Source organism: Coloeus monedula (genome assembly GCF_965178545.1).
Source record: "Coloeus monedula genome assembly, chromosome: 2".
NCBI lineage: Eukaryota > Metazoa > Chordata > Aves > Passeriformes > Corvidae > Coloeus > Coloeus monedula.
Genome location: NC_138782.1, coordinates 68,107,054 through 68,179,142, shown reverse-complemented (window position 1 = coordinate 68,179,142; position 72,089 = coordinate 68,107,054). Strand labels below are relative to the sequence as shown.

General features: G+C 40.1%; 2 protein-coding genes across 5 annotated transcripts; one reads left to right on the top strand and one right to left on the bottom strand.

Moving 5' to 3' along the window:
* The first annotated feature begins 34,907 nt into the window (after positions 1-34,907).
* HSF2 (heat shock transcription factor 2) lies at positions 34,908-50,322 on the top strand. Of its 4 annotated transcripts, none has more exons than XM_082303472.1 (13): positions 34,909-35,121; positions 38,670-38,778; positions 38,988-39,115; positions 40,501-40,625; positions 42,584-42,659; positions 43,745-43,806; positions 43,923-44,007; positions 44,864-45,033; positions 46,340-46,618; positions 47,195-47,303; positions 48,247-48,306; positions 48,927-48,993; positions 49,385-50,322. In XM_082303472.1, exons 1-13 carry the CDS (start codon positions 34,957-34,959, stop codon positions 49,672-49,674), a joined length of 1,725 nt encoding a protein of 574 aa, XP_082159598.1. In that variant the 5' UTR covers positions 34,909-34,956; the 3' UTR covers positions 49,675-50,322. The 4 variants fall into 4 exon arrangements, with proteins under 4 accessions (XP_082159600.1, XP_082159599.1, XP_082159598.1 ...); XM_082303471.1 differs by having other exon boundaries at positions 48,927-49,011; XM_082303474.1 differs by lacking the exon at positions 48,247-48,306 and having other exon boundaries at positions 34,908-35,121.
* Positions 50,323-51,346: 1,024 nt separating this feature from the next.
* SERINC1 (serine incorporator 1) lies at positions 51,347-67,708 on the bottom strand. The gene is made up of 10 exons (XM_082276558.1): positions 67,580-67,708; positions 61,789-61,950; positions 60,102-60,295; positions 57,100-57,179; positions 56,762-56,899; positions 56,343-56,512; positions 56,153-56,243; positions 54,729-54,870; positions 54,392-54,622; positions 51,347-52,898 (listed from the first exon to the last, which is right to left on the bottom strand). The coding sequence occupies exons 1-10, from the start codon at positions 67,616-67,618 to the stop codon at positions 52,760-52,762; spliced, it is 1,386 nt and encodes a 461-aa protein (XP_082132684.1). The 5' UTR covers positions 67,619-67,708; the 3' UTR covers positions 51,347-52,759.
* Positions 67,709-72,089: the final 4,381 nt, after the last annotated feature.

The window sequence follows — 72,089 nt, the reverse complement described above, 5'->3', positions numbered from 1 at the left end:
GTGCAAGCCACAGCTGTCACCCCTGAAGAGAAGAGAATCACAACACCACAGAACTAAGAAGAAACACAAACTTTCCGTGTCCCAAAAACTCCATGTAGAGTTTTTCAGAACAACCCAAACAGGTATGATGACATGAAAGGGATGCTGTGACCTTCAAGGAGTCTGTTAGCCTGGGTGTTAACCTGGGCGTTAAAGAGTGTTCTAAAAATCTGTCTTTCTCATCTGTGTTTCCCAATACACAAATCTGTATCCAAATTCTTAGATTAATTTGTAACTTATTTCCCTGCCTATATTTTGACCAACAATGTTCTCGCTCTTGTTCTCCCCCTGTCCTGCTGCCAGCAGCAAATGGCTGTGTGGCTGTGTGTGGGTCCTTGGCCAAGTGTTGAGGCCAACCTTACACATCTGAATAGGGTGCACTTCTGAGGTAAAACAAATTTCTCTGGTCAGCTTTCAGGAACTCCAGTTGAAAACTTAAACATTTCAGATTTACCTTCTTACTGGTGTCTCTCTGTAAGGACCCTTAAGGAAAGAGTTTTTGCCTTCTACAGAAGTAAAAGTAGAGGATGTCCAGAACCAGGATTCATCGAAGTCTCTCTGTTTTGGGCACCGAACATTGCCCAGCTAGCAAGGGAGTCTCCTTACCCAGGTAAGCAAAAGAAAGAAAAAGTCTGAAAACAGAAGAATGTAAAGGTAATATTGTTTATACAAAACTGGTAGCAAAAAATGTCAAGTTTAGTAATACTGCTTCAGAATGACTCCCAATGAAGTGTCCATCAGATCAAAGACACCACAGATCAACAGGTCTGGTAGATAAGATGAGAAATTACAAAGCTTGCAATTCCCTGTACAAGAAAGAGGGAGAAAAAAGGGGGTGGGGAGAATAGCCTCAAAATTATGATTACATAAGCTAGATGTTTTCAAATCTGCTTGACCTTATAGAGTTGCTTCTAAGATGCCAGCCTATCAGCAGTTATTCCTGAGAAATCCTGAAGGAAGGGAGATGCATCAGAGGCCTAAGAAATAAAAAACAGTGCCACTCTTTTAAAGGATATAGAGGTTTGAGTTGATAGAACTTCTGTTCTGTTTTAGATAGAAAAAAACCCAAAAACAAAACCACAAAAACCTCAAACAAACAAACAACAAAAAAAATCCACTTTATTACCTAGGAGAAAAATAGGAGAGTAGGAGTTTTTCAAGAATTCATTCTTTCAAACCCTTATATCTTCCTTCTAGGGCAATGTAATAACTGACTTTAGCAAAGCACCTATTTCCTACTTGTTCCTACCACACATATTCTAAAGTTCTATGAGGGTCTTCCCTGGATGCACTATATCCAGTATTCATATTAACCACCTCAGTGATACAATACAGAGTACATTTAACACAAATACTGGCAACACTAAACACTAAACTAGATTAAAAAATTGATTTTTTTCAGGAAAAGTAAAGTGTTGTTCAGGTATGAAAAATTTTAAAAAATAATTTATTTATTTGAAACATAGAATTATAAGCTGCTGAAAACATCACAGTTATGCTGAAACGGATTGGAAAGTTAGAAAGGATAATGAGTTAAACACAAGTTAATAACATCACACTGTTGCTATAATAATTTTTTTTAAAGGGTAAAAAACACACTAGATTTCTAATTAGGATTACAGACTGCAAGATTTACAAAAGGATCCTTCTGTTCCATCCAACATCAACAAGAGCTTTGTTATAAAATATATATCCTGACCAAAATTCAAGGACGATTCAGAACAACCAGACAAATGTAGAGCAGAGCAATAAGAACAATGAGAAGTAGAAAACACCCTTGTTTAGGGAAGATAGACAAACTCAGAAGAGAAACTGAGGTAAGATATAGTAAATCTTTCAAAAGTAGAATAAACTGAAATAAACAGAAAAAGATTAGTTTATTCTCTTATGTAATTTTAGATGTACTAAGTGGTTTTTTTTAGATGTCCACTTGGCCTCAGCTGCCTGTCCAGGACAGCATCCTGTAAGATTTGTTCCACATGGGCCAAGCCTTCTGAGATGTCATAGGGCATTTAAAATGTCACTGGACACCTCTGACAGCTATCTCTCCTTATGAGGGAAGATGACTGACATAGAGATTATGCTGTGGGCAACAGACCTCAAGGCTAAGTAAATACTGAGCAGTATGCCTTCTCCCTATATTCCATTACTTCTAAAAGTCTGAAATAAATCAGATTACTTGCACCCTAAAAGTATTTACTTGGCTTCATTCTCCACAAGGGGTGAGCAACTAAGGCAGGTGTAGATATGTGTACTGTAAATATAAGCAGTAATACAAGATTAATTTCCCTCATAGTACAAATATTAACTCCTAGGTCATCCAATATTTTCACTCCATCACAAGTAATGGTTTTGGTGCAAGCAATACAGACTGAAGTACTATGACCTATGCTAAAAAGGTCAGATCATCAATCCTTTGATTATTCTTTTAACCTATTCTGTATGAGAAACCTCTACTCCTCTATACAGTGTTCCACTAAACTTCCTGAACTATGGTAAGAATCACCATCACACACTACAGAAGTCATAAATCATGAAAACAGCATGATTGCTCTGAAGGTAATATCATTCCTCAAAACAAAAGGAAAGGAAATTTTAGCTGTTATTCAATCAACAGAGAAGTCAGTAAGTACACTGTAATATGGTTGTGCTTGGCATTTTCTCTCTATGTTGTATTTTAAGCTTCATTGTCAAATGCCTTTAAGAAGATCAAATGAAGACCATATTTTGGCCTCAGTAGAAGACAAAATGTTTTCCATCTCTGAAAATGGACAAAGTCATTCACAGTAATTGACCCTCCACCCAGTAAGAAATAACAAAAAGCATTCCAAATTGGTATCTTTTAGTTTCATCTGTGTTTTGAAGGAGGGAAGAAAATATCAAAAAGAAAATAAACCATTGTTTCTCTGCAGAAATTTGCTTTCAGCTTTCCCATCCTGCCTTTTTACTCTGTGTCAAATAGTGCATAAATGAAAGAATGGTGAGACCATCAGTGTGACTTTTTATCATCTTCTGGCAATTCAATAAAATAGAACCCAGTACACCTGGCAATTGCAAACTGCTACTGGCAACAGCTTCTTCAAAAAAGTTCACAAAGTAGTTTATACAATAAACAAATTTTCTGTGACTCTGATTTACTTAAGCAGGACTGTGGTAATATCTTCCAGAAAATTTTGCACTCCTTTATTAGCATGGTGAAAAGCATTTCTAGGATGGAATGCACTACAGACTTGTTCTGGGTATATGTGTGTAAGCTATCAGCTGACTTGGCTCTTTGATTCCTTGTGAAGTCTTTGATAGACGTACTTATAAAGGAAATAAACTGCTGTTGAGCTTCACCTTCAGTTTCTGGCATGCTAAAGGGTAAAATTTACAGTGTTTTTTATGACCTTTGTAGCATGAATACAAGCAAAGGATACAATCAAAGAAATTTAGTGAAACTGAATGGATTAGGCTTGCAAACCCCTAACAAATATGAAGTAAAAAAGACTCAGGATCTTTTAGTCTTTCAGATCCCAACCTGTATTTTGCTTCAGCACCATCCTATAGGCCGTGTGATATTCTGGGATAACTTGTGTCTACCACAGAAAGCAGATGAAAAGTTTACACCAGTGTTAACAAAGCTCACATCGTATGTAGGGAAAATTAATGAACAAATAACTGTGCATAATACTTTCTGTTCTTCATTTATCTGCAGATCTCAGCACAGCCACAAACTAGTCAGGCTTTTTGTAATACTCTTGTTGCACAAAGCTCAGCATGCAACTATATAATAAGCAATGGTAACTGAAACAAAATTGATTTCACTCACATGATTCTCCCACACCCACATTCTCATGTTTAAATAGTCTGGCCAGGGACACTTCAGAGACAAGACGAGGGACACTGGCTATCCATGATATCACCTGTCTTAGACAAGCAAGCCTGTGCTGGTTCCCTGATTTGCATTTTGTGCCTGTTAGGGTTTGACAAGAATGCTGGTATTTTGCCTTTTCCACCAAGTAGCACTCCTGTAAGTCATTAGGTAACACTGATGATTTGCTCATTGTTCTTTGGATTCCATTTCCACATGTAGCCTGTCCTTTATCTTAGCCTGTCCTTCATTTTTCTTCTTGGGATGTCTTGAGAATATGAAAGTAAATGTGCTTACCAGCTGCTAATCTGGATGCCATCAACATGTGCCATTCTCTTATTCCTTCTTGATTTTTAGGGTTTTAAAAAATTAATTTTACTGGTATTTTTATATATAGACACTCTCAGTCATGTCACTCTTACCATTTCCATTGTGCATCTCTACATTCTTAATGCTGAAACCCAGTAGGGAATGGTAAACATAAGTTATCTTATTAACTCCTTCCCTGTTTATTCATGAAACACTACGCCAAAATCCTTTCCTTACCTGAATGCATAATACAAAGTACAGCATAAAACCAAACATACAAAGGATCTGAATGACAGGAGCTAAAATGCAGTTCCATTTCATATATGGAAATTCTTTTGACAATAAGAAGAAAACATAGAAGTGATAATTCTGAAATTTAACAGGACAATCACTGATTGAAGAGCAATTAAAAATCTAGGACAAAGGAAAGCACTTTAAACAATATGCTTTTCTAAAAGCAAATGCCACTCAATTATCATGACTGCAACAAACCCATATTTAATATGATCCCCATCACTTGCCTGATATACCAAAACAGCATAAGGCAGGCATATACTTCCAACTAATTCAGGACAGTTTGTCTAATTTTAGTACTTTTTACACTGCCACAAGAAACATAATGAACACAGAGTCCTGAAAGACATTTCTTCTCCCTGTGGCTGGAAGTTCACTGCAACTCACAACTGCTCAAGGGCATTATGATATGAGTGCTGCTACTCCTGCACACCAGAACAATACTCATTTTCAAAGGCAACAAAAGAATGATGGACAAATGGTTTAGTATGAACTAACAAATCTTAAAAGGCTTTTGCCCTGTCCTCCACTTGCCCTTTTGGAAAGGAGCTTTTGTGTTATCCTTATAGCTTAGTTACAGTGCATACACCATTTCAATGTCTAGAAACCTTCAGAGATACTCACATCCTGTCATTTAAAGGAAAGAATGGATTTTTTCAAAGCACAGCTATTTTTCAAGCACTGTCATATTTGAGACAATAATGCCATCTACTTTATAAACTTAAAGGTGGGGGTTTCAAAACAGCTCATAGTATCACTGCTCCTTCTTTCTACTAAAATGCTAGAACAGGACTAGAGAAAGTGCTACATATTGGAGCAGTGGAGGGAGAAAACATGGCAATTCTGGGAAAGTAAGGGAAAAGGTCTGGAGGGTTAGGACATCCTTTTTTAAAAAAGAAAGCTACCAGGGAGCTTTAATTGTTTGTATCCCAGCAGAGAGGAGAAGGGAGATGGTTATGATGGACAGAAGTCTACCTCCTCTTGAGATGAAGAAGAAAAATGAAGTCCCAGCAAGCCCAGTACTACTGCAAACAGCTGTCTCCACCATAGTCTAAAGTCCTAAGAAAACAAGACCTGACTGCCCAAACAGCCTCAAAGATCCCACACCCAGGAACACGGTGTAGCTCACAATACTTCATGCAGCTCTATACTTATCTTGTTCATTACCATAGAAGATTCAGGTACCATCATTTTTGTACTAAGAACACGCTGATAGAAGGCATAAAGATTACCCTTTGTAGAATAGTATGGGCAAAAAAAGGCTAGAGAAAATGCGAGCATTAAGAAACTCTCTCATTTAACTAAGAAAAAAAAAAAGTTTAGAAATAAAAGGGTAGAATCACAATTTAAGTTTCTGGTGTTATCTAAAACAGAACTTACCTAAAATTTATCCAAATACTAAAATCTGAAATAGGAACAGGTACAGGGTCTTCAAAGGCACACTCTTTGTACCTCTTTATTCCTCACATAGATGGGTATCTCTGGTTACTTGAAATGACAGCTGGCATTCATGTGGAAGGAAGGAGTTTCTTTTTTCACTATTACTTCATTGTATATACAAAAATGTTCTCCGGAGAGATTATGTGATTTGACATGAAGTGAGGCAACGGTAAAAAGATTTTTTAAAGGTTTCTTTCAGCTTGGGTGATTCCTGTCAACTTACAAAACTGCCACTGAGCAAAATGTTTTGTGAATAATTAGCAGGTTAATTACCCATAAGCAGTGAGTAATTTGTATTACCTATTTGGTTAGCTCACCACACTCAGACCCATGCTGATTGCACATGTCTGTGTTGCACTACAAATTAAAGGATCAACCCTGCAAGGCACTGTTTGTCCTTGAGTCCTATTGTTGTTCCAACAGGGTGCAACACCTAATCCAAAAGAGATTCCTAAGGGATGACAAATGTGTGGTGGAATGGATGGGATGCCCTAGGACAACGTACTTTTGAAAATAATAGAGTCAAGAAAAGCAGAGGAAGAGACAAGTTTAAGTGAATGAGCCCCACCCAAGGAAAACGAAATACTTGTTCTTCTGGTTATAATAATTTTCCTTTATTGTCTACTCAATATTCACAAAATCACAAGAATCATCTGCTGTAGGAGACGGGACAAAATTACCCAGTGACCTCAGCTGATGACCATACGCATGCTAATATGCCTCGCCTGCACCCACCCCATCCTGAGGCTTCACGAAAATGAGAAATTTCTCATTTTGCTAAGACACACATTCTCAGAGTTTCTCTCAGCTTTCTTTAGTTCATATCTGTGGTTTTCAGTCATACAAACACTTACACATGCAATTTGTAGGTCAAGAGAGTTGGTTACCCATGGTTAAATGACCTTTTTGATTAAATTTGGAGAAATTTGTGTAGTGTTACTATATTGACCACAGTGAAACCAAAACTTCCCCTGACAACACTGCACTGCCAAGTTCCCTGGTGAATCCGTAAGGTCATTTTGTGACCTGACCTGAAACAGTTGTAGCACAGCCCTGCAGAGATGTGTGCCAGGAAGGGAGCGGGTTCACAGCCCGTTCACGCTGCACTCCACCAGGCACAGCGCCAAGCACAAAGCACTTCCTGGGTGGCACTGGATTGGGATGAGTTTATGGCACATCCCTACCACCCATGTGTCTCCTCTCTCAGCAGGCTGTGCAGCCCACCTGCCGTCTCACAAACGAGACACTGCTTTGAATAGATTTCCTTTTAATTTAATAAAGCACTGAGGTGAGTTACAGGACAACCTGTCTCTGAACTTTGCCTCAACTAGAAACTGTAACACTAAAAAAGGAAATTATCAGTCAGCAACAGTGACTCAGAAGTGAGTTCCCACTTTTTGGTATCCAAAAGCCATTAAGTAAGCATCAGAATGCCAAGTAACCTAGGCTGCCAAGGGATGTGTGAATGAGGCAGGAGGATGAAAAAGTACCCTGAATTGTGTAGAAATTTTACACTACAGTCCAAAGGAAACATGGCTGAATAAATAATCATGTCTTATTTAGTATGAAAGAAGAGTCTGCTTTACCGTAGGCATAAAATAATGTCAGCTTCTTCCATTTTCTGCATACTGTGCACAAATCTCTTCCAGCAGAAAGTTTTGCTTTGCTTTTTCACCAAAATACTTAAAGGCTTACAAGGGCTTGCTTTCTCAAAGGCCTTAAAAATGTTGTTAGACAGGGCTGTGACCCTAGGGCTACAGATCCTGCAACACCAGATTTACTCTATGCTACTTTTAGGCAAAATCAAAATTGCAAGCTGTAATATGGTATAAACATGAGCTCAGTCATTAGATTAGTGCTTGTGTAAGATGGTGCTCCAAATAGCAAGGAAGCTAATATCCAGCATGCTGCAGCTCTTTGATTTGACATTTGCTTGTAGATGGGCTTTTAACTCCATTTCTGAAACAATAAGCTTCTGTTGGTTCAAACAAGACCTTTAAATGTTATTTGATTAATTTATCAGAAACAGTGTGACTACTTCTTAGTTGGGAATCATCAATATGTGGGCTGTTGCATAGATGTGCCTCCCTCTACTCAAGGCTGTGGGCAGAAGGTTTTTTCTGGTGCTTGAAAATGTTTCCTAAAACCGTGATTTTAACCACTAGAATAGCGTTAGCACCACCTAGAGGCACACATAAAAACCACGCTTACATTTTACCCAGCAAGACCAATTTGAAAACGTCTCTATGTTACCCAGAAAGACTTTCATTTGAAATTGTCTTTGTGTCATATCTCTTTACTTTAAGGAGGCTCCCTTGGGCCATTTGTTTCGAGGGCTATTTTATATATAAAATTATACTCCAATATCTTCATCAAATATTATATTTTTAACCACAAAAAAAGGAGTGTTTTCTTTGCTTTCATCTTCTGCCTTTAAAGAAAGAAACCTAGAAAGAAAATTAATTTAGATTTCTTTTCATATAATTTATATGAACAATCTCCTCAGATATGAGAGCCAAAACCCACAAAAGGTTCTGTTTTAAACAAATTAACAAATTCTACTTAAACTGCAGCCTTAGTACGCCTGATCTTGAACACAGGTGATAAGATTTGTCTTTCAAGTGAGCTCAGCCCCCTGGGAATATTGCCATATATAGCCACCATCAGCATCTCCTCAACGCTCAGGTATACATTCCCTGCTATCTTTTTCTTGGTCCATATCATGTCAGTGACTCCAAGATATCCTGTGTTTGGCCAGTATATCTGTGTCCTTCATTTCCTACAAGTTCTAAGTTTCTGAGATTTTAGCAGTTGATCCCTCAATACATGACTTTGCTTTTCTTAATTTTTTCTTCACTGTGCCATGAATTGGCACAGGAATGACCTGTTGTTAGAGAAACTGGGACAAACATTACTGCAGGGGCAGCCACATCTGCCAACCATACACATGCCAGCATGCCTTGTCTGCACTCACCCCATCCTAGGAATCCCAGAGAAATTTCTCATTTTGGGACACGTTCGTAAAATTTCCCCCAGTTCTCTTTAGCATCTCTGTGGTTTTCAGTCATACAAAGATCTTCTGTCACTCAGTTTTTCGTAACTACATAATTTCTCTAGCACAATTTTTTTTCTGATTTTCTGATACAATACTCCAGTTCTTCATCCTCTCAAAAAAAAAGGGTCCATACTTACTTTGTCAGAAATTACATTAACAGATGATGAAGAGGTTTTTCATTCTCATCTCTAAATAATTCCCTAAATTTCTCAAAATGTACCCTTTTGAAGACATCTTTTGACTACTTGTCTGCATCTTACTTAATTTCAACTGAATAAATCCAGCTTCTCTGTGGTATCCTAACTGCTTTTTAAAAGTTCGTTTAGCGAAATATTCTCAGATCAGAGACTCTTTGATTAAGTAGTCTGCTAACTTGCATTAAGAACAGTGTCCCAACAGTTGCTGGCTTTTTTCCTACCTTATTCTTCCTAATAGATTTAAGCAGTGTGTCATTTGCTGCCATATGCAAATGTTTAGATTTGGGAAGATGTTGGCATGGACAGTTTTCCCTCTGTCTGAACTACACATTTCTTTTCTTAGCATGGAGGTTGTGCCACCATCATTCACAAAAGTTTAATGTTTAACACAGCCTAGACAAGTTAGTATTTGCTCCACTCCATGGCAGGACACTGATGGATGACATTGCCAGGTCTGTCTGCCCCCTGCTCAGTGCAAGACAAGACAAGAGAAGACCAGGTGCTTTCTCCTACAGTGGAGCAGCTCGTTCCTCCTCTGCTGGGGGCTCAGCCCCAGGGGTGAGGGGATTGATGGAGACCTCATGGCAGGCAGGCCTTGCCGAGGGCTCCTTCCAACTTCCTCACGGGCCTTGGGCCACCCCTTGGCTATGTGCCAGTCTGGCCTGAGGGGTGTAGCAGCAGTATGGAGGCAGGAGCTGCTCAGAGGGCTGGAGGCACTGGTGGGGGATCCCCAAGACTGTGGGCTCAGAACCTGGGGCACAGACAGTGTTCAACTGCTCTTTCTGCCTGCCTGGGGGGATTTTATAGCTCGTTGTGGGGCAGGGGGTCCTCAGCTGGGTGAGAGCTTGAGGTGTTCTCTCGTGGCAGTCGAGTTCAGCTCAGCTGTGGAGCAGTGTGGGGGGGCCTCGAAGCAGGTTCTGAAATCTCTTATCTGCTTTGTGCCTAGATTCCTTGTGACACATAACAGCTATCCCAGGGGACATCTGCATGAGTTGGCACAGTTGGAGGAGTCTCACTGTGATTCGCGTGTGCGTGTAGGAGGGTCCAGCATTAATCCTTACAGGACTGCTGTGAGGATTGGCTGTAGTTTAAAACTAGGATGTGTCTTCCCAAATCAAGAAAAAAACCACTTTTTGAAAGAAAGGTTGTGCAACAATACTAGGACAAGAAGAAACAGCCTCAGGTTGTGTGAGGGGCAGTTTAGACTGGATATTAGGAAAAATTTGTTCACTGAAAGTTTGTCAAACACTGGAACAGGCTACCCATGGAAGTGGTTAAGTACCTGTTCTTGGAGGAATTTAAAGGACTTCCAGATGTAGCACTCAGGGACATGATTTAGTGGTGGACTTGGCAGTCCTAGGTTAATGGTTGTATGTGATGATCTTGAAGGTGTTTTCCAACTGAAATGATTCTGTGCAGTAGCATTCAATTTTGTAGTATTTAATAATGTTTGTTTCCAGATAATGCTATGGAGTCTGCATGTTCCTGTGTCTCAAAATAAATGAACACTTCAACTACAGAGAGTCCCTGGTAATGATTTAGTGATTCTGACTGAGGCTCACAAAAACAGTTTGGGAAAGATGTATGCCATCTTTTCTTGTCAATTTTATTCTGCTCTTGAAAGAGCATTAACAGAACATAATTAATTAATATGGAAAAAAGAGGGTATTTTTGAGGCTACTACTTACCTTTTGGTCAGTTTAACTAATGATGTCACATCGATGATTCTTTTTAAACAACATATTGTTTTCTAAAATAGCTAAGGACTCTGTGTGTTCTTAGGTGAAAAGATAGTAGCCAAAGCACTCAGCGCTTCTACATCATCATTCTCAATCAGAGTACTAAATCAAAGTGGAAGTAATCGTCTAGAATTGGGTTATAATGTCACGAAGACTGAAAGCACAGCCTAATCATTTAATCTCCACATTGAAAAGGCAAGAATGAGTTTGTTTTTGTCTTCTAGGGCAAGAGATAGGAATGAAAAATTGAATGCAATAGTATGAACAGATTACTGAATTGCATGGTGATTTTGGTTTTGGTTTGGTTTTTTTATTTTTTTTAGAAACTAAACTTCACAAACCTAAACCTGCTCTTTTGACTCAAAAGACTGAAAACAGAATATGTTTATTAAACCAGATCTCAAATATGAGGCCCAAGTTGTTAGATTAGCAGTGTGCCATTCTGGGCATTTGTACAACTAGCTCAGCAATTCTGCTGTCAGGAAAAGCAGTATGTGGTTTTGAAAGTTGTGCTAAACTTTCTGACAAGTGCAGAGCCAGAAGGAAAATATATAATTAGCTGAATTTTATAAATTGATTTACATTATTTAAAATGTTAAATTACTTTGGTTATTTCAAGTAATTGCTATTAATGAAGAGTTACTAAAAATCTGTCTTCCAAATAGATTAGCCTTCACCAAAATAATTCCTCTGCATCTCTGTTCCTCTGAGTTGGTGCTAATTGTTCTCCTGTGCAAAGACTAAGCTCCTACATGCTGATATCTGGCATTTTGGAGTTTGTAAGAGACTGTTACCATAGCCCTAAAAATACATTGATTTGTCTTAGTCAGATTTCTATCAGATTTACTGTAGATATATTATACTTGCTTGATTGTCTTGTCCAATGTAGTATGTCAGAGGACAGCCATAGGGGACAATTATTAGTTGCACAGGCAGGATTAATCTGTGCAGCTTCAAAGCCCAGTACTTAAAGCCTTGCCTTAAAGCTTTACATACCCTTGGGACAAAAAGTACTTGCTTTGGTCTAAAGGCTTGTGTTGTTAACCTGCTAGTCAAACGACTGTTCCTCCTTCTGCAGAAAAATGTCGTGTTTCAACTTACAGTACATCATGTGTACTGTCTAATTTATTAATGCATTATAGGTCACTTTGTATCTGATTACATCTGTCTTATCGATCCACTGAATCTGTTCCTACTTTGGTGTTCTCCTCTTACAAGATTGTAACTTCATCTTTTTATGACAACTTCTCACTGTTCTTTCACTTTAGTTTTCCTAGCTAGTTTCTCTTTGTTGATTACAGTAAAATTTAGGAGCATGTCATAGATATGTAAGCTGCAAGTCAACAAAGCAAAAACGTTTTACTAACATTTTATACATACACTTGAAGAACCTGCTGTGATTCTTTCTATTTTCTTTTTGCATAAATTGTCTGAGTAATCGGCCTGTCACATCCTAATGAAAGAAAACAGTTCCAAGTATTGTGACAAGTTTCATAAATATTTTTATTTATCGTAAGACAGCAACAAGGTTTTTGTCTTTGGGTTTTGGTGTTGGGGTTTTTTTCATTGTTGCTGCTTTTTTGGTTTTTCTGTCATTCAACTACTTCTGACCTTAATTTTTTCATTCATCTTAGCTTAACAGGTAAAAAATATTTTATATGTTATGCTTGGTAATTCAGTGGCAGAATTCAGAAACAAATATAAAAAGTTTAAAATAAACTGAAAAGAATTTTGTATTTCCTGAAAAATAAGATTTTGGGAGAGGAAAAAGAATGCATGTATATGTTTACATTATGCAACAGAAGCTTTTCTGATTTTGGCAGAGTAAAATTGTCATACATTCATCTTTTAGTTCCTTTGTTAACTTTCTCTTCTAACTGTTTCCTGTCCCCAAATAATAATCTGTAAGTTTTCTTTCCTGTGAACTCTGCCCTTTTCAGTTCCTCAGTTGTTCATTTTGGGGTTCTTGGCTGGAGGAAAGGTGTGTCATTCTTTGCTATGCACTGAGTTATTTAGTCTAATGCTGACGAACTTTTATGTATTAGAGACTGTGTTTAAAGTAGTTCCTCGGGGTATCAGGATCCATAATGCAGTTTACTTGAACTGAGCATCTGGGTAGTACCTTCATTCAGAAGCTAAGAATAGAGGACAAAGACATTAGTGGGGGTGTGGTTTTTATGAGCTAGTGGTGAGTGGGAGGTGTTTGGGTTTTTTCGCTCTGGGTCTTCGTCAAAACGTGGATACCTCAATTGTCATTTAGACTCCAGAGTATTTGAAAAGGACCTTAAAACTCCAAAGGGAGATTCCTTTCTCTCCTTCCCTCTCTCTCCAGTCCCATTCTGGGGAAAAACTTCAGTCTGTTTTGTTGTTCGTTTTATTTCTTTTTCACAAAAGGTCAAAACTTTGGCCACATCTGTGTCCAGTTTCAGCAGCTGAATGTACTGTTCTCCTTGCTAATGCAAGTCTCAAGTGTTTTGTTTTGCCTCTTTATTTGCACACAAAGCCATGCCATTTAAGTAAAACGTTGTTTGCTTTTTACTACTTTTAAATTACTTTCAACAATTTATACTATATCAGTGGGGCTTTGCTAAGCAAGAACAATATGATTCTGGAAAGCAGCAACACCTTCTTTTTCAATAAAGGTCAGGAAAATTTGCTGTGAAAGACAAAAAGGAAAGTAACTTCAATTTAAGCTTCTAGGTAAAAATATCTTGAGTTTGTTCCTTGGTTTTAAATATTATACATCTGCTTGGTCTTAGGATATCTCACAGATCAGATATAGATATGTTCTAATCTTGAACTCTTGGTTAGTCATATTCATCTTGTAAGGTATGAGAAGCCTTTATGGGTGTTGCCAGAGAGCGTCAGTATTGCTACTATGAAGTTTTCTGGTTGCAGACAGTTTGGCTACAGCCTCTCTAGGCCCCAGTGTTTGCACTGTGGTAGAAGAAGACTTTTCATGGTGAGCCACCTAACATTCTCTTCAGTTAAAATTTAAAGACTCAAAGGCACAAACTGCTGTCTCAGAAGGCAGAGTTTGTGTCTGATCCTGAAATGCTGACAGCTCCTGCAAATCTAACTGCTGTGTCTAAACAGCTGTATAAACAGCACTCTTATTTTGGAATTTAAACACCTCATTTCAGTTACTGTGAATGTTAGAAGTGCACAAGCTTGTTTGTTCTGGTTCTTCAAGCTCATTTTCCTTCTGTTCTGTCATACGACACAAAGGGGACAGACAGGTTCTTTTAAGGATCCTGGGCAGAATAATGATGACACTAACCTGTAGCTAAAATTAAAGCTTTATTTTCTTCACAGGCTACTATGATTAGTATGGAACAGAATTTAAGATTAGGATGGCACAGGATTTCTAGAAGCAGAATCAATGTAGTACAATTTACAGTTGCATAATACAGCACTTGCAGTGCAACTTACCTTACAATTTCTAATCACCTGGACCTTCTGCAGGTTGAGTCAGACCTTAATCGTGGTTTGCTGTATCAATATAACAATCATAATCTAGACTCACATACACAAGAATACAAGCAACTTCCTCAAACCTCCAACAGTGGAGGCATCCCTGGTCACTGGGAGGTCTTGGGTCTCTCAGTCCAGCAGCAGTTTGAGTCCAAGTTCCCCACTTAGGACTTGCCAGTTTTACAGACAGCTCTGTGTGCTGTTAGGCTTCCCTCAGGGTCAACAACTCCCTGGCCGGGTGCCCGGGCCCTTCAGGGCTGGCAGGGAAGGGAGTAATTGTCCTGGGGCCCAGAAACCTTGAGGTGGGTCGGGAGGTGAAGAAGAAATGTTTGTTTTGTCTGCTTGGTTCATTGGACCTTTGGGGCCTGATAATGGGGGAAAGGTAATGAATTCTCTGCTCAGACACAGAGAGTGGTGGCTTGACTTTCAAAAGGCTGTTAGTTAGGCTAACCACAGTGGGGAATACAGGTCACATTATGTGCTTTCCCTTCCATGAACCTTTTGAGAGTTTGAGGGAGATACTGAATAAAATAAGCTGTTTAAGCATTTATTTTGCCTCTTTCCCATTGCTTGTATTCAGTGGGAACAACCACTTTGGTTGTGTTAAGGAATTTTACCCTGCATAGATATTGGTAAGCATGATCTAGGAGACTGACAAGGTGTTAGTTCATCAGGTCCAAGGAAAGCACGATGTAATGGATTCCACAGTATGTTAAATCCTTCTAAAGCTGGTATTTATCAGAGCTGAGCGTGTGCATTCTTCCTTGGTTAAGAGGTGGGAGGTTACTTGTTTTCTTTTCTGTACCACCATCCTCAAGTCAAAATCCTTGTATGTTTGGGTACTGCTGGGAAACAGTAATTCCAGTTCTTCTCTAGAAAACTATCCCATTATAAAATTGCACATCTGTTGGTTGCCACAGGGGTCTGTTTAATGGGATTGGACTGATCTGCTAACAAAATGTGGTAGCTAACAGCTTGCTGTGTACTGCATTTCATAGGCTGGGCCACTGCATCTGACTTATGGAAAGCATTGCCCTTTTTACCAATGCTGAACCACATTCCTAAGTAATATCTTTAGGATCCCAGCACTCACCATCTTAGTAATAATTTTCTTTGTGACCATGTACCAAGCAGGGTAGACAAGAGATAATCTAACCACTAAACTGAGGAACTCTAACTTGAAAATTAGATCTCTAAAGTCACCTTCTTCCAGTATGCAATAAATTACCTTTTAGATGTTCATGGCTCCCTGAATTTGGATTCATTAGCTAAGATGTCATCTTTTTAGATGTCTGAAGGTGGCTGAAATGTAGCATGCCTGGAGTGCTTTATGCCTGTTGCAGAGTTACTCGGTTAAGTCTGATGTGCAACTGATTTATGAGAATGCATTTCTTAAGCAGAATTTTAAATCCTGTACTGTAAAAGAAAGTCGGGGAACTTAAATTGCCTAGAATGTTCTTGTACAACTTTTTTTTTGGGAGAACCCCCGGTGGCGAAAGCCAAGGAGCCAGCTGAGGACTGGTACCTCACTGAGACCTTTTCACAGCTTTTGAATACTTCCTGAAGGGTTGATCTTTAAAGCTAATTCAGGAGACAGTCAGCATCAGTACCTTAAATGTACATAATCTCTGCTTCTTCAGGTGAAGTACCATCTCTTTTCATCTGTTCATGATGATTGTTGGCTAACTTCTTCTCCCATATTGCTTCTTGTTTTCTAAGAGAAACGGCTCCTGTGATACAGAAATTTCTTTTATTAAACACCATTGTGATAATGAAGTTCTTCCCTGTCCCCAGGGATTCAATTTCTTCTTGCTGCCTTTTTCCACAGAATTGCATTACAAAATTAACATAAGTGTGTAAGAGTGCTGCTTTCTCAATCTGTAGGGTTCCCTAAAATGTAATGCTTTCTGATATATCAAGGCTTTTTGTTTGGCCTAGACTTTTTGCTGCACATGACATTTTGATGAAGTGTTGCAACAGTCCTGAGAGATTCTGTATTATGAAGATACCTGAATCTTGCTAAACCAGTATCCTGTTTTTTCTCTATAATCTCTTTGCAGAGACTGAGTGTGTTTAAATGATATATATCAGCTGAGGTTTGTGGGGGGAGGTAATTGTCTTTTATTACGCTTGTTATAATGGGGAAGGGCGCCACGGAAGCTTTTGGTCACATGGTGACCTCAGAAGCCTTATGTGCCCAGATGCACTCCAGGTCTTTTCTCCAGCTATATTAGTTAACCTAATAAAAGGAATTACCTCTCCATAGAAACACTGCCTGACTTGCAGCCTTCATGATTTAAATGTGCAGCAACATGGCAACCATTATCGAGACTGAACAACATGCTTTTCTATGTAATCACACCAGCTCCCTCCTCTCTTGTTTGCCAAATGCACTTTTCTTTTCATGTCTAGGGGATTTATATTCAAAATGTAAAGTCCTCTTTAATCAGTGTGAATTGTAAGTAAATTGGGAAAAAAAAGTGTCTAAATTGAAATGGAAAATTTTGCTTTGCAGTGCCTCTGGCATGTTTCACCATCAATTTAGAGCATGTTTTTAATAAGTGAGACCCAGATTTATAACTCTGGGAACCTAAAAGTCATCCATGTTTCAGGTGTAAGGAGGTATAATCTATCACCATGTCATGTTTGTTTGCTTTAAAACTAATTTGTGTGCATGAGCAACACAATGCTTCATGGGATAACATTTATTGTTGCCTTTCAGTTACTGAGTGAGGGATACTAGAAAACTGTTTATGAGATCTACTTTATGCAAGATTATTTCCTGTTTGAGATGATGATTATACTCAAAAGCAGTTTAACTAATGAAGTGTTAGAATGTGCCAGTAATGGTCTCTTTACTTGCCCTATTTTATCTCCACAGATCTTCTCTGTTTTCACATAAATAGCTTTTACTCCACGAAGAAAGAAGCATTTGATGATTGTTTTAAAGAGTTTAGTGTTGCTTACAAAATTCCAATTTCCCTTCACCTTTTTCTGCAAATTCTGGGCTTTTTTAAGATCTACTGAAATATTTCCCTTGAATTTTCAAGGGAAAAAGAACCCTCCGAAAGGAAGTTATTGATCTTAATGCAGAAACAAATGAGGCATCAACTGCTCTGTTGAGGCAGTGAGTAACCATGCTACAGAGGGATGCTAAAGCATAAAACTTGCTATAGTTTAAAATTGTGTGATTATGTTCAGCTTACTTATGTACTTCTGACACAGAGGAGCATACTGGTGTCCACCTGTGTTTGCCAGCTGTATGGACTGCCAAGACAAATTTTGGCTTAAACAGGTAAAATATTGTGGTGGTTTATATTGCTTCTCTTCAGAATTCTTTACTTATACCTGATTATTCTGAGGTATTTCAGGTGAAATATTTAATGTCTTTCCTTATCTTATAAATGTGTGTGTTTGTCTATAAGAAGTACCAATATGAAATATCTGTCTAGGCAGTTAAAATGATCAAGAGGAGGGAGCCAGCAAGACACCTTTGCTGTGGTGGTTTTTATACTGTCAACAATCCCTGTAGTACTTCTGTTCCATTAGCAATAAAATATGTTTTGCAGGCAATGTAAGGTTATTGGATGTTCAGTAAGTTGGTGTTTTTAACTGTGATCTAACTAGTTATTGAGAAACCTGATTTTTTAAGAGCAGAAAATACAGCCATAGTGCCCAAACATACACATTCTCATAAACTGTGTGCATTTACTTTTCTAGTAAAATGTGCAAACACCCCTCAAGTTTTCTAAAGATTACCTGAAAAAGTCAGATCTCTGTGTTTTCAATGTTATTGAAATTACAATACTCTCATAAGCAATCTATAAACCTCTAGCTGTAGTCTTCTCCGAGCACTCATGGCTTTTTATTATGGCTCTTGAAAATGATGCATTAAATAAATTTTGGTCAGTTACTAGTAGGTTATCCTTACCTTACCAACTCTTAACTGTGTATCAGTGCTCTTCATACCTCTTTTGTTGGTTTGGTGTGGAAACTGACTGCTGGTCAGAAAGTTTCACAGACATTGATTTGAGCACAATTACTTCGTACCCTTGAGAATTTGGCTTGTACTCATGAGAACTTTAGCATCAATAGGAGCAAGGAAACAAAACAAGAAGAAAACACACAGCTGTTTGAGGGATGATGTTTTTAGCTTAGATTTGTTTTCTAATGGGTGGTGGTTGCAAACTACCAATAAGTTTTAAGAGGTGTTAATGTAGAAGCTTATGAGGACACAGAACAAGTGCCAAGAGACTATATAAATGGAGACCTTGTAGAATAAAATGTCCTTTTGCCTTCTGAATGGAGTTGGTGTGCATGATTTGTGAGTGTCGTGTCTGTCTCAACTGTGACAGTTTGGAAGTTACAGCATCCTTAATGTTAGGACAGAGGAATTTAATACAGTTAATGCCACCTCATGGTTCTGAGGTTTTTGTCTTACAATTGCAAACAATAACAGACATGTTGCTTATCTTGATTATGAATGAGCATCTAGAGTTAGGCTGATGTAGGAAGAATTATTTTTACTAACTGGAGTGGCAAGTGGTCTGTTCCCCAGTTCACATTCCCTCCCTTCCCCCACAAATATCACATTACAATCTTATAGTCCAACTCTTGGCCTGACACAAAAAAAAAACAGTTAAGTGAAAACCATAGTGAAACTTTTACTTTCTGAAAACATTTGAGACAGGTGTTCTGCATTATCTGTCTCTACAATGGTATCTCCTATGCATTTCTCTTCAAATTTTAGTCTCCTTTTTCACATCCAGTTTAGAAAACTTCATCTGATATTGAAGTAATCTAAATGTGAAAATAGTGGGGTTTTATTCCTTTTGCAAAATATGTAAGGTGATGAGCAATTACATAAAGAAAATGTCATTGGTTACAAATCATGGAATTGCTTCATAGCTATTTGAGGGATTTAAATTTCAACCTTCTACACAAGTGCTTGTAAATGAGGGAAACTTTTTTCAGAACCTTTTTTTAACACCTTGTGGTATTTGAATTTTATGTCTAAATCTGTTTTAAGCGTCTTTCTGAATGGAACTCCTAGAAAAATTGTAATCATAGAACCATATGCTGAGTTGGAAGGAACCCATCAGGATCATTGAGCCCAGCTCCTGGCCCCGACAGGATGACCCAAGAGTCACACCATGTGCCCCAGAGTTGTCCAAATGCTTCTCTAATTCTGTCAGGCTTGGTGCCACTTCCCAGGGGACCCTGTTCCAGTGCCTAACCACCCTCTGGGTAAAAATACCTTTTCCTGATATCTAACCTAAACCTTCCCTGGTCCAGCTTCATGTCATTTCCTCAAGTCCTGTCACTGTCATGAAAGTGATGGGTAAGAACATACACATACAGCACTTGTAATATTAGTAAATTTAGGTTTGTTTTCACCAGATGTCTTTTGCAGGTCCCTTAAAAGTAACCCATGATCCATACACTTGAGACAGAAGTTGAAAACAACTGGTCTCTAATTCCTATAAAATTTCTTATGTTTGCTTGTTTCCCTGTATTCTTAACCAGTAACTCTTCTACCACAAACCCCAAGAATTTAGAGCCCTTCTCTAGAGTAACTGGTGATGTTCAATACAAATTTGTTCTGTCGTGGCTCAAGCTCACTTAGTCTGCACTTGAATTCCTAGCTTATGGATAGATGTTACAATTAACATAGTTAGTTAATTTGTATAGAGTCAGTTCTACTTGGCCCTTCCTAAGATGTAGAGAAGGGAATTCTTTCTCTTGGAGATTTTTCATTTGTCCCTAGGCTCTAACTCTCATTAGCTTTTTAGCTTGGTAATAACTACCATACAAAACAACACTGATGCAGCTAATGGAGTTTTTGCAGTGTGCTTGTTTTTCTTATTGCCCAATGTGGGGTCTAAATAATTCTATATAAAAACAACAAGGAGTGCATACACTGAAAAGTATGGAGTAACTTCTGTGACCTCCCTGTAAGAGTGCTCTTGCTCCATTCTGAATACTACCAATGGAATTTTTGGGTAGTCTCAGTGTTGAGCAGTGGGGGTGTTTAAATTACAAGGAAAAACCAGCTGCTTAACTGGAACAGTTCTCATATGTTCTACTGTGTATTTTTCAGGGTCAAACATCTGATTGAAAAAAGCATATGGCTTTGTGAAAATATGCCACATATGACAGTAATTCTTACTACCTACACATGGGCATTCTAACTTGCTGTTCTTGAGAATATGTTTATTTTTAAACATTCAAGTTAATATCATGCAGTGTTGAAATGGCATTTGTTCAGTCTTGAGACAAAGAATCTCAAAGTTTAAAAAAATATTTTAGCAGTCACACTACACTGTTAGCAGAGTAATCTCAATATGTGGAAATTGAGGAGTTAGTTTTATTATTAAAGTCATTTGGAAAATATTCACATCCTGAAAGATACTACATAAAGTCTTGTTATGCTACTTAGTATCTGGAATATTGAGAAAGAATGTTATGTAACTTGAGTTTAATCTTTTACATACTAGTTGTAAGGGGTTGTAGTTCAGCAATCATGGGTAACATTTTAAATTAAATGAAAACATCTTTTTTTTATATTCTTGGGATTGTTACCTGGGAGCACATTTCCCTGCTGAATTTTAAAGTGCCAGATCCATTTTCTGGATTTTAAAAGATTTATTTATTTTAAACTTCTGGTACAATTAAAATATTGATAGAAAAGGGGTTTGGAGCCTTAGGAGAGGAGAGGCGTTTTTGAGGGACTGTATAAAAATTGTGTGCCTTGATGAAGGAATAGAAAAATAAATTGGTGGCCTCAGAGCTGCAGTTATCAGAAGACTGTGTCCTTTCTGTGACAGATATTGAACTGTTGCTGGTCAAGCTGTTTGGATATTGAGGTTGATATTTTGCCTAGAAAAGTTCCCATAAAAACACTAAACAACCCTGAGGACAAAAAATTATTGTGTCAAATGTAGCAATGATGATCAAAATGTCAGAAAATTTGCTTTTCTCTGAAAAAGGAATTTTGGTAAATTCAAGGAATCACATTTCTGGATTTGGAAATACGATATTAGGAAGCCTATTCTTGGTCCTTGTTGATGTTGATCCATGTTATCAATGACATTATCAATGAAGTTTAAAGCCCTCATATACAGTGTAATATCTACACTCAAGAGTGAGCCTACTACTGGAATGGGCTGCCAGGGAAGTGGTGGAGTCACCGTCCCTGGAGGGGTTTAAAAAAAGACTGCATGTGGCACTTGGTGCCATGGTCTAGTTGATAAGGTGGTGTTAGGTCATAGGGTGGACTTGGTGATGTCCAAGATCTTTTCCAACCTAGCTGATTCTATGATTCTGTGATTCTACTGAAGATCTACCCTCTCTGTTGCCCTTAGCAGTGCTGAAGCAAGGCCATCTTAGAGGTTATTCAATACTGTCATTTCCCCATTTGTGACTGTAGCAGTCTCCTCTTTATGTTCCTTGTATAATCTAAGTTACACTTGGATAATTCCTTGCATCATAAATTAAATAGGACCATACAGTTACGAATTTTATTTTTATTTTGCTTTACACTGAACAAAGATTTAATTGTTTCAAAGAAAACTGCAGCCTGCTATAGAGAAAAGTTGAGGCTGGGATTTTTTGTTTGTTTCCGTTTGAGGTTTGTTTTTTTTTCCTTTCACAATTTGGAAAATTAATGTGATGGGACAGAAAGCAGAACCACAGTTGAGCTGGAGTTGGTGGTCTTGATCAATGAAGAACTGGAGCAGACACATCTCAAACATAAAAAAGGACAGCTGAAGAGTAAGAGTAGTGCACTTAATTTTAGGAGGAAAACAGTACAGAATTTTTAGATCTAGCTAAGCAAGGGAAAAGACTGGTCTTGAAGTTTAGTACTTTGTAAAAATGAGGGGACAACTTTTCTGTAAGCAAGCTAAACTAATATCCTTCCTTATTGTATCCTGCTTGCCTTCAGCTGTGGCTAAAGTTGCTCTGACTCATGACAGCTGGTTCAGCGTTTGCTAGCTTGTGATCACAGCTGGTTTGAGTTAGCTGATTTTGAACTAAAAATGGGCAAAATAGTAGGAGAAAGGAAGGGTATTATGTGGGGCAGGAGGGCATGTTGGGAAGGATCAGGCGACCTTGCATGTTTGGATGTTGAAAAAGAGCAATGAGATGGTTCAAAAAAATGTGCTACTTCACAACTCTACCTGTCCTGTTCTACTCATGAATTAAGAAGAAGAAATTGAGCTTTTGAAATCTCCATTAAGAAACAAGGAGGCTGGGAGAATTCCCTGCTCTTTAAAGGAACAAGGGTGAGAAAAGGGACCCTTCTTTCTGGCTCTGTGGAGACTTTTTCCTTATGGACCTGCTGCTTCTCAGAGTATCATGCACTTTTACCTGGTAGGTTGTGAGTTAAAAAGTGAATTTGGGGATTTTTTGTTTGTTTTGGCTTTCTGTTTGTGTTGAAGTGGAGTTAAGGCAGGAGCGGGCGGTGGTGAGGACCAGGTGCTCAGTCACTGTTAGTTGTTGTGGTCAAACAGTTGCTCCAAGTGAATCATGAGACACACATGCATTTTAGTTCTTGTTGAGTGTAAAGTTCTGCCATGTACAAAAGCAAAGGCTTCAGAATGGCAGCTTGGGTTCAGTGTTGGTCTGAAGCTGGAATGGGTTTTTTTGCCTCCCTACCCAATGAGTGCAAATGCCAGTTGTTAGTGCAACTTCCCTGCTGAGATATGAAGAGGTATTCTAGTTAGGTTCTTCAAAAGGAATTTGAGTAGTATTCAGCATATGGATATGCCAGAATGAACATACATTGTGGACTCTGGAACTATCATCTGACATGCTAATGAAATACATCTTCTTGAACAAAACAAAGACATGTGAAGTTGTTGCTGTTTGGAATCAAGTGCAGTTCTTTCAGACAGTTCAGTAATACTCAAGATCTGCCAGGCAAAAGCCAACAAATTTGAACTGGGCATCTTTTGGTTTAAAGCCCCCATTCTAGAACATGCTTAAGAGCATTTTAATCTTTGGTACATCTTTTTGCTGATGTCAGGTTATCTTGCAGAATGGTAATTTAATGAAGCTTTTTAATATTGATAAAGTGGATTGCATTTTCCTTGATGTTTTCTGGTGGGCTGGAGCTGAGAAGCTGTTGAACAAATGTGTCCTGTTTTGATGCCATGCTTTAACTTCTTCGCTAGAAAGCAAAAGACCAAATAAGTTGATAGGCAGACTGTTGTGTTTTGACTCCAAGAGAACAGAATAAAAGCTTAAGATAATGTAGTGACTTCCATCTGTATGCTCCTGTAATTGGAGCTGGTTACCTGACCAGTATGAGTGAGCACTTAAACAAGGCTGAGACTAAGAAGCTTGCCAGTCCTGAGGAATTCAGAGTGTAACTAACTGATTTCACATCTCTGCTGCAGGGTATACGAAACTGCCACCACTTTACAAAAAAAGTGAAAACTAGATTAAGATTTGCACAAGGTTGTGGTGCCATTAAATTATTTCACCCACCTCCCTGATACAGTTAGTAGAATTTGCCTACTGTGTTGTGGTTTGAAGCATTTCTGTTGTTTAAAAGATTTAGCTCTTGTAAGTCTCCTTAGGCTTCTCCCCAGTTGCAAGATCAGTAACTGAAACATTCAAAGAAATAATCCAGTTCTGGTTCCTATTTTCAGTTTAAGGTTATGGAAAAAAAAGAATTTGTTTGTTGACTATTTACTGTGTCTGCACACAGAGGCACCTATGTTCTTGTACCCATGTTGCCTGTGGCTTCCAAAAATGCTGAAAATTAACATGTAGTTGAAATGACATGATTCTGTGATATCAAATAATTTGACTTACTAATGAGATACTTTGCTTTAGTGAAGACCTCTTTCCTTTTTTACTGCTTTGCTCAGACAGTTTGAGAGAGAATGTGCATCAGCGCAGTAGTATGAACACAAGGGTTAAAATAGAATTTATGCCATAAGAAGTTACTACAACTGAGGTGCAAGACAAGTCAGTCATTTAAGACAAACATAGTTTTGAGCTGTGTACAAACCAAAATTTGCTTCATCACTTGCATTTCAACTCTTGTCTGGCACAGTTATCTTGTTACCAAGGAAAACTCTATGGCTGGATGTATGTTATCCTACAGCTTGTATAAAAATCAAAGAAACTAAATTGTTAGTTAAAACGTCTGCTTATTTTATGCAATGAGGCATGTGGCTGGCTTCAGTCACTTTAGGTTGCCTTTTTCAGTAGGCCTGAACTTTTGTCAGGGTTACCTTTTATTGGAACTCTTCTAAATAATTTGGGGTTGCACAGCACATGGTGTGTTAATGCTTTCTTTTTATTTTTAGTATGCTAGAACTATCTGTTCCACCCTGAGCTGGCCATCCTTGTTCACATTCCATGCAGTTCATCTGCCTATAAATGTTTTTAGAGTACATCGACTGATGATGCTAAGATACTGTTAAGTCATTAATAATAAAAATCAAACATAAAGTTTTGTGGTGTGTTTAGCCCAAACACATTTGACTACTACTGCGAAATGAAGAAGCCTCTATTTTTAACAAAAATCTTATTTGGAAGCTTTTAATCTAAAATCAGCATTTGTGACACTTGTTGAGAGTATCTTTGGGGGATATTTTTTTTCTTCTTTTTTCAGGCAGAATGACTTGTGTTTTGTGGAATGCAAAGAGCAAGAGTGATTAGGGCAGGCAGTGTGAAATGTGTTGTGTCAGATTTGGGGAGAATCTGAGTGTGTTTTCCAAGACATTAGGAAATGAAGGAGCCTGAAAGAGGATATATTCCTGTTCTGCTAGCAAGCTGTATTTTCTGAGAGGTGCGTGATTTTCCCTGGATAATCTTCATCCAAAACAAAACCATAATTTTGGGATGTTGCGGTATAAACCACTGTATATTTACAAAGCAGCAGAGGTTGCTACTTCTTGCTTTACCTCAGTGATTATTGATCTAAAAATACCAACAAACTTACAGCTGTCTTTAGTTCACAAATTGCAGTTTTTGCAGCAGGCTCCCTAGGATTTTTGAGCGTACCTTAAGAGTAATGCTTCCACTGGTGGAGCCTTGAATTTAAACTGCTGTTAAGCAAGAGTCATAGATCTTGTGATCCCACAGTGGAAAAAAGGAAACAGGTGGTAGGGCTAGATGTAATGGCTCTTTCCATTTTTACCAGTGCTTTGACAGCTTGCCCTAGGAAGCTTTCCCTTTAGAAAAGAGATGAAATAGTAAATAGAACTGGCCAGGCATATACAATGCTTGTCAGCCTCTGACTCCTGCTATAAATATTTAATCCATAAATTAAGAGCTGGTCTTTTACTTGTTTATACAGCAATAAGACACTTTATTCTTCATTAAAAGAAAAAAATCTTTTGTTGTCAGTGTATGATGTGCTTAATTCAGTAACACCGTAGTTAAATTTGTATTGTCTGACAATGCCTATGCATGGCTTTAAAAAAAAAAAAAAAGTCTTGAGTAAGCAGTTGATTCATAGCAATATCTCTGTATTCTTTACCAGATCAGTATCTAAATAGAGCTGCCTACGCCCACAGTCTTGTAGGTAGTAATACTTGTGTATCTAATATCAGTGTCTTCTAACACAGTTCCTTTTTCCTCATGGTACAAAAGGTTTTGAAGTGAGAATTCTGTACATGTTTCCGTCAGTATGAACAGCTTTGCACTGGTATTGTTCTCATCAGCAGCCACTCAGGGATGAGCAGAGAGCACCATGTCTCTGGCACAAATGTAGATTACATCAAGAAAGAAGGAACAAGCAGAACTGATGCTACTTCATGTGGATCACCATGGCAGATACTATGTCAGGACCCTTCAGTGCTCAAATGAGCATTGCATCCACATTTGGATCTTTGTCAGAATACTCAGGGAAGTGAGTCTTAAATACCTGTGCATAATATGTCACTTCTGGCATGTCAGCATCCAAATCTTGATGGGTTAACCAAGCTTTTTTTGAAAAAGCATGTCCACCTACCTCACTGCTTTTATATTAATTTCTTCTATGATATAGCTTTTCTTCAAACCCTTGTGCTAGTTAGCAAGTATAGCAATGATGACTTACATGAGTTATCTCAAATGAGTATTTAAAATCAGTATTCAAATCATACTGATTCTATCCTTTAGATAGTGGGGTGACTCAAAATGCCTTTGTCAGATGTCTTTAACCTCTCCAGCTGTCCTGTCAGTGAGGATGAGTCAGAAGCTGGAGTCCTACAACACTCCCTAAATCTGGAAAGCTCAGCTGTTACCATAACTGATTTGGCAGCTTGGGGCAGGATGGGCACTGGTGTATTACTGAGGTGACAGCGGCTTTTCCAGAGTGCTCTGTCGTCTTTCAGAGAAGAAAGGAAAGTCTCTTTGTCCTTTGTTTTATTCTACATTGATAGTGAAAACAGTATTTTCCAGGGGGACTGGGCTATAGTAGAAACAGTGTTCTTGGTAACTTCTGAGGATGATAGTATGGAACACTTCATTCACTTCCTACACAGAAACAGTAAGTCTGGTATTTGGGGCAAGGTGCTGAACTTGTCGGACATGTGTGGAACAGGATGAGATTGCTCTGTGGTCCCCTTGAGTCTGACAGAAAGTTAGGTGCTTGGTCCAGGCAGAAAGGACTCCATTAAGAATAGGGTATTCCCATTGTTTGGTAGATACATATACGGCATATACAGACTGCCTTCATGTGTTCAGTCCTGAGATACCCATACCTGTGTCACCCAACGCTAAGGGGACAGACAGGTTCTTTTAGGGATCCTGGGCAGAATGATGATGATAACCTGTAGTTACAATTAAAGCTTGATATTTTTAGCAGGCTATTATAATTAGTATATCACAGGATTTATTACTAGAATGGTACAGGATTTCTAGAAGCAGAATCAATGTAGTCCAATTTGGAAGTAGCCTAATACAGCATTTATAATGCAACCTAACCTACAATTACAGCTCTGTGTGCTGTTAGGCTTCCCTCAGGGTCAACAACAGCACCTCCCTCGTCAGATGCTTGGGGCCTTCAGGGCTGGCAGGGAAGGGAGTAATTGTCCTGGGGCCCAGAAACCTTGAGTGGGGTTGGGAGGGGAAGAAGAAATCTGTTTGTTTTGTCTGCTTGGTTCTCTGGACCCTTGGGGCCTGATAATGAGGAAAAGGGAACAAATACATTACCTACTTGGTTACAGAGAGCAGCTGCTTGCCTTATAAAATGGCACTGGTTATGCCAACCACATAATGAGGGGTCAGAAGCAGGGGGTACTGCTCTTATATATGTAATGGTTTTAGTAACACTGTCCTAGGGATCTTAAGTAGAAATACCCCTCCTCACAGTGAGGGTAAAAAATACTTCATAGAAAGTCATTCTGTACAAACTGGTTAGAGCCTGTAGGTTGCATTTGTGGCCTTTGCTGCCTTGAAGCCTTCCAAAGGGAAACTCTGTACTTCATGACCACCTGGCAACTGCATATACAACACAGTGATTTTACCCTTTTCAACTAAACATTATTTACAAACTGCTATTGTCACAGATTTTTTCCCCTGTTTCAAAGAAGTGGGAAACTCCACAGATTTAACAGCAAAGTTTTTATTGGTATTTCTTTTAAACTTTCATTTAAAATTTTAGGTCCATAGGCATAATGAAACACTGCTTTCCTGAGTTTTGTGGATGGTTACTATGGCTGCATGTTTGAGTAGATTTCTGGTTTGGTTTTGCTTTTAGGGTAGTGTTAAAACTGTTACACAAACAATGCTTCCATTTTACTTCCACAATATCTCCTACAGGCTTCAATAGAAATGCACACAGGAAACAAGACTTAGTTCTGGCATTTTTGAAGATTTTTTTTTTTTTTTTTTTAAGCTAGCTGGATTTTGAGTAGTCTGCTGAGTAGTTGTGAAAAGGAACTAGTCTGTATAATAAAGTTACTAAGCTTGAGATCTGCCCTAGTCAGGATCTGTTTTCAAGTACTTTAAGTACTTGAAAATAGAATTGTCTTGCTTTTATTGTGCCTTACCTCTCTTCATAAATCCTTTGCTGGGAGGAGGGAATCTCAAGGTATACTATGCTCTAACTCAAGCTTCTTAGCTCCTCACTTCCAGTGCTAAGACATTGTTTTGGTTGGGATGCTGCAACTGCTTTTGCATCTGAATTACCTCAACTGGATTATAGAACTGATATGGGTTAAAAACTTACTTTCCCTTAGGTGCCTAAGGAATTATTTTTTGTATGTGTTTTTTAATCCAATTTGCCTTGATCTAATAGTTATTGCAACATAGTGCAGGAGTATCACAGCAGTGAGGGAGTGAAAAGGATTGAATAACACTGCAGTGTAAGGGGAGGCAGAGGGGGGGAGAAAATTATTATCGAACTAGAGCCTTTCATGTCCTTAGGATTCTTGCAGCATTCTCTCTGTCTGTGAAGGAGCAGCACTTAGCTGAAGTTAAGGACAGCAGTTTTTGAGCAATAACATAGGGAAAAAGCTTTGTTTCTTCAGGAGAAAAAGTATTATTATGTTTATGGGACTTCTTTAATAATATAACTAGTAAATGTGCAAGTGGAATGTCCTAGTGGTCTTCTGTGTGTGTTACTGGCTTGGTAAAATAACTTAGGATACTTTTAGAATACAGATTCTGGTTCGTAACACTTGCTGGTAATGCCACGCTTGTATCAGAAATAATGTGGCCAGCAGGACCATGGCAGTGACTGTCCCTCTGTACTCAGCACTAGTAAGGCCACACCTTGAGTCCTGTGTCCAGTTTTGGGCCCCTCACTACAAGAAGGACATTGAGGTGCTGGAGCATGTCCAGAGAATGGCAAGGGAGCTGGTGAATGGTCTGGACAACAAGTCTTATGAGGCGCAGATGAGGGAGCTAGAGTTGTTTACCCTGGAGAAAAGGATGCTCAGGGGACCTTGTCATTCTCTACAACTCCCTGAAAGAAGGTTGTAGCCATGTGGAGGTCAGCCTCTTTTCCCAAGCAATAAGCAATGGGACAAGAGGAAGTGGCCTGAAGTTGCATCAGGGGAGGTTTAGATTAGATACTGGGGAAAATTCCTTCACTGAAAAACAGGCTGCCCAGGGCAGTGGTGGAGTCCCCATCCCTGGAGATTTTTAGAAGATATGCAGATGTGACACTTAGGGACATGGTTTAGTGGTGCACTTGGCAGTGTTAGGCTGTTGGCAGAACTTGATGATCTTAAAGGTCTTTTCCAACTTAAATGATTCCATGATTTTCTAATAGAGAGCACCTGAAACTTGTACCCCAGCACTGAATGACAGACCTAAGTGATGAGGAGCAAAATTCAACAAATATTAATGTATTTGTTATGTCCCTAGAGGAGGTGTTGTTGGGCTATGATTGTAACTCCTATCTAGAGCAGGGGAGAGGAGGAAGTGGCACAGTACTGAGACTACATTAAAGCTTCAGGATAAGGCACCTAATATGTGCAAACCACAGACAATCTGCCAGAAGCGTGGAGTCTGGATGCTCTGTGTTGAGTTCTTACATCTGCACAATACAGAAAAGTACAAGTTGCAGGGGGGGTTTTAACATACGTTCTCATCTTACTGGTCAATTTGCGTGGGGAAGAATAAGCAGCCTCTTAGAAAGGAAGATGACATTGATGCACATGCAATAAGGGCTTGATTACATTTTACTAACTTAACGAAGATGATGACAGCTGCAATTGCAGTTACAGTATAGATAGCATTTTAGTCACCAGCTGTCCACTCAGCTGTGGTGCGTGGCTTTGGTTTTTAACCAAACTGGGAAGGAAGTAGCAGAATCCTGTGGAAAGTACAGTAAATGATTGCTTTTTCCTAGTATCTCTGACAATACAGAAAAACTAGTAATTTGGGCCATGTTTATGGAAACCAAGTATTTTTTTTTCCTTTTATAAAAACTTACAGAAGCCTGAACAAACAATGAGAACAGTAGATTAGGCACAGACATAGGATATTATAGTTCCACCTATTCAGATAAATTAAATTGAGATTATCCAGTTTGGTTTGTTTTGTTTTCCGTCTCGGTGTTTTCTGGTTTAAACAGGCTGAAGAGAGTTTTTTAAATGGTGATTAGCATGGGGAGACATTATATAACAGGCTCCACATCCACAGAGCAGGTGGTTTTTATCCATTCAAATCATATCTCTGAATGGCCTTGAGAGCAGACTAATCTAATCTAATTCATTCTTGAAAATAACCTTAATTTTCAAACTTAATAAGAACATTGTTGCTTTTCTGTGTCAAATATATGGTTAAGGTTGCTCACTGGTACTTTGTGAAGAATTTCTACTGTGCTCTTGATAAGAATAAACCAATGCAAGGGACATTCTGTGAAGAAAGCTTTGCCATGCTCTGGAATTGAGCTGGCAGAACAATTATTTTATGGAAGTCCTAATGTTAGGAATGTGAAATTGCATGAAATGGAGGCCTTAGAACAAGAGTATCATGGATGCAGAACGTGGTTTGTAAACCAGCTTCAGGTGAGATAAAAGCTTCTTCTCTTGCTTTACTCTGATTTATGAGCCCTTCATTGCCACAGTGTTCACAACTTCTGTGTTCCAAAATCCTCTTTGAAGTAGAGAAAATTGTGCTAACAGGTTTTTGTATCTATTTTTCATTTTAGAGTAAAACAGCGTTAAGTTTGGATGACCAAATGGGCACATATACTTTGGGGTTTCCTTCTTACCATTGAACTGTTTTTCCATAATTATCAACACATGGTCACAGCAAGCTGCTCTAAAACTTCAATAAAGTTTTCTGCCAGGTGTATCACCCATAAAACCCCCTGGCCTCTTTCTTCCAAACCAACCATCTTTTCAAAAGCTTCAATATAAAGATTAACTTTGTAGAAAGCCCTGAAAATCAGATAATCTGGCCTGAACTCATTGTTAGCAGGTTAAGAAATGGTTTTCAACTCGGATATTATTTTGCATCCTTTTTAAAGGTGGGGTTTTCTTATGGCTTCAAGCATTTTAAATCTGGAATTTTTTAAAGACACTGAGTTTAACTGAATGCTATCTCAATTAAAAAATGATACAGCTTGCTTAATATAGACCTTTTCCAAGTCTGTAACTTTTCCTCATATTATGAGAAAACAGTCTTTTAAGAAACACTTAGATTTTCAAGGTGCGTGAAAGATCTTGTTTAATTCGGAAAAGTCTGTTTCAAGTATTCCTCACACATAAGCAAATAAGAAATGGATACCACTTCTGTGCCATTTACAAAGCAAGCTGTCTTGGAGGGTTAGTAGTCAATATGATAGTAGGTCTGAATTTTCCTTTCAAGAAAGAAAAGCTGTTGATAATGAATGGAAGTTGGTTACAGTTATCATAGCTTAATTTTAAATATACTGTGGGGAATAGTTATCATAACTTAATTTTGAAACTTGATGCCAGCCTTCATTGTGTCATTGTCTATTAAATATCCGGTGTGCTGACTGCCCCATCTGTTCTTCCTGCAGGGCATGAGAAGGAAAGTGACTCACTTAGCCATCCAAAACACTGAGTGGTACTTGAATCAGATGCACAAGGTTGGCATAAAACTAACAGAATGGATATTACTTTGGAAGATTAATCTCTGTAGAAGCTCTCTGAAATGTCATCTACCTTGCCTACTCTAGCTGGTTTCATCACAAATACAGACATCTCAGACCATCCTTGGTTCAAGGAGGATTAATTTAAAGCTAGGCATCTTAGGGCCCCTTTTGATTCAAGGAGATCCTAGTATGGGAAGGGCTGGGACTTCTAGGAACACTTTCAGTTATTTAAGTGGTGTAATAATTTTTTTAAGGTGGAAGGCTTGCATCAAATTTGGCTGTGAGGTGCTGGGCAGCATTTGATCTAGGACTGTCTACTTGTGGCTGGATGCCTGTGCTTGTTTTGGGGGAAACGTTTGTGCAAGCTCAGTGTCTGATTTGTCTCTTGCTTTCATGCAGATCAATATAGATGAATCAATAAAGATAACCTTCAAATGCCAGCCTTTCAGGCAAGACAAATAGTGGTTGCAAAAAGAGGAGAGTATTGCCTTGAAATCTGTCACTCTACCTTTGTCTCTCCTGTCATTTTCAGTTGCTTGTTTTGCATCATGCTTTTTGTCTTAAGGAAAATCAGCAGACTGGTATCCCTTGGGGAGTTGACTCAGGCTTTACTCGGGGTCTGCTGTAACTGGAGTTCACATAGATTGCACTCCAGACTTATAACAGCCAGAGCAACAGCACAAGCAGGGCTGTTGACCCCTGCTGCATATTCCAGTGTAGGGGAAGAAAATCGGAAGTCAGAGAAGACAGGTTAAGTTCATATCAGAAAAGTATTGTTACGTGAGGGCTCCTCTGTGACCCCCTACTTCTAAATGTGCTGTGGAACAAAGAGTCCCCATCCCAAATTATTTTTCTTAAAGCACATCAAAATTGGCCTATGAGTGGCCAAAGTTCCTATAACAGAGTATGGGAGTGCTGTGGGGCTGCCTGCTGCTCGAGCATGAGAGGAAGAGACCAGTGGTGGATGTAATTTTTAGTCATATGGGATGTCAAAATAGACAGTGATATGAACAGCTATCTAATTTTATTCTTTGGCCTCCTGCCCAGATTTGAGGTGCTGCTAACTATATAGCCTCTCCATGAAAGTTGTGGAAAAAAAGTGCTGGAAATCAGATGTTTCCTGTTGGCAGTGCTCCCTTAGTCCCCAAGAACTAGGTCTTAGTTGGAACTCTGACATGTGGGGGGGACTATGGGCCCAAGGGAGGGGGAACGAGGCTCAGGAGGAACAGAATCTGATGGGGCTTTAGGGGTTAGTTCAGGGATATGGGAAGAGATCTGAATTCCCAACATTTCACAGTACCCAAAGAGTTTTACAGTGTTATGTTTTCTTGGAGAGGGGAGAGTGAGAACTGTACTGTGGAAGATTTAAATAGCTTGACCTGTCTCAGAGCTGATAATTACCAGATTTCTGCAAGCTAAGTGGAGGAAAATTTTACTGCAGTGTGGAAAAAGATTACAGCACTGCTTATGAAGATACTGGGAAGTCAAATAGCCCCAGATTAAAGACTGGTGAGTTTTGCAACGGCTGGATTGTAAAATCTATCTCAGCCAAAGACATCAATATAGTGGTTTACCTTTTGGAATAATTCAACATTTATAAGCACAAATTGAAATACTGTCCAACAATTCTGCAAATAACTCCTATTTACAAATGGCTGTTGTAAACAAGAAATATAAGATGCAGAGCAATACTGTGTCCAGATTAAGTCACAACCATATTCTTCTCTCTGCTTATCTAGCATTTGTACCTAGATAAATGAAATCTGGTGGGAGCTTGCTGTATATGAATGTCAGGATGAAAAATTACTTGGAAAATTACTGTAAATTTGTGTTTAAATTTAAAAGGTATTTCATTGAATTTTTCTCATTCAAATACTGATCCTGAAAAGCTAAGCCATAAACTGAGCAACTGTGACTTCTCTTGGGAATGATCCAGTGAATATCAGTCAAAGGGTTTGATATAGGCTGTTGTAACCTGCTAATGCTATCACAAAAGGGAAGCTGTGTGATATACAGCTTGAAATGGAAATATTGAACTTAATTTTCTTGCAGGCTACCCTGCTAAAGGTTTTATTATCTTTCCTGTGCCATTGTGCTTTATATTTTCTGCAAACTGAAGCAGGTCAAGCTGACTGAGATTCTCTGAGACTTTTTTGACAAATCTCAACAAAGACATCAATTACACTACCAGTCAGTTGAGGTTTGTTGTGAAAACACTGATTTTAGTTTCACGGAAGGACTTCTTAAAAACTATTTGCCGTTAATATGTGATTAAGTTTTGCAAAATACTTGGTAGAGTATCAAAATAAATTGATTTTACTGCATTTCACCATTCATCAGACTGTTTTCCTAGGGATACCCTTTTAATTTAAATCAGTTTCTTTTCGCAGTCTCAGTAGCTGATAGGTCTGAAGTCTAAACACAAGTTGTCTTGGTGAGATGTCTGCTTAGGGCCTGCCTTAGTTTTTTTTTTTTTTTTTTTTGGCGGCGGGGGGAGAGGGGGGGAGAGTTGGGTTGTATGTTCCTGTCGTGCATTTATTTGCTTGTACGTTCTTTTTTTAGGTCGTCTATATGCCCTGTGCGCTCGTTTTCGAGCTGACTAGCTATTCTTCACCTTTCTCCCAGACGGCTCAGAAACCCTAGGCTGGGGTAAGCCCTTACAAGGCACGTTCCGGGCACTCGCCAGCCCTTCCCGGGGGCTGGAGCGGGAGCGCTGCTCCGCGGCCCCTCAGCCGTGCTCCCGCCCCTCGCCACGCGCCGCTGCCGCGCCGGGAACGTGCGCCCGCCCGCCACGGCCCCGCCCCCCGCGCGAGGCGCGCCCCTATTGGCCCCGATCCCCCCGTGCCGGCGCTGTTGTGACACGTGAGGGCGGCGCACGTGGGGACGTTATGTAAGGCGCAGGGGGAAGGGGCGGGGCCGGCACGCGCGCGTGCGGCGGGGCCGCCGCGCATGCGGGGTGCGGGCAAGGGGCGGGGCGCGGCCGGTCCGGTTGTGCTCCCTCCCCGGACAGAGGCCCCGGAGGCTGCCGAGCGACAATGAAGCAGCAGCAACAACAGCAGCAGCCGCCACCGCCACCACCCCCGCAGCCTCCCCAGCACCCGTCGCCTCCCTTCGCCAGCCCGGGGGTGCCGGCCTTCCTCAGCAAGCTGTGGGCTCTGCTGGGTGAGACCCCCAGCAACCAGCTCATCACCTGGAGCCAGGTCGGCCACTGCCCCCCTCCCCCCTCCCTTCCCGCCCGCGTGTGGCGGAGCCCTCGCCCTCACCCTGCGCTTCGCTCCGGGGGCACCAGGGCCTGCTGGGGGCCGTGGGCCTCGGCGTGCGCCTGAGGAGGATGGAAAATGAGGGCACGGCCGCATGGCTTGGTCGGGCTCGGGCCGGGCCGGGCCGGGCTGGGCTGAGCTGCGCTGCTGGGGAGAGGCCGGGTCACCTCTCCTCGCTGGCCCTCAGCCACTGCCGTGTCTCTTCCGTGGAGTAAGAGCTCCGGTGCCCGCCCTGGGACTGCGTCCCCGGGCACCCCCGCAGAGCGCGGGGGGGGTGTCTGTCTGGCGGCCCCGACTGAGCAGGCTCGGGCGTCCGTGGTGGGAAGGGAGGCGGGAGCCGGGGGATTCTGCCGTGCGCTTAAGGAGCCGGCGTGCGGGGAACGCGGAGCTGCGGGGGGATTTCCCACCGCCGGGTGGTGGGTCCGCTAGGAACGGGACTTCCCCTCCGTGTGCTGGGGCAGCCGGGGGGAGCTCCAGAGGATGGGGAAAGCGGCGCGCTCAGGCCTGCTGTTGTTTCCTGTGTGCCGCCCGCGGGGTCGGATCCCGCAGGGGCGGTGGGGAGCGGCCACGTGGGGGATGGCCGGGGGCTTCCCGGGCTCCGTGTCTACCTGCTGGAGCGGCGGGAAGGGGATGGGCCACGGGAGAAGTCGAATTGGGCAGCAGTCTGCCTATAATGCAGCGAAGGGCGGGCACGTTGCTACAGTGAGCATCATTAACAGTTATGGTAAATGCTAAGCACGTATTTTAATAATAGCTACTTCATTTTTTTTCTATATGCTGTTTTCAATAAAATCCTGTTCTCAAATTGTATCAGTATCTCTAAGTAATGTTGAGTTAAACTCAACTGAGAACTCCCTATTTTAAATGCTTGAGAAGTAATAAAATATGTTAAGCATTTTACTGAAGATGGTTTACCAGTCCTTTCAGCCAAAACTTCCCAAAGAGGGAAGCAGAAGCTCTCAGTAGATTACGGTAGCTTTTCTTTCTTTCTCTTTTTTCTTTTTTTCCTTTGTTTGTTTTGGGGTGGGATTTTTTGTGGGTTTTTTGAGTTTGTTTGGTTTTTTTCTCTTTTTTTTTTTTTTTGGAGGAGAGATACTAAGAAGATATGAAGATTAATGTTGTCTACGTTAAGAAATGCTATTTTTGCTACTTGATGCTTTTAATGGAGAATTTCCAAATTGCTTATGCTTATCTCAAGTAAACACACCAATACTTGTTAGGTATCTTTGTATTTTTTTTTTTTTAATTAACAGTAAAAATAATTGTTTGAGATTCTGCAAGGCTGTTTCTAGAGGGGAAGGTCCACTCATCAGAGTTGATATTATTAGCAAGTTCTTGTGGGAGGGAAGTATTGGAGTTACGTGTGATATCTTTTAGAAATGCTGTGTGTTGATATTATGGGGTACAAAAAGTGTACCGAATATATCAAGGAAGAGAGAGTACAGTTACTATAATATTTTGCTTTCCTCCTCTACAAATCTCTATCCTTACACTCTAAGGATAAATGCTATCTGAAATGAAACAGACAGATTTTTGTCTCCCTGCAAAGTGAAACCACAGTATGTGTTGTCCATGGAAATATGGGTGAGGAATACCAAATTAAGCACTTGGAAGACTACTCTATGCTGCAGTCATTGGCACTAGGAGTTGACAATCGTATTTAGCTGTGTAGTGAAACTTACAGGCCTTAATGTCTGCACAGCTTTGCTGGAAATGACTGTCAGGGCAACAAGAGCTAGTGGATGTGTTTCCCAGATTTTCATGTGCTAAGCCTGGACAATGTCAAAGTGATGATAAAGCGAGGCACCACATGGAAGCTGTCTGTTGGTGTCACAAGTCACTGGAGTGTCGCTTGGTTCAGCACCTTCAGTTTGTGAATTTCACACACAGCATTGGCTAAAGTAGTCTGTTCTTGCGATTTCTTTTGCTTCCCCTTTCCTTCCACATTGATTCTCAGCAGGAGGTAGGTAGGCATTACTGGAAGTTTCCATCTCCCTACCTTCCTCTCAATGTTAAGCACCTAAGTTCTCCAGTGGAGAGCCATTTATAACATCCTGTTTCTGGTGCTCCCTGCTGATTTGCAGGAGCAGGCTGTTGTGGTTTAACCCCCAGTGGCAACCAAGTACAACACAGCCACTTGCTCATTTCCACAGCCTAGTAGAGAAAGTAAAACTTGTGGGTTGAGATAAGAACCATTTAAAATTGAAATCAAGTATATTATAACTAATAAAACAGAAAGAAAACACAAGAAAAAACAAACTATGCCCAAAACAATTGCTTACCAGCTGCTGCCCAGTACCCAGCCCATCTGAAAACAGCAGTCGGCCCTCCTGCTGGATAACTCAGCCAGTTTATATATTGGACATGATGTTCTGTGGTATGGAATATCCTTTTGCCCAGTTTGGGTCAGCTGTCCTGACCATGCACCTTCCCAGCTTCTTGTGCACCTGCTTGTTGGCATCACTTTGGAAGTTGAAAAGGCCTTGACTTAGGGTAAGCACTGCTCAACAACAACTAAAACATCCACTTATTATCAATGTTATTCTCTTAGTGCATTCAAAACTTAGCACTCTACCAGCTACTGAGAAAAAATTAATCCTATCCTACCTGAAACCGGCCTTTGGACAAGGATCTTCATATGGTCTTACAGCTGGTTCTTTAAGCTTCTTGGGATCATAGAACTGCTGGCATTTGAGGAAGGCATCAAAGAAGATGCAGGAAGAGTGCTGACATTTGTTGAAGATGATAAGACTTTTTATTAACTACAGGGTGAAGGTATTGAGGATGGGTAGACATAACCTAAACCATTTTGAAGTAGGTAATTTGTATTCTGCTGATTACTTGCCCTGTAGTTAAATGGAGTGCGGTCACTGAAGAACAAAGAGCTGATCCTTCTATTTTAGTTAAAACCTGTGGATTAAATAAAAGATCAGTCCTCCCTCACAACTGGCATTCCAGGAGAAGGGGAATCTTGCCTTAGGTGGCTACCTTTTTGGTAACTTTAAAACCCAGTGACACATTCAGCTTTTTGACAGCTCCATCTGCTCTACAAGCCCTATCAAACCAGTCATGCTTTTATACTGTAAAGCAGATGGGACTTTCAGCTGGTTGTTGGTATTTTTTCCTTGCTCAGGTTCTTTGTTAATATTACTTACCAAGGCTTCAAAACTATGCTCAAAATTGATAGTATTGTCCTGTAGTGAAACTGTGATAATTGTTGGTACACAATTAATTCATTTATTGAGAAAGCAGTGCATAACAATAGAGACGTTCCCCTACAGATACAGGTAGTGATGTAAATCGATAGTACTCAGTTGCTTTGCAACTGCAAGGTTTGTACGCTTTCTGTTTTGGAAAATTGTAGGCAAGCAGATCAGTAATGTACTGCATGCACAAAGGAAACATTCCAATCTGGTGATTAATTTTAAAAGCCTAGTGTGTTTTCTGCTATGGTTCTTAAGTAGCTTAATGTGTCTCTCTCATTTTAGAATGGCAAGAGTTTCTTGGTGTTGGATGAACGGAGATTTGCAAAAGAGATTCTTCCCAAGTACTTCAAGCACAACAACATGGCAAGCTTTGTCAGACAGTTAAACATGTGTAAGTTCCTGGATTTTTGCATTTTAGCACAGTTCTAAATCATGTATGTAGAAGTTACGTTATCATTTCCTTTGAGCAGAGGCCTTGTGTTCTCTGGAACTAGGATACTATCTTACCCTCAAAATTGGTAACAAGATAGTTGGAAGAGCATACTTTGAATTTCTTAATGTGGGTTTTGAGGTTTTTCTTTCCTTTTGTTTTTTTTAAAGATGGCTTCCGTAAAGTTGTTGGTGTTGATTCTGGAATTTTCAAACTGGAGCGAGACGGTCCAGTAGAGTTTCGGCATGCATATTTTAGGCAGGGCCGGGAGGACTTGTTGGAACACATTAAAAGGAAGGTTAGTGAAAATACAGTATATAGAAAACCTGTACTATTAAGTATTGATGAATAGCTAAGTTCATGTCAAGTTAACTGCAGGATTGTGAGTGCAAATAAGTTCAGAGTTTGTGGAAACAAACTGCCCTGCTTTCATTTATATCTTGAGCTTGTTTAAAGATATTTTGGGGGATTTGACAAGGCTTTTTTATCTAACCTGCTTTGCTGTCATTATAGTTAAGTTTCACAGGTGGCAAAAAAGAGTGAGTTATGTAATATGACAATTTGCAAATGAGTATTAGAAGTGCACAGCATGCTTTGACTTTACCATCAGCAGTATAAGAAACTGCTTGTTTATGTAGTTTGTTTCAGAACAAAGCTACTGTAAGCATTAAACTTTACACCCAACAGAAAATACAGGCAAACCTATAAACATGCTTGTTATGCTCCTGAAATGTATTCTGCTGTTATTAAGTCAGATGGATATAGATGGCAAATAGAAATATGGCAAATTAAACTGGATGTCATGGTTAAGCCCAGCCAGCAGCTCAGCCCCACACAGCCTCTTGCTCACTCCCCCCATGTCAGGATATGGGAGTGAATTGGGAGATAAAAGTGAGAAGACTCGTAGGTTGAGATAAAATCACTTTAGTTAGTAAAGCAAAAGCTACACACACAGGCAAAGCAATACCAGGAATTAATTTACCACTCCCCCTGGGCAGGCAGGTGTTCAGCCATCCCAAGGACAGCAGGACCCTGTCACATGTAATGGTGACTTGGGAGGACAAATGCCATCATTCTGAACATCCCCCACACTTTCTTCTTTTTCCCCCAGTTTTATATGCTAAGCATGACACCCTATGGTATGGAATGTTCCTTTGGTCAGGTGGGGATAACTGTCCCAGCTGTGTGTGTGCCCTCCCAATTTCTTGTGCAGCCCAAGCCAGCTCGCTGGTGGAGTGAGGTGAGAAGCAGAAAAGCCCTTGACTCCATGTGTAAACACTGCTCAGCAGTACCAAAAACATCTCTGTATTACCACCACGGCAGCACAACTGCACAAGTCCAAAACACAGCCCCATATTTGCTGCTATGAAGAAATTAACCCTACCCCAGCCAAAACCAGCACAGAGTGATGTCCTTGTTAGCACCAGGTTATTGTGATGTACTTATGACAAAGTAGAGCACTTGGGGAAAATGCCGGAAGAATCTGAGTGTATGTAAATGTTTATAACAACTAAAGCTAAGGTGGTGACAGCTGTATTTCTGGTTTTGGGGTTTTTTGGATGCTTGGTTTATTATGAAGTTAAATGCATATTTTGTCAATATTAGTAAGAAAATCACCAGAAGAGAATAATAGTTAAGCATGAGTTAAGGGAACTGTTGTTTCTGGATTCTAATCTTTTAAAGGTTTCTTCTTCGAGACCTGAAGAAAACAAGATACGTCAGGAAGATCTCTCTAAAATAATATGTAGTGCTCAGAAAGTGCAAATTAAACAAACGACTATTGAATCTCAGTTGTCTCTTTTGAAGAGGTAAGTTGGTTCACCAGTAACTGATCCTTAATGCTGAGTAATTGTGACACTAGATACTGGACAAAAACCTAATTTTAGGTGTCTCTTGATTTCTGGTTGCCTAACTTCAATTATAGTTTTAGGAACATAAATTGCAATAGAAAAATTGCTTTAAAATTAAATATTCTGATATTATTAAAAGTAATAAGCAATGTTGGTGTTTGCAGAACACTAATAGTAGGAAATTAAATAACAGCTTTAATAATGGTTCCATATAGATGCTGAGGCCAAATATTTAAATCAGCTCTTAATATAAAGTATGCTGGTTTGTGTCTTCAGGTTTGAAATAGTTACTGTGTTTGGTTTGAGTCAGAGTTTGGTTTGTGCAATTTGCATATAATACTTTCATAGGACAATTAATGTCTTTGCTCATTGTTTTTTATTTTCCTATTGTTTTTGTCCTCATTCCCCCACTGTTTAAAATTGCAGAAGAGTTAATGCCTATGAAAATGTGTTTAGAAATCTAATTTGGAAATTCCTTAGGTACCTCATTGACAGAGGAACAGAATCTAAAATCCAAATGTAAATAGAGTTTTTTTAGAATTGTATTATTGCCTGCTTAGAAATTATGATTGTCAACAGTGAGAGACGTGTGTCACAAATTACTTAATCCTTTAGAGCATGTAGATACAGACCATAAGGTCATGCCCTGTAAGTCACATCACCTCAATAGAAGCTGTGTTAGGGCACCTTACCTTATGTTGAGAAAGTGACAGTGTACATCTGTGGCAGATGTTACCGTAGTTCAAGAAGTAATTTCTCTCATTTCTAGACTTCAGTTCTAGTGACTTGAGTAGTAGAATATTCAGAGGCAAATTTCTTTTGCCTAGGCATAGCCTTTGTTAGAATCTGGCCAGTCTAGAGTGAAAATGATATTTGCTCTTTTGAAGTCCTAGACTAACTTGGGTTGAAAGGAACCTCAGAAGGCCATCAGGTCCAAACCGCTGCCCAGAGCAGGGCTTTGACTGAACTGACAGCCAGTTGCTAATGACCTGACAGTTTGTAGAGATGAGAACATAGTGGTTGGTCTTTGACATCCATATTGTCATCCCATCAGTTTAAAATTATTGAGGTAGAAACTGGAGCTAAATCAGAAGACCTGGTCCTACAGAATACATTGATAAAGCTAGTGAGAAAATTGAGAAAGTTCAGAATCCCTACCTTCTGCTGTTAGTTTTGTGATGGAGCTGTACTCTTAAATTGTATGTTGGACACAGAGCAGTTTGAGGAGTGAGTAGTACCCTGCATCACACTGCATACGAGCAGCTGTTTCTGAAAACTTAGTTTATGGTTTCCTAAAAACACAAGCACCAGTGGAGTTTGCTTTTTTGTGTTGAAAATTAAACTGCAGAAGAGAGAAGGGTGATCTGTTGTCTTCCCATATTCATTGAAGCTTCTGGTATTCATTATCTACATCTTAATATGGCATACATTGTTGGAAACAAGGCTCGTGGTTACAGTAGGGCAGTTTTTACACTGTCTCAGTAACTGGAGTCCTGTGAGTACTGGAAGAACCAATGTTTCTAAAATGGCAGTGTTTCATGAAAACTGCCGTCTCTGACATTTTCCTGTTGTTTTTTATCACCTAACATGCCCCTTCACTGGAGCTAGTAAAGGTAACTGTTAAAGGTGATAGTTAATTTTTAAATGCTGAATGTATGGGTAATGATTATTGCCAAATTTGGGAATTTTATTTTTCTTCCTTTAAAGCGGATGGATATTCTCTGCAGGCCGTTTGTTGTGTTTGGGTCTCCATTTCATAGTTACTTTCCAAGGCTGCTTGCTGACTGTGTGACACTCTCACACCAACCTGCAATCTAAAAACACATTTCAAAGGGTTTTAATGAAGCCAACTGATCTTTAACAAAAATTAATAACTTAGTTTTTGGTTTGACTTTTAAATCATAATTTTTAAACAGAGAGAATGAATCCCTTTGGAGGGAAGTGTCAGAACTGAGAGCAAAACACTTGCAACAGCAGCAACTTATTCGAAAGGTAAGGCTTCATTGAAGTGTCGTGTGTGCTTCTGTGAGTGCTTCTGAACTAGGAATGCTGTGCCACATTACCTTGCTTTACCCTCACTCAGCTTTAGTAATGTCAAATCTCTCTTTAATAGAAAAAACAGCAGTGTGGTATATGGTGAACAAATCCTAGTGAAACAAACATTCATGGTATTTTACTGCATAAGCAGAAAATAAGGCCAAAATCTTGTAAATATTTTCAAAGAAAGAGGCTCAAGAACATCCTACATCAGTCATTAAGGTACCCTTAACATGGTCTGCCTATTTTTTATTCAGGAATCAGATGTCTAATTCTCTGTGTCGTGTGATCTCAGGGAAAACTGTCCTAAAGTTACCAGAGAAACAGATAATTGAGTGGAACCCCTTGATAATATGTTAACTTAGATTATTTAACAGTTAGATTTATGATCTACCAAAAGTGGTATAAATGCATAGAGTTGATGGATCTATATTTTTTTAACATACCAGAAAGGGCATCACTGCAAGTAGCCTTGTAGCAGAGACTTAGTGAATTTTTTTCTTCAGGTTCTTCAAGCCAGAGACATACATTAAAGCTTTAAATTTAAAACATAAGAGAAAGAAGTCTAACATTTCAAAAGGAAAGGCAGCTGATGAATAGTGTTAATTGTACATGTAATTTTTCTAAATCTGTCAAAAATGCCTTTCACCAAAACCAATATTTACAATACAGGTTATGTATATGGACCACATCCCTATATGTCCTCTGTCATTGCTAATTAGAATTCTTCTAATTGTTTGCATTGCTGGATTTCTTTCTGTGTACTGTATGATGTCTTGTAAAAATCTACTCTTACTACTTGCTACGTGAAAAGTCTGTCTTTGACAATTGAGTAACTGTTTAGATATTATCAGCACTGTTTTTTACCTTGATTTTTAATTTTTCTGAGCAGCTCTGTATAAAAGTTACTATACAAAGGAAGTGTTTTGTTGTTTATGTATAGATTTTATTATTGGCGTCTTCTGCTATAAGATACCTTGGTACTCAGGAGAAACAATTACAAAGTAGAGCCACCAACAATAGTGTTCTCTCCCTTACAGATCGTACAATTCATTGTTACCTTGGTGCAGAATAACCAACTAGTGAGCCTAAAACGCAAGAGGTAAATATGATCTTGAAAACTTGCTGTCTGCTTGATAAACTCTGACAAGCCTTGTTGACTAATTACTAAAGAGGTGGTTTTGAAATGGCTTTCTTCCTTCATGCTTTCTGTTGTAGGCCTCTACTTCTGAACACTAATGGACCTACAAAGTCGAATGTATTTCAGAAAATTGTGAAAGAACCAGCTGACAGTAGCCACCATGTAAGTTTTCTATAATGGGTACCCTCTGTCACGATGAAGGAGTGCAGGTGGGCAGATGGATCAAGTTAGTTGTCATGTGGAGACTAAAACGTAGCTGTGTACTGAGAGCTGTCAACTTGTAGAAGTGATAGGCTGTGTTGTTTCCTTCAGAAGCTAAATGTATTGATAATCACCATTCACTTTCCAACATAAGCATGTATAAATGGGTTACCTGTGTATTAAATACAGCTTGACATGATCCTGCTGGAAGCAGTTTGCTTTTAAGAATGGTGCTGTTAGAAATAGCACATACAACATTGCATTGTTATCCGTGGGAATGTGGCATCCCTGGCACCATACAGAGACAAGGGTCCAGTGTGTTGCTCTGCAAGGCAGCATCCAACCCAGCAAAATCATGTCATGTTCCTGTTCCATGAATCCTGTTCCATGAATCAGTCACACCATTCAAAAGTTGTTTTCTGTTGTCCAAATAATGATTGGCAGGGAAATTGTTTAAACAAGTACTGTAGTATAGCACTAGAATTAGTAGCTTTATAACAAAGTACTGTTTAAACAGCAGTCACTGTTTTAATATTTTTTAGTTCTGTTTTCTGACAGTGCTAGTATATTTTTATTTCTGTGCCTGTAGTATTTGCCAAATTCTTTTTCCTGTAGCTGTTATTCTCCAGCTTGTTTATTTACTTTTGTGGCTTTTTCTATTAAACATAGATCTGTACAAACTGCTTGTAATCTCCAAGGCATAGGAAAGCTCTTAGATTTCATTAGATGTGAAACATTTTAGGATACAATGGTAACTGTCAAAATGCTGAAGCTCGTCGTCCTTTTGTGCCTTGACTTTTTTAATAATAATTCTCAGGTACCTCTCAACAGAAATGAGGGCTTAAAACAAAGGGAACAGATTTCAGATGACATTGTTATTTATGATGTCACTGAGGATGTGGGTGAGGAAGAACATCCCATGGCTGATGAAGAAAATCTTCCTGTTACACCAGAAACAAGTGAAGATACCACTTCAGATTCTTCCAAGTAAGAAGTCTCAAGAAGTGTGTGTTGATAAATGGCTTTCAGTGTTGTATAATATGCAGTAACTCAGTTGTCTTAGATAATTTTTTTTTAGTGTAATGGTTAGAATTATTCAGCACTCCTGCACATATAGAAACTTCATCTGTGAATTGACACTAGCTTTTGATTTACTGGCCTCTGGATAGTTCATTGGCTGTTGGGAGTTTTAATTATCAGGAGGATAGATGGAAACTAGTGAGAATAATCTGTATTATTGCATTATAGTTAAATATACTACGTGTCCAAAGCAAGAGTAAGAGAAATCTTCTTGCTTTTTGGTTATGTGTACAGACAGGAATGACTTCCTTGTTTTTTCAGGTTTTTGTGGAGAATAGTTTACCTGTAGTGTTTATCAGGTATTGGTGTGGTCTTTACATTAAGCCAGTTAATTTCAGGGTTCTGGGATTTTTTTAGTCCCAGTTGTTTTGTGATTATGTTCTTTCCTGTCTGTACTCTGGTACTACAGAAGTTGTTCATCTTTCAGCTACAGGCAAGTTGAAACTTGGTCTAGGGATTTAGATGCAACTCTCTTCTTGAATTGCATTGGATTGATAGGGCCTGTATTATACCTCAAGGAAAAAATTTAGTATTTGTAGCTTATATTTTAATTGGTACCATTGTTCTTGCTCAGCTGATGTCTGGGAATGCATTCTCTGATAGAAAAGCTTCATGAGGAAAAGGCTGTGGTAGAGAGGCAATGTAACTAACAGCTACTTAAGGGTTAAGAACCAGAATATGGATGAAAGCAGATTGGTTGGGGCTTGCTCTTGGTCTTCAGGTTTCGTTCCTGGTATGCATAAGAAGGTTATTCTAACTACAAACCTGTTGACCAGGATCCTTTGTTATGGGTGCTCCAGAGCTGATGCTGTTCAACAGGAAATATGCAAAATACGTACTGTCTGTCTGGTTTGATGACCTTGTATGCTTTGGTTCACTTTGTACATCCCATCTATATGCAAGCTTATAGTTGTTCTAATGACAAAAATGTCAGTGTTCCTATAGCTCTTTAGTAGTTGTTTATTGTGGTCTGGCACAGCAGTGTCTGCTGACTGAGCTGCATTAATTGTGTTGATCGTGACAGAACCGTATCAATGGAAAACAGATATGTAGAGTATCTTTCTGTGTTTAGTATTAAAAAGCAGTAGAAAAGTTTATTTCCTGATAGTAGCTTGAGTGTTAGCTTGACAAAAGTGAGAAGTAACTAAACCTGTGGAATAATACCAATTTAAATGTGCATGAAATGCTGCAATTAATTTATCTCCTATTACAGCTGTAGCTGTAGCCGCCATTCTCCTGATATTGTAATTGTGGAAGATGATAATGAAGATGAATATTCCCCTGTAATTCAAGGGGATAAAAGCACCGAATCAGTTGCTGTCCCAGGTAATGATCCAGTCAGCCCCGTCAGTGACAGCACAAGCCCACTCATGTCAAGTGCCGTACAGCTGAATAACCAGTCAACTTCAACTGCAGAAGATCCAGTCTCTGTGATGGATTCCATACTCAATGAAAATGGAGTAATTTCACAGAATATAAATCTTCTTGGAAAGTGAGTAGTCTGGTCTTTTGTTTTTTCAAGTATTAGAACTGATTATTTGACTGAAGTAAAGAGAACTGAATAGCAGTTTCTCCTAAGAACTCTAAACTTACAGGCCACTGTTATTCCAGCCAGTTTCTGAAGATCCTTCTGTTCTAAGTATTTTAAGATGCAACTGCTGATTTTCACTGTTAAGTGAGTGAGCTGAAATGTGTAATCTGGCAGTGTAATGTTGTGGAGATTGCTTAAACTGTCAGGATTTATTTTTGTCACTCCTGCAGGTGGATTAGACCCATTATGTCCAATCCAAGCAAACATTGCATCTCTGCTAATGTCATGTCATAGTGTTATGTTGATGTGATTCCTGTGACACCTATTTTAGAGCACCTTTCTGCTGTACTTGGGTTCTCCTCTAGAGAGGCTAAAAGCCTTCATTTTTTCCCAGAGGTCATTTCTAGTGAAAGACTTAGTTCATTCTAGTTCTGGTGAAGATTTTTAGATGCATGTAGTACTTCTGTGTAAAGCTTACTTGAGGATTTCTCTTACTTTGCTAAGGGATACAGCAATAAAATACTGTTTGCCTTCCAGAGTTGAACTTCTGGATTATCTGGACAGTATTGACTGCAGTTTGGAGGACTTCCAGGCTATGTTATCGGGACGACAGTTCAGCATAGATCCAGATCTCCTCCTGGTTGATGTAATTTTGACTTTATTTTAAGCATTTTGGTAAAAGCTGTAGAAAGCACTTGTGTGTGTTGTTGCTGTTTAGAATGGATTTAAACCACAAGCAATTTCTTTGTTCTTTCTTCCCTTTACAAAGCAAAGTTATAAATATTTATGAATGTGAGTTTCTGGAGCACTGGTATAAGTCTCAATGCTCCATCACTGCTCAAGTGAATGCTTAAGTTTCTTGTTGAACAATGTCTTTAATGAAATAATGCTTGTATTTGTTGTGATGTGAACTTAGATGTCAAGTAGATTAATACTCTTGCTTTGAAATAACCCAGCACATCATCTGTTGTCTTCTCAGTGAGCTGGGGTTAAAAAGAGCTTTCCTCCCTGTAGAAAGGCCGTGCTACTGGCTGGTGGCAGGGTGTTGTCTGCCATGACTTACATGCCCCCTTTCTGAGGTGCTGCTCCCTGTCCATTTGTTCCTTAACCCTGACCTGGGCCAGTGCATGAGGTTACTGGTTCCTGGTGACACGTGACTGTTGAACCTGATGGAGTGCCTGCTGGCCCCTCTCCCACTTCACTGAGATCCCCTCTTAACCACAGCTCTGTTCTCCACTTACTGAGGACTCCTTCCAGCTTGGTGGCACTTGCAGCTTAAGTTCATCCATATTGTAGACAGAATTATCCATGCAGCGATGTCTGAAGAAATTGGTGTTTTTAAGACTGCAGCAAACTGTGTTAGATGCAATAGTTGTTTCCTTTGTGATCAAGCTTCATGGAATTCCAAACCATCTAGTTGCCAAGCTAGATTTTCTTTATAAAAGCAGTAATTAACTGTAAATAGACTCCAGTCCTCACAGAGGGTGGAATAAGTATAGGGGTTATCTCACACATGCAGAAGCAATGTTCTTGTATTCTTAATAGCAACACTGAGATACCTAAAACTTGATGTCTTTTGTCTTATTCAGCTTTTTACAAGCTCTGTGCAGATGAATCCCACAGATCATGATCATATCACTAATACCAAAGTAAGTCTTAAATCCATTGCTCAACATATGCAGTAGTGAGAGATACAAAATTCACTTATCTTTTACTGTTTTCTTTACTGGAGTCATGGCACTCATTGCTCTGGCTTTTAAGACTTCCATGAGAATAGGAAGACTGCACCTAAGTTCATCCTGTTGGGCTTTAAACAGCAAAGGAAAAAGCACACTAACTAATTAGTAATGTCCTTTAAAACTTGTATTACCTTGAGGCCAATACCTGTACATTGTACCAGTCTCTTGACTTTTGTATCCACTGAGATTTTATTACTTGCAAACATGGTATGCACTTTCATCAGAACATCAGAATGATTTCATCTGTATTATCTGGTGGGAAAAGAAACACAGTAATAAGCAGTGGAGCAAAGATGTAGCACTTTGAATTTGTCCTGCTCACTTAAAGCATTAGTTTTGGTTCTTGCTTTATACTGTGTTTCCATTTCATGTTTTCTCAGCCAAGGTGTGTTAGTGTGGGTAATACTGATAATGCCACTGCATCTCATCACAAATAAAATACTATTTTTTTGTAGTACTTGGTCAGCTGTGTTCCAGTGGCATTGGAACAGGCTTTAAACGTGTGTTTAAGAGTTTGCTTTTGTTCCCAGACGGAGACAAAGGGAAAAGAAACTAACAAGAATGATGCTGGTCCAGCAGCTTCACAGGAAACGCAAGGTACTAAGCCCAGACCAGGTTAGTTGTAGTGATCTATTGAAACACCTCAGCAGTTGAACATTGTTCTTAAGGCCATCTCAGTTATTTGCTTCTTGTCTGGTTTTATGTTACGCTGCTAAACCAATAACCAAAACACAATACTTAGTATATTTGCTTTTTAGATCTTTGGCTCTGCACTAGATACAGAGAAACTGATGTTTTGCAGGTGAATCTGTGCAAATAATGTTATGCATGAACATAACAATTCTTTAAAAACACATTTAAAAATCAAACACCTATTGTGTTTTTATTAATTATTCTTTAAATAAGTGCTGTGGGTTGGATTTAGTTTTTTCCTTCTGCATATAGAAGGGCACATGAATTGATGTTCTGGGCATTTTTTTCCCCATAGATAAGCAGCTGATACACTACACTGCGTTTCCACTCCTTGCATTCCTTGATGGGAACCCAGGCTCTGCTTTTGAGAGTGGGAGCTTGACAGCTGAAACTCCTTCCACTGTTGAGAAATCCCTGGAAGGGGACGAGCTCCTGGAGAGCAGCCTGGATCCTGAGCCCACCCAGAGCAAACTGGTGCGTCTGGAGCCACTGACGGAGGCAGAGGCGAGTGAAGCCACGCTGTTCTACCTGTGTGAACTTGCCCCAGCACCCATGGACACAGACATGTCCTTCTTGGATAACTGATGTGAGGGAGGCTCTGTATATAGTCATGAAGATGAACTATTTATTTAGAATATTGTTTGGTATGAGAGTTTTTTGTAAATCACTGTTTTATGTAACCAGATATGTGGAATCTGAAGTACCTTTCCTATCTTATACAAGCAGTTGTTTAGCTATGGAGTTAGACAAGCCACCAGGCACAGCGGGCACTGCTGAGCCAGGCTGCTGCTGCACTGCTGTGAACGCTTGGTGTTGCACACATCGCTCGTACCGCGGGTAACCCAACACATGCCAGTAGTGAGCTTTGGTTTATGGTTTCTTATACTTCTTGTCTTACATATGATGACATAAACTAGTAGTGTATGGTTAGGGAACACTGACTTTCTGTATTTTGGGGTTTTTATTTTTTACATTTTGTTTAACACACATGAGGCTTTTTTGGGGTGGGGGGACCAGGACCTGATGTAGGCTTTTTTTTTCCCTGCTTCAGCTGGGAACAAAGTGCCTGTACCTTGCTAAATCTTGGTTCTGCCTTACTTTCACTTCAGTGGAAGTGCTCACACATAGCACAAACTGGGGAAGAGTTCTTGACAGCTGCCAGGCCCCATGACTGCATGAGTACTTTTAACTTGGACCATCTATGCTGATGAAATAAATGTTACTTAAGTGTGATACTTGTTAAGAGTTTGTCTCTTATTCCGTGTGCCAGGTGGTTATGGATTTAACAGCCTCTTGTTTTCCTATCGTAGCTGTGCAAGGTCTGCTGTACACAATTACTGGAAAATAGGGTTTATTGATAAGCCTCCAAAACAAGTGTCTAATGCAGCAAACTGTTTTCCAGTAGTAGCACACAAAAGGGTGTTCTCTCTTTGATTTCTTGCTGAGAACTGTGGCAGAGCCCCATCACTTTCCTTCCAGTGGAGGAGCCCTACCCGTCCTCCACTGTGTGTCCACTTGTGTACTCATGGAAGCCACAGCTGCTGCAGTGAGTTTCTACAGTTGTGCTACAAAGCCAGAGGGGTTCCTGCACCGCCAGGTGAAGGGGCAGCTGACACTAAACCAAATCATCTCACCTTGAGCTGATTTTAATATAAACAGTAAGTCAAACTGTAACTGAAAATAAATTTTGAGAAACCAGAGCACGAAGGCTCAGCAAAGGGAGAAACTGGGTTTCAGTAACTTCATACATGCAACACAAAAACCACATTCCCCAACTCCCAACAGTGGATCCAAAATTTCTTTTTCCAAAGGAGTAATTTGGCCACTTGTACAAGGAGCTGAATCCATAGACCGAGCAGTCTGCTCATCTTCTGAATTCAGCAACTTGTTCTTTGTTACAGGACTAAGGAACTGCTGTAGTACAACTGGTGTCCAGATGTTCTACCCAAATGTAAACAGGTGCAGTCCAGTGGGGCAGCAGCAGTTGATGAAGCAGGAATGCAGTTATGGGTGCAAGGCACATTTGTGTTTGCAGAGACACAGCTGCCAGCCAGGGGCACAGAACTGTCAGAGGACTTCCCCTCCCGCAGGAGCCGGGGACTCGCTGCCTCACAGGTGTGCTCTGCAGCACTGTCGGCTGTTCTCAGAACCTGACAGTGCGATAAAGCATCCCCAGAAGAGGGGATGAGAATGAACACAAACCCTTGCAATAGCCACATCTGGCAGCAGTATGAGACATCAAAAGTCATGGGACATCTTCATCCAAATTTATTTATTAATAAGGTAACAACATATTCCAAATTATTACAAGCCTTTACTAATCTTTCTATTTCTGTCTCAAGTTTGACTTCATACGTCAGACTTTTGCAGTACATGTCAGTGTTCAGGTGCAGAATTAAAATAAAAGCTTAGAGACTAGAAACAGGAAGTCACAGTTACACCATGGAAAAAGATGAGCATGACATCTGCAGGCTCCAGGGTCACTCGCAGTCAGGCTGCTCTAGGCTCAAGTTGTAGCAAGTAATAGAAATAATGTGGCTTATGTACTTCAGTTACAAAGCAGCAAGCACAAAAGCATTTTAAGATTTCATAACTGCACAGGAACTATGCCTAGATTCAGACTTTCTAGGCTCAAGTCCATCTCTGGCAATGGACGACAAGCAAAATACCTAATACAGTAAAAGATTTCAAGATTCAGAGCCCCAAATATTTTAAGAAACCCTTCAGTTGAAGCCTCAGTAAATGCAAACCTCCTCCTTTAGTTATTGTAATTTCAGTGCTCCTTTTTCTCCACATTTTTTAAAATCACAATACTCAATTCCTCCAAAGGGTTTACACAGCTTTCACCACTCGGCTCCTTGCAAACTCCAAGATAGTAGCTTAGCCAAGAAGAAAGTGGCACACTAAACAGCAATAAATTACAGCACAGCTACGCCATTTAAACTACTTAAAAAAACAATAATAATATGTAGATGCACACTGTAAACAGGTGCCTTAAGAACATGCTTCTGAGCATCTGATACCAGGATATTTCTCCCCAGGGTGCCTGTCCTCCTGTGTGCAATGGGACACACTGGACTGGCTCCTCTGCAGCTCCAGGTACAAGTTTCCCCCCCTTATATCTGTGCAGAAGGTACCACTGCCCTCGGCATGGGAAAGGTCAGGCTGTTAGTGTCAAAGTGCTGCAAGATGTCCAGTGACTCCAACATGCTCCACTTTGAGTCTAACAGCACTTACTCAAGGCTTACTTTGGAATCAAGGCAACAGGGATCATCAAAGGCAGCCCCTCCTTTACTTGCAAAGCCTGACCTAGCACTGTTCAGTTATCCTAATTAACACTTGCACTTTTTTCCCTGCAACCATTTGATGCAATTGAGGGGAAAAAAACGTACTTCCAAAAGTTCTTGATCTTGCATCTCGTGCTCCCAAAGCCCTCAACGTAGGAGTAATCCTATGAAAACCATCGTTACAGCAATTACCATTGAGCTCAGCTAGAAAAAGTCATTTAGTGAAATGACAAGACATGATCCAAGGTAATCATGCAGGATAAAGCAGGGAATACTACCTGGACAGCACACACACACATATTTACACCTGCACTATTACCCGGAACACTGTTTGTTTCAGGGAGATGAGGCACTAACACGGCCTCCCTCGAGAGCAGCACAGCTTAGTCAAAGTCGCGGTTGGTAAGAACCAGCGGCGCCACCAGAGTCCACACGTACAGCACGATGCCAATCCAGCTGGAAGAGATCTTCACCCACACAGACGGCCACTTGCTGGTCATTGTCTCATAAGTAGAATCCGGACTGTGAAAGAAGGAAAAGAAAAAGGATCATTTGCAATTTGTTTTTCAATACAACGTACTTGTGTTCTAAGCCACCCTTCAACACTTGTTTTCACAGGAGATCATTTTCACTTCACACCTCAAAGGACCCTTCTTCCAGGCAGTTCACACCAGTCTGTACAAGAACACCATTTGTAAGCTGGTGTCACAGGAAGGTGGAAAAACAACAGCAGCACAAACAGAACTTAGTACAAGAAGCTGCCAAGAAGCAGAAATAATTACAAGAAATCTCTAACAAATCTGCAGAAAGGTAGTAAATGGGTATCACTTAGAGATACAAATAATGTATTTTGCCTTGCCAGAGATCACCACCTAGAGAAATTAATCCTCTTCATGTCGCATTAACCCAAATAGGGCCACAAATCAAATCCACAGCATGACTATCTGTAAGAGTTATTTCTGAAGGAAGTACCTGTTAGTGTTGCTTTTTCAATACAAATTATTCTTTGCCAAGTAACTAGACTATGATTTGTATTTTTTAATTCTGAAGAACATCTGATCAAGCTGCCAACAAGAAGGCACACACAGGAGGACTATTTTATTGTGAGGATTTTTTCAAGGAGCAGACAACCTAATTTCCTTCCACCAAGCCCTGTCACAGAATGGCTGTGGTTGGAAGAGACTGCTGAAGGTTCTCTAGTCCAACTCCACTGTTTCAGCAGGTACACCTAAATTCAGCTGCCCCAAATGGCTTTTGAGTACCTCCAAGGATCGAAACATCACAACCTCCCTTGGCAACCTGTGCCAGTGCTCCGTCACCCTTGCAATGAAAAAGTGTTTCCTTATGTTCAGGGGGAACCTCCTGTATTTCAGTTTGTGCCCTTTGCCTCTGGCCCTGTCACTGGCCACCCCTGAGAAGTCCCAGCTCCATCCTCTTTGCACCCCTGCTTTAAGTGTTTCTATACATTGGTGAGACACCCCTTGGGCCTTCTCTTCTCCAAGCTGAACAGTCTCAGCTCTCTCAGCTTCTCCTCAAATAATAGATGCTCCAGTCCCTTCATCATCTTTGTGACCCTTTGCTAGATTCTCTCCAGTATGTCCATGTCTCTCTCATACTGGGAAGCCAGTGCTGAGTAAATGGGAAGGAACACCTATCCCTTGACCTATTGATATAACATGTCCCTTTTCTAGCTCTCTGTACCAGACATGGGCCTAGTGTTTGCTAATTTTTAGTTGTTATAGAATTAAGACTTTGTCCTGTTCACTTCAGCAGGATGTATTTCAGCAGGCCAGTGAATGACAAGAATCATGCTAGAAAATATGACAGGCACTTGTGAACAAGGTTGGGTACAGTTTTCAAATACAATTCCCTAAATGTAACTCAAACAGTAACTTCCCTTGAGAAGGCCCATTCAAGACCTACATTCCAGAGAACACAACTTGTGCCTCCTTGATGCCAAGAGATGGCACCTTGTATGCTTGTTATCAGCACATCATCTAATCAAATGTAAATACCTGTACCAGTTGGTAAGTGTCATCATGATATACAGTGATGCCAGGAAAAGCATGAAGTGAAAGAAGGAGTAACTGTAAGTAACTCCATCCCTCTCATTATCTATAGCTCGGTGAACATCATCTCCATCATCAAGGGAGCCATCGCTCCTGGGCATTCCATCCTCTATCAGTGTTGATTCATCACTGGTCAGCATCAGCTTGTTAACTTGGCTGTTGTTGGATGTCCGGATGCTGGATTTGACAGGAAAGGACACGGTACAGTTACTCAAATAAAAACAATTAATATCCAACAATAAGAAGTAATACAAATTAATGGATTTTTTAAAAGGAATTTTACCTTGAATAGAGAACACACAGCAAAAACAAAACCAGTCCTACGATTCCTTGTGCATCCCACCACTGCACTACCTGACCTTGGGTTGGAGTGGTGGTGCTGTTGTAACCAATGATGCTCAGCAGACTGGGGTTACAGCGCCTGTCTGTGAGGGAAATTGCATTAGAACTTACATAAAACAAGAACAGGACAAATATTTAATAGCACATTTCCATGCTGAATGCACAGAAATAGAAAGGAACTTCGTGACTGTGACAGTCTTGAAGTAAAAAAGCTTTTAATCTAATTTTAGGCTACTGAATCTCTCTAGAGCAGGGAAATGACAGTATATGGCATAAAAATCTGTCTCTTCGAGCAGATAAAAGGATTTAATCTTACATAAGATATGCATCAACTGCTTTACTATTCCATCTCATAATTAGATGCAACAAAATAAAAATCTCTGCATTTTAAACTACAGAAATTCTACTGCTAGAAAGTAAGTCTGACAAACATATTCTACAGATGGGGTACCCAAGACATGTCAGAATTGGACAACTATGCCACCAAGTTAGTTTTTTATTATGAGTGGTTCGCAACCCACAGCATCCATAGGTAATACTGATGGAACAGCTGAAAGTAATAGACAATCTTATTTCCCATAGTCACAGCCTGAATTAGATGATTCACGTATTCCATAACACAGAAGCACAGAAGATTGTCCATAACTAAGATAAAAGGGTCAGAGACCCAATTAAAACCACCAAAATCAGTATCTTGACGATTTATTTTAATCACCAGAATTTCTGCACTTATTTATTTATAGATATATTAAACTGTTTTTAGACACAATAAACATTGACAATATTTATCACTTATTTTAAATCCTCAGTTTGGAAAAACATAATCAGAAGCATGCTGGTCACCTCAGGAATGTGAAACTTTATAGGGAGATAAAACTCCCAGACACCTCAGAGAAGCTGTGGTGATCTGCAAAATCTAAGCTTTAGAATACTGCAGTTCTGCCAGTAAAGAGCAAAAATTCTTGCGTGCCATATAAGCAAGAGAAAAAGACATTATCTTTGAATCCTGGCTGCAGAGGGGGTGGAGCTCAGGGCTGTGTGGGCATGGTCAGGTTGCTACGTCATACCTCCCCCACATCCTTGCTGGGAAGAAAAGGTGAGCACACTCTGAAGCAGTCCCATTCGGCTTCCCTCTCTCCCTCGGGGAGCTTGTCTGCACCAGCCATGCAGAGCCTGCCCTCTCTCAGTGCTGCCCATTCATCCCTTCCTATCCCTCAGGAGAGTGGGCTCCTGGCAGCACAGGCAGCTGAGCTCTAACACACACTTTTCATTACCCTGTTCTAACGCGGCCCTGCGAAAGAGGTGAAGATATAATTCACTGATGAACTGGTCACCCAAAAAGCACTACACTGCTACCACACTTACCTGGCTCATTGGTCATAGCTGACCAAGTCAAATACATTGTATAAATTGTGATCACTGAAGACTGCAGCAAACCAGATCTTGGCTGAGATTCCTATACAAAGGAGTCACAAAACATGAAAGTTAGACAATCAAAAGCTGCGGGCAGAGTTATATTGTGATAACACAGGAGGCAACAGAATTAAAATTGTACCTGAATCCTTGGCAGAATTGACATAACAGAAGCACCAATACACAGGAGCATATTAACACTGATGAATGTCTTGTTTTCAGAACAACCTTCTGGATGAGTGTAATAAACATAAAACAAGACAATAGCTACAAGAGACAGCAGATAGTTGACAGCTGTAGCTGAGAGCAGAGCTGTGAAGAAACAAAACCATGGTTAAACTGGTTAATGACAGAGACTGCACCTCTCCCTGCTTCCCCTTATTCAACTTGACAAGAGAAGGACATCAATAGAGCTGAACTACACATCTGAGAAAATGATACTAATGCATGAAGCAGCCCTTTCTGCACTCTAGTAAAATGAACTGTTCAGTGAGTAACTTATTTAACATAGCACACATTAAATGAAATTTAAAACTTGATTGTAGTACAGTCCCTCCTTACCTGCATACCAGCATCTTGAGTTTCCTTCCTCCATCTTTTCAACCCAAGATTCATTCCAGGAATGGGCAAAGTCAATAAGCAAGACCAGCTGAATAAGAATAAAGCAGAATGCTCCAGCCATACCTACATAAAACCACACTAAAAGAGAAGTAAAAAAAAACAGTTAAGAACCACAGATGATTTACCCCCCTCCCCCCCGTTTCAGCGTCCCTAAACACACAGAAGCACTATAGTTACACAGCTGCAATTAAAACTGTACTACATCAGCATGCACTTACTTTTCTTTTAAAACTAAGTATGAGTGCAACATGATACAGAGGAAGACAATATTCCCTCACCAGTTGTAAATGGTCCCTCTGGTATGAAGAAAGCTCCCACACTAATTGCAAGTGCCGTCGCAAATTTAAAGAACCAGAATCTAAAGGGAAATAAAGAATAAGGCAACTGTTAAGTCTGGTCTGATTCATACACAAAATATACATCTTTAAAAGTTGTTTTTTTTAATTTGCTCATCCTTAACTTGCTTCTTTTGAAGCAGGATAAAAATGTTATCTGCCCAAGATTTTTGTTCTCCAAAAAATTATGCCTAAACTGTGCTAGGCTGACACAGAGTTTGACACGTTTCCCAGAAGTATCCTCTTACTCATGAATTACAAACTAGGCCAATTGTGAGCTGCTTTTTTTCTTCCTAAGACCATTTTAAACCAGATCAGTGAGACTACTGAATTGTGTGCACAGCAGAAAAATGGATTAAAAAATCCCTTCCTGCTTTTAATATCAAAGATCTGACCGGTGCCTACAATGACAGAAGATATTATGCTGGATCTCCCTACCAGTCTTAGTTCACTTCCTACATGGGAGAGATACACAAAAGTCTGGATTTTTCCTACCCAACTTCAGATTCTTTAGGCCTACAGCTGATGAGGATTCATCACAAAAAAAAAGGCAAATGATTTATCCTGCACAGAAAAGACACAATCAAATCCTAAGTCCCTGTTTCAATGCAGTATCATTGTAATCTTTTTTTAGTAAAAGATACGCATTCACAGACCATCAAAACAGATCAGATGTTTCCAGAAAGCATACAAGGGAGCATCTTCCACCAGAGATTCACCAAACTCACCCCAAACTGTATAAATATATCCTGCATGGGGAACTTCAAACTGTTATGCCAACAAAACCATTTTTTGTGATCCCAGTGACAGGCAGCTCCAAAAACAGGCATGGTGCCATCTACATGTACTTCAAAACTGAATGTAACATCACGAAGATATGTACCACACCCCCACAAGGTCAAACACTTGTCAATTTTTCAAGTTTTCTAGCCCTTCCCATTTCTTCCCATACTTTGAACAAGTTTAATCTCTCCTGCTGGCTGTTACAATCAAGTGATGGAGACCAGAAGTGCCAATTGTGTGGAGAGGAACTATGTGAGATGACAGAAGTGTAGAACATGGAAGAAAATGGACTAATTCCCTGGGATATAGAGAAGTGACTAAACCCAGTGTGAAAGCTGAATCAAGTTATAACATTTACGGTGCAACACACAACCCACTAAAACTAGTTTTTGAATCTACTTTTTTTTAAAATCAATGTCATTCTCAATTACAGAAATAAGAATGGGTTCAAGTTTGTATATATTTAATCTCTAATTCCAGACATTTTTAAAGGATCTTAATGCTCTACCCCATACGAAACTGAAGACAATATTCATCTGAAATAACACCTACAGCTGCTGTGCATTCTATGCAAACCAGCAAGTATCTCATAGATACATTACAATTCTTTTTTTCCTATTGTTATTATAAACCTGAGGCAAGAAATCACTCTGACTGCTGTTAAAAAAGCAGAGAAGCTGAACACTGGAACCAGATCACACTACTGGGCTTAACTTGCATGCAAGCATGAAAAAATTAGTACACATATATGGAAAAACCTAGTATTCGTAATATTTCAAACCACTGACAAAAAGATTACATCTCAAAGTATTACTGAACATCCAATTCCAAAAATCAAAAGCCATAAAGCTCCTTGTAACGCATTATTATTGAACCAACAAATTATTACAGAAGTAATGTTATGAAATATTTTACCAGCAACAGTTAAATAACTCAATCTTTTCCTTTTATCCTAGTGCTGATGTTAGATTGGCTACGAAGAGCAAACTGCTATGGCTTGCATAAACTGTACCTAAATTTGTACTGGAGAGCAGAACTCCAAATAAGGTTATCAAGAAGATCCCAAACACTTAAGAACAGTTTTAGGTAAAAAACATCCCACATCATGTAAAATCACCATGTGCCTTTTTCTGGGAAAAAGAAAAAAAAAAGAAAAAAGCAAAACAAAAAAAAACCAGAGCTCTGACACAGAATGTAGCTGAACCACTTTCTTTTGCTTGCAACAAACATAGTCTCCTGAACAAAGCAGGGTGGAGGAAAAGACTGAACTGAGTTACTGTTGTTAACATATCTTAATACTGTACTCTTTTTCTTTAGACCAAAAAAAACTGAACAAAGCAACATTCTCTTCAGTCTTAATTTTCCCCTACAGAAATAATTTGAAGCTTTTTCTCATTTTATGCTAGACATGTTTAATCCTACTATACTGAATATAAAATAAAATTTTATGGCTTAGCTGTTCATAGCTTCTGTTAAATACAGTCACCTTGAAAAAGCAGTACTCTAAGCAATCACTGTGACCACCAAGATTAGGCACCATAAATGGTTTTAGACATTTTAGCATCATGCCCTCTTACAAATATTTAGACCTCTTTGGTTCAAGAAGCTACAATATGCATAGGCAGACCCCGGATGAAAACTACCACTTGTGTCAACACACAAGCTGAAATTCCACTATATTCTTCCATCTGATAATCCTAACTAAAACGAAACACAAAAGAAAATCTACTGGAAAATTCAGAAACTAGATACATAACTCATTTCTTTTTGCAGAAGGGCAACTGAAAAGATAGCAGAAAGAGAAAAGGTATGTTTTATACATCTATATAGATATGTATGTGTAACTGTTATAACCTTTAAAAGAAAACTATTCAGAAAAGAACAAAACTTCTTACAAGCTTCAAAGTTAAGAGGAATATAATATAATTCCCAAAGGACAAATTAGGCTTTTGAATCTTTTTATTTCTTGACAAAATCCCAATGGAATGAAATTTTGTGCCATTATTCATCTCTGAATTTCATCATCTTTAGAAAAAAGCAGAAGTTCTCATCTTGGGAAACCTTTGGACTGGCATAGTTCAGGCTTGGAAAAGCAACAGCCACATGTTATCTTTTCCTCTTATAAAAACTAACTCATCTCAGCACTCATTTCTGCACCTTACCCATTGTGCACTGCTGCTCTGGGGTCGTTGCTGCTCTTTACTTTGATCATCAGCAAGGAGAAGAGAAGGAAGAACATGGCCATGCCAAAGCACACGCGGTACACGGCCTTGTAGCCAACCAGGACATCACAGTTCACGTGGCCCTGCACACCAGGAATACTTGTTCCCAATCCGCCATCACAAAATCCAGGAATCTGTGATAAATACAAGACATGCCAGTCATCTTTAAAAGACTTCCTGTCAGTAAATGTGTATTAATAAATTTCCAATATGCAATTCATTAATATTGTAACATTATGTTACTACTAACACTGTTAGAAAATATGATACTGAAGGACTTCATCATTAGCTACAGTCCAAGTAGAATATCAAACACATTCAAGGAAAAAAATCTGCACAGGTAGGATAAACTAAACTAAACTAAAATATAATAAAATAAATATTTTCATAGAATAGTTTGGGTTGGAGGGGACCTTTAAAGCTCATCTAGGCTAAGCCCTCTGCCATGGGCAAGGACATCTTCAACTACCTCAAGCTGCTCAAGGCCCCATCCCACCCAACCTTGAACGTTTCCAGGAATGGGACTGGGATCTTATTAACAAGTTTTTTCATGTTATTAGCAATTTCAGAGCTTCTCAAAGAAATGCAGTTTTCTCTTGTTGATCTGAATTAAGAGATAATCAAAGATCTTGGAATCAGTAAATCTGACCTGACAGTTACTATCAGGCTGATGACACAGCTAGGAGGTGGCAGCCTGCTTACATCTCTTATTTAAAACAGACACAGCCTTTCCCAGAAAAGTACCATCACCATCAACTAGGTGTATCTGTAACTTCCATGTGAAACAGCTGAGAACATTCTCTCCAGTCACTACCAGGACATGAGCCACATCTTTTAGAAGTCAAATCATACTCCAGAAGGCTGTAATTTTCTTTCCTAGGTGACAAACATGGCCCTCACTGAAGTGCTAATGTAGTAACTATACCAACCTAAAATACACATTTTCAGATGAATCATTTGGGGGGAAAAAACACGTAAAGCATGTCTAACCAAAGTTACTATCTACTGAAAAAAACTAAAGACTGCAAAACAGAACTGAAGTGCATGCAACTCAAGTTCAGTGAACATGTAAGCTCTACTGTAACTCACAACACCACTCTCCAATTTTATATCGCATCCTCATATAGCTAATAAACTGTATAATCCTACAAACACTTCCTAATTCCATGAGTGGAAAACACGCTACTATGATTAGTGAAAAATATTTTTGTTATGCAATGCAGACTTTAAAACAGAACTTTAACTAGTACAGCACAATGAAACTAGAAGACATCTTAGTGTTTTCTTTTTTTAATTGCAACCACAATAAAAGTCATTTAAGTGCCATAAATACAAGTATCTCAGTAATACTTAATTTGAAACTACACATACATAAATTTTCTTTTTTGATACTTTATTTTTTCTGCTCTGAGCATTTAAAGGAGGCACAACCTTACCTCAAAATAATGATTTTCATCTATAGAGGGATTCTTCTTTATTTGACTTACAAACAAATTAATGGTGACTGTGAAGCACAGCTGGTAGCAAAATTACATATTTCCATATAAAAAACTATGCTTTCAAGATGTCAATTACTATTATCTGTGACATCTATCCTACCAAAAATGTTAGCAATAAATAACCTGACCTTCTTCAGCTGCTCTTCCATGCCTGGTATTAGCATCACACAGGCAACGCTCACACCAAGAAGTAGAAAGAAGGCATAAATCAGCCGAGTTATGGTGGAGTTGTTTCCACTGGGGCAGCATCGGCAGAGCAGGCACGGGGCACTTCCACACAAGCATGGTATCTGACAGAAAGACAGAACATTAATTATTTAAAAAGCTTTGGATTCCTAGATTTCAATATTTCATCAGGCTGTGCAGATCGTCAGACACTAGGATGGAAGATTACTCATCCGGGGCATCCCAGCACTAGCGCAGACAAAGTCACTGCAACACATTACAGAGCCACTGAACAACAGCACTTCCCGAGGCACCGCTGCACGGTAAAATCAGCGCTACGCCACAAGTCATCACTCAGCCATTCAGAAGAAATAAAGACTAGATTCTGGCTCATTTATTCTCCTGAATTTTATTTCATTTCAGCTAAATGATATGCAAGGATTGCTTTTGTTAGCAACTACATCCTCCCTTCCACAGCTGCAGAGATTAGAAAAATACATCACAGGAAAAAGATACGAGCACAACTGTCATGCAGGTACACTCTCAGCACCTGGCACAGTTGGGATATAATTCTCACTGGTGCTGTAGGTATTTCCAAAATACAAAAAACAGGTAGAAGAGCCTAAATCTTAGGTTGCAAATTATTTCATATTAGCAGCTACTGACATATCACATAATTCTGTTAGGTTGCAAAAATAACTTACACAAGAGTTACAAACAGCAAGAAGAGAGCAAATACGCAGTACATGTGTTATTGATACCAAATATCAACAGCAAAAGTGCATGGGAATGCTCTAGAGTTGTGATACTACAAGGGAAAAAAAAAGAACAAAATTTACCCGTATTTAATTCTCACACAGAAAATTGTGGGAAGAAAAAAAGGGAGCTATTTCACCAGGAAAGGGCTGGGGAGCAGGGAACAATTCTCTGCTGCTGTGACAATTTGGGAAGTAAAAGAAAGGCAAGGTCCCACAAATAAACATTAGCCAAAGGAGGAAAGGTACAATCAAAATGCATGATCACTGCCCTTCTCTGAGCTACAACAGAGCACACTGCCTCTGACAAAGAAAGATACAGAACAGAGTTAAAACCCAGCTTCTCCCCCAGCACACATCCAAGGACAACTCCACCATGGGACAAAAGCCACAGGTGCTCATCACCACATTAAGAGACACTCAGACAGTCATGTAAGGACATGAGCAGTTACAAGGCCACATGACCCGGACATGTCAATCACCCAGTATGACTGGCATGTGTCAGAATTCTCAGAAGTTTGGTCATATGACAAACAAAAACGACAGCAGTCTACTGCTACCGGAAAAGCCCCAGGGGTTCCCAGGAAAAGCAGACAGACTGCCACAACACTCCTGGCAGCCTCCCGAGAAGCCCTCAGGAAAGGGCTGATTATCGTTCTTACAGTTTCAACCAGACTCACACGTTGGACCCACAAACTTTGTCTTTTAAATAACTTCCCTGTATTGTTTTTGGCATACGTATTCCTTCCTGAGGAGCCAAGAATTTTCACTTCACTAGGCTACAGAATCATCTTTAAACTAGCAAACTTCACCATTACATTTGTCTTGCTAAACCAGTGAAACTAGGCAGATTCCCACAATAAGTATTTCAGGACAAAAAAGCTATTATACTGCCCTTTTTTACCTTCTCCTCCACTCAGTATCATTATAGCACAAATAATACAAAGGTGTTGATTACAAAAAGTTTCATCTCAATATAATAAAGAAATTATTTAGACTGAGACCAACCAGTCCTTGCAACAACCTCCCCAACGATATGGTAGAGTCTCCATCACTGGAGATTTTCAAGATGCAACTGGACAGGGCACTAGATCATCCCACTCAGGCCCCCCTTTTTCATAAAAGATGGACCAGGTGGACCCTTGAGGCTGCTCTAGGACTGCAAGCAACTACATTAGGGGCATCTATGCTTTGTAAGCAGGAAATGTATGGCAAATATTGTCTCCGAGTGCATCAGAATTTTCACAGTACTACTGTCTTACGCTATTTCCTACACACAAAAATAACCTTTCCAGTGAAAAATATCTCTGCTCTCTGTTCAAAAAATCACTTTGAACTAATTCTGTCTGCATTAATATTTCTAAACATACTGTCGAATAAAAGGTTGAGTTTGGCAGAACAGAATATATGACTAGGCTCATCTGCTGCAGAAAACGTGGGGACAGGAGCACCTGTCAAAAAAGGTCACCTCTGTAATGAACCCCAGTGTTACACTGTTTGTTAAATACCTAAATAATTCAAGCAACTTGTTCCTGACTGCCTCAGGGGAAGGCAGAAGCACACACGCTTCTACAGACAGGAGAGACCTGCAGTAGCTGAAATGAAGATGATTGTCTGCACTTCACTGGGAAACAATGTGCCTCAAGAGAGGCCATACACCTCACTAAAGTGTGTGAGCTCCAACACCAGCTTTTAAAATGTTTTGCCCCCAAACAGTTCATTCAGATACATCTCTGAACACGAGATGCCTACTGATACGTGATATTATTTATACAAGTTGGCCACTTACACAAGGAAACACATTACAGTCCAATTCTCTTTCTTTGGCAAAAGAGAATAAAATAGATACCATTCCAGAAAATTAGTATTATACTACCAGCAAAACTACTTGTTACAGACTTTGAAAATAACAGAAACCAAAGAACATTTAGCCCATGGAATCCAGCTTATCAGCAGAGGAGACAAGGAAAGCTTCTTCTTTTGAAGCGCCACCTTCTTCCTAAATTTGAAGCACACCTCCCACAAAAAATTCAGTAGTATGAACAGTAAGATATTACCATGCAGATCAAAGCTAATAATTCCCCAGGTGTGACTCAGCTTAGTCACAGATGCAGAGAAAGAGTTACTCTACAATTACTTTTTCACTTGTTTTCATAAAGAAGCTTAGACAAAAGTTACTCAGTCATAACTGCATAAAATCTACTGGCTTCCAGAAACTTTCTTACTTACCTACCAACTCATATCCCTTTACATTTTTGAGGAAAAATAAGCAGCTCAATGGCATTTACTAAAGTAAAATAAGAAAAGACAGCCCACACACCTATTCTGGGAGCAGCCAGCTGGGCAGACAAGTTAATTCATGCCTGCTAAACTAGTCACTTCATTTCCCCAGGGCAGCGGAAATTGCATGACGAACACGTAACAAGATGTATACTGAAGGAGAGAGAAGGAGAGAGAAAACCCCACAAAATCATGGAAGGTCAAATGTTACTGCCCTTGATGCACATCGAACAGGTTTTTAATATAAAACATAATCTTCCTACTGGAGTAATGACGAAATTATTATATATTAAATTAAGTATTTGCAAAAACACTAAGCCCCTGCTGGGCCTAGTCAGGGTTTAGCTACATCATCCTTACTCTTAAGCTTAAAGACACTGAACCAATCAAGATCTTTGCCTTGACAGGGAATATTAAAACGAGCAAAACAGCAGCTCAGCTGTTTCAGAGAACAGCACAATAGAGGCAAGCCACAGCAGAGGGAAAACAGCACTGCCTTACCCATCTAGGCTGTCAGGAGCAGAAGACTTTTGGTGAGATGGCTCTGCTTTTATGGCTTTGGCCTCACCCCCATGTCTGACAGGCTCCCCCTTGCTCTTCAAAATGCTAACCTGAAGCACTGCCTGACCAGCACAGGTGAGGGCAGAGCTCTAACACACAGCAGTACCACACCACAAAGAGCCGAGGAGAAATAAGCACGGCATGAGGCCTTACGCAGAGCGGCTCTGCACAGCACACACATGGCCCTGCAGAGAGGCAACACTGACAGCAGCGTCCTCTCAGGCACAGGAGCTTTGCTGGCCATGGCACAGCCCACACCAGCACCAAGCCCAACCCCACTGCACCTGGGTCAGCTGCCCCCTCACCCTCACTGTGTGCTTCCTTCTCAGAGCCACAGTGTTTGTACTGACATATCCTTAGAGACCAGCGTGGACAGATTTCTCCTATTCAGAACTGCTGTACAGGCTTTAAGTGCTGATTAGCTGTGGTTTTAAACGTGGAAAGAAAATCAACACTTTAAAGCCATCAGGGGAAAGAGAAAAATAATACCAACAAAAACAACCCAGCCGGATTTTTGGGCACTTTAAAGGAAGGGACAGGGGTTAACTACTCACAGTGAATCTGACTTAATTAAGATTATGATCTCACGCAAATCATTTTATTTAACAGACCATTAGCTGAATTTCTCTGTAGAGAAACAAACACTCAAGAGCAAGTAGACAGAAGCTCTTCATGCACTACACTACAAACACCAACCAGTTGTCAGAAAGGCTGTTTATGAACTTGAAAATATATAATATATATATTTATTAACTCAAATAGTTGAATTAAAGCCTATAGTCACAATGTCATGAAGTATTTGACAATAATTTAAAAAAAATAATGTTAACTATATTTAGCTAGTAATTAAAGCCTAACTGGCTAAACCATTAAGTGGTGTTTAAAATGTTAATGAGAGCAAAATGAACCCTGACAGTAATTAGTTAAAAGGATATTATCAGTGTTCTAGTTGATTATTTACATGCATATCAGCCTGGAAGTTAACTTATGCAGATTTTCCAATTTTATGAAATTTCATATAATTTGTACATGAGATTAAGAGATTATGGATCATCTCTCTTAATTAAATGTCACTCTGTACTAGAAGAGCCCATACATTCAGATATAACAAAAAAAAAAAAGCAGCTTGGGTAAATTTTATCACTAAAAGTGTGTGTATGAACTCTTTAATAACACGTAATTTAATTTAATCCATGTATGGTACAGTATTTTTGGTATGAAAAATTCAGATTTTCACAGTTCCACTGACATTTTTACAGCAAACATCTAAAAACTCACAAACCACTTGGTTGTGTCAGTATACACAGGGACTAGACTTGGAAAGACACACCACGTATGGATAAAAAAGCAACGCCTGAGTTGAAGGTTCTTTACCAACTTCTTTGCTTTCCTGCATAGTGCCAACAGTTTTCATGTCATCTCCATCTACTGTTTCCTATTAATAAAAATCACCTGACGGTGCTGCCTCAGCACGGTGGTGACACATCACCACGGATTACTGTGCCGCCAGGAAAGCATGGCTCGGCAAGACAAAGATGCTACTAAGGGTGGAGCTACCCAGGACAAAGCCGTAAGAAAGAGGAATTAAATACAAATATTAGAATCAGGGAAACGTGCGCGTTTTGATTTTCCCGAAAGAAAGGCTGGAGTTCAAAGCATTTGATCAGACTCCTTACAGATCCAGGGAGAGGAGATTTCAGCGGACACCGTAACACCTCCCGCAAAGGAGCGCGGATTAAGCGGCGCCCAGCAGCTCGACAGGCCGCCCTGTCTGGGTTAAGGACAAAGCTCCCCATAGTCCCGGAGAAACGGCTTCGACGGATCCCTGGGGATTCCGGGAGCAGCCCGAGAGAGGTGGAACCGCGGCAGGGCCCGCGCCCTCCTGCGCGGCGGGGAGAGCCCTGCCCGGGCGGAGCGGGCCGTGGCCGCTCGGGGCGGACAGAGCCCGGCTGGGGCCGCGCAGGGACCCGCAGCCCTCCCGTGCCGCAGGAGGAGGAGGGAAGGCAGCGGCACATCCGCCCTGGGGGACACAGGCGCGGGGAGGCGAGGCGCGGGTGGGGAGGGAAGGAGGAGGGGGAAGCACCGGCCGCCGGCTCCGAGCCTGCGGCGGGCACGGAAGGGCAGGGAGGGAGCCCCGCGCCGCCCGCGGCCACCTTACCCAGCTCGCCATGGAGCAGAGGCCCAGGACGCTGCCCATGGTCCCCGGTGGGCGCGGGCTCCGGCTGCTCCAAGATGGAAGCGGCGGCCGCGGCTCCCGACGCCGTTGTTTACTGCTCCCAGCGGCGCTTCCGGCTGCTCTGACGGCGCGGGCGCGTCACTTCCAGCCTGGAGCGGCCCGGCCGCCTGGGACGTGTGGGGTGTGCCGAGGGTATGTGCAGGCAGGATGTTCTTTGGTGGCAGGTCTCTGTACGCCTTCAAGCCTAATAAGCAAGAAGGGAGATCTAACCAGGCGAGCAGGCAGCGCCAGCATCCGTCATTCAAGGACATCCGGGAACTGAAGCTTAAAGCTTGTTAGTTGTAAGCTGAGGATGTAGCAAATCAAGATGTCGTGAACTGGATGTAGTAAATCTAATTGTTGAATGTCAGTAAAACAGATAGTCGAGGACATCTGGGAACTAACAAATTTTAAGCATGTAGTAAATCAAGGTGTTGATGCACTTCTATGGATACCTCATTAATTTGGCACAATGTTTGATGTCCATGTGTCCTGTAGCTGAACTATGTTCATTATAATACTAAAAGTCACACCTACAGGTCACAAAGACCCGTGGCCAGGTGCAGACCCTTCCCCTGAGCATGCACAGATATTAGCTGGGGTGATGGAGCTTGTACAGAATTCCTGCCTACTCACAGTAGAGGGACTATACTTGGAAAGCTACTGACTCTGAATTTCTGTGTGTAAATAATGGTATGGAAAACACAGAGGGAGGTGTTTGATTTGTGGAACACCACTGAGAACCCTGAAATAAATAATCAGTGTCTCTCTCGAGCATGTAATTGTTGGCTTGTTGCACACCGGGTAACAAACCCAGTCTTGTGGACAACAGGCTGGTGATGATCTCCCTGGTCACTGTTCTCTTCTGTCCCATACTAACCAGCAGGCTTCATCCCATAAAAACCATACGAATTTTTCACCACCTCATATCTTATTAGGGACCATGTTTCTTACAAGTACTGATAGTGCTGAGCTTGCAGGGCTTTCTGGTGGTGCTACGTAGATGAACACAGCCCCAAAAAAAGGAAAAAAGGCCCAAAAAAAGAAAATAGTCCTAAAAGAAGAAGTAGTGCTTAAAAATCTTTAAAAAACAATCAGACAATCAAGGAATAGAAAATTTGGGTAATACATTTAATTATATAGACATTATAATACATGTTTATACATATATTTGTAAAAATATTTAATAAAAAAGGTATTGTGATACCAAGGATACTGTCTCAGCTGAAAAATACAACCCTTTCATTTGTCAAATGTGTCTTAAGATCCAAAACTAGACACTTAAGAAGGATACATAAAGAAATTGAATTTTTAAATAAAATACTTAGCGATATGAGGCAGAGCAGTTCACATCATTTTACAAATTAAGAACATTTTTATCTCTCACAATTTTCCCTTCTTAATAACATGCAGAGATTACCCTACTACACGCTGGGCTGCTGCTCAGATTGGATTTATCTATGGATGTTGCTAAATCTATCCTTTGTAATTGATTTTAAAGGCAATCCTATTTTCAAAATCGAATATGAAAAGAAAAAGCTAAGAAGAAATTTTTGAAGGCTGAAGGCTTAAGACTGCAATTGTTGTCCAGTGATAAAAAACGGACTGGGAATAATTAACAACATGGTTATAGCTATTAGTTTGAAAGGTAAGCATGCAGAATTAGTGGACATTGAATGTGGAACTTGGTGCATGAACATGCAGCATGCCCATTTTTGCCAAAAGGTTAAGAAAGCTTTGCAAAGTCCCCGTAAAAGTAGTAATGTTGCTGAGGTGAACGTACTTGAGATGGAAGATGGGATCAGCTGTTAGGGTGCCACCAGCTCCTTGCCTGCGTAGTCACCAGTGGCCACCAGGCTCTCCTTGGTAGGCTGCCCATAAGCACTTCCTAGTCCTGCTCTGAGGCAGCAGTGGAGGTGTGGATGGATCAGCTCTGATTTGAGCCTGGGGTCTAAGCCTCAGCCATCTTTGTCTGCAACACTCACTGTTAATGTAACAGGACCTTCCCCCGTGTTAGGCAGGGTAATCAAAGTGGGTTTACAGCTGTGGCAAGGAGGAGAAAAGACCCCGGGAGAAAAGCAGTGAGTGCTCCTCTCTCCTGCTCCCTGCCACTGGAGCACAAGGCTGTGCTTGGCAGTGAGCTAGTATTTGATCCTCCTGCATCCTGTGTCTCCTCAGAAAGGCAATGTGACAGCAGTGGGCAGGGAAAAAATTTGGAGTACCTTTAATTCAGCCAGTAGATCCACAACAGTAATTCTTAATGTTCACTTTTGTTTGTGCGCTGTTTTGAGCCAGTGAAGCGTGCTGTGTTCATCTTCCACATAACACCACCACAGTAGGCAGAAGGTGCTGGAGGCTCAGCATCAGCTCACAGCTAACACTGCAGCTTGCTTCATGTGATGAATTCATAATCTCCACTCCCTTTCCTTTGTGAAACCCTTAATCTTCTTCAAAGACGAGTTTTCATTAGTTACTGATTTTTTTCCCTTCAGCATTCCGGCAATTTTCACAGTGTGCTGTTCTTCCTTACAAGAATTTCTGATAGCCATGGCAGCCTATTTCTGTCCATACCAACCTGATTACTTTCCAAATACTAAATCCCATCATTGTTCTCTGATTCAGTCATTATTTCTGCATCTACTGTGGAAAGATACTGAAGCATTATGCACACTTCACTGAACCAAGTCCTGCTCCTCCTTCACCACACACCTTTTCTAAGAAATTGTAAAAGAGAAAAGATCTGCTGCAGGAATTTCTCTTCTAGAATTTTATTCCATTTTTGAGTCATACAGTTGCCTGACAGCACTAAATTATATCATGAAATCTCAGTTTTACTCTGTTTGAAGGGGGGTGGAATTCATCATACCCAGATATATGTCCCAGATGGCTTCCCCAGTGTCATATCTTGCTTCCCTGTGACCCTTTTGAGTTTGTATGGATATGATAATCATAGTTGTCCATTATTTGACTAGCTCTCTGATTATTTTTTTTTTAGAAAATAACAGGACTCAAATAGCAGAAATAACTTGTTTGTTTTTTGTTTGTATTAGGGAGTTTCTTACTAAAATCTGCCTTTTTGTCAGCTGTTTATTGGAAAATGATAATTTTTCCAAACTAGAGACCACCTGTCTGTTTCATGGTCTGCACAAGCAACTTTGATCAGCTCCTTCAGTGAAGACCAGATCTGCAGAGTCCAGTGCTGCCTAGTGGAGGATCCCAAACACGGCCACACACACTTTAACCTCCCACGGAAAAGCCCTGGTAACCATTTCATCTCTTGAACTCACATCCCTGAACCACTGAGAGGAAGGGTGAGCTAGACAGGACAAGATACACTAAACAGGCTTATGCTTTAGGCAACGCTTTTCCAAATCTATACTTTTCTTTTAGTGGTTCATCACACTGGTAAGCAGCATGAGAGGAAGAATCCTGAAAATCGCTCTGGATGGGAGGTGGACGCAGAGCCGGCTTGCCTCACACTGAGGGAGGCTGTGCTTCTTGCCATGAATGTCTGCCCTCAGTTATTTGAGTTAGCAAATACTGTGAACTTGTAGGATGCTGGGGACACAATGCAAATACTGCACTGCCCGGAACACAGAGCAATCCCTGTGGCTGGCAGCAAACACCCGGTGTATGTACAGTGACCATGTGTGTAGCATGTGCACCATAAGCCCAGCAGCTCTCCATACAGTTTGGCAGTGCCCACGTATGTGTTAGGAATGTGCACTGCGAAGCAGAAGTGGAAACATTTAGTGAGCAATGTTGACCCTGCTGTGGTTTTTTTTTTTTTCCCCTCCAGTCACATAGAAGCCGTGAACGTGTTTCCCTGGGACCTACAGCATTGCTTCATGAAGCATTCGGCACCACAGCACAGCAGCGTCAGACCATGGATAGACTACACTACACCCACAAATCTCAGAAAAATATAAAAGCACCTCCAGACCTTCCCAGACAAGATTTACAAGCACTCACACACGTGCAAATAGAACATGTAAAAATGCAAATAAAACATGGCTGTGTTGAGGCCTCGCTGATCTTTGTGCTACAGTGCCGAAGCCATACCAGGCATCAGCATAACATTTGGAGGAAGCAAGGTGTTGAGCCCTCAAAACTGAAGGAGAAAACCGAGGATGGCTTTTGTTCTCGCGGCATGGACGTGGAATTACAGCTAAAGATCCTTTCCCCTAGAGGGCAGTGCAACTTAAAGAATGGAAATCTCTCCCTGGCAGCGCTCAAATGGAAATTTTAAGATGTGGGTTTTATCTCAACAATGTTAACAGAAAAATACTCTGCAGGGGTGTATTTTCTGGAATGAGTCTGTATACACAGTACGATTCTATTTCACTTACTTTAAGTCATTTTTAAGTGAAATCTACAAAAAACCCTTTTTCCCCTTTGATCCTCTAAATGAAAAATAATATTGAAATAATGTCTGCTACAACAGATTATGATA

What these genes read in the sequence shown, in the direction of transcription:
- SERINC1 (XM_082276558.1), bottom strand. Translation starts at nt 67,618, where the DNA reads ATGGGCAGCGTCCTGGGCCTCTGCTCCATGGCGAGCTGG. An exon ending in TGGAAGAGCAGCTGAAGAAG is followed by an intron (nt 60,296 to 61,788) that starts GTCAGGTTATTT and finishes TATTTATCACAG; the next exon opens with ATTCCTGGATTTTGTGATGG. An exon ending in ACACTTACCAACTGGTACAG is followed by an intron (nt 52,899 to 54,391) that starts GTATTTACATTT and finishes CTTCTTTCACAG; the next exon opens with TCCGGATTCTACTTATGAGA.
- HSF2 (XM_082303471.1), top strand. Translation starts at nt 34,957, where the DNA reads ATGAAGCAGCAGCAACAACAGCAGCAGCCGCCACCGCCACCACCCCCG. An exon ending in TGTCAGACAGTTAAACATGT is followed by an intron (nt 38,779 to 38,987) that starts GTAAGTTCCTGG and finishes TTTTTTTTAAAG; the next exon opens with ATGGCTTCCGTAAAGTTGTT. An exon ending in CAGTTGTCTCTTTTGAAGAG is followed by an intron (nt 40,626 to 42,583) that starts GTAAGTTGGTTC and finishes ATTTTTAAACAG; the next exon opens with AGAGAATGAATCCCTTTGGA.